At 46.6% G+C, this 67833-nt stretch overlaps 12 protein-coding genes across 12 annotated transcripts in view; 5 read left to right on the top strand and 7 right to left on the bottom strand.

Annotated features, from left to right (window-relative positions):
- Nucleotides 1-621: 621 nt before the first annotated feature.
- LOC128717256 (prolyl 4-hydroxylase subunit alpha-1-like) lies at nucleotides 622-1589 on the bottom strand. The gene is made up of 2 exons (XM_053811425.1): nucleotides 942-1589; nucleotides 622-873 (listed from the first exon to the last, which is right to left on the bottom strand). The coding sequence occupies exons 1-2, from the start codon at nucleotides 1587-1589 to the stop codon at nucleotides 622-624; spliced, it is 900 nt and encodes a 299-aa protein (XP_053667400.1).
- A 6938-nt stretch (nucleotides 1590-8527) lies between these two features.
- On the bottom strand, nucleotides 8528-11747 carry LOC128717240 (uncharacterized). Its single transcript, XM_053811424.1, has 2 exons — nucleotides 8901-11747; nucleotides 8528-8623 (listed from the first exon to the last, which is right to left on the bottom strand). The coding sequence occupies exons 1-2, from the start codon at nucleotides 11745-11747 to the stop codon at nucleotides 8528-8530; spliced, it is 2943 nt and encodes a 980-aa protein (XP_053667399.1).
- Nucleotides 11748-13218: 1471 nt separating this feature from the next.
- Nucleotides 13219-13962, top strand: LOC128709550 (triosephosphate isomerase). The gene has a single exon (XM_053804557.1). It carries the CDS (start codon nucleotides 13219-13221, stop codon nucleotides 13960-13962), a length of 744 nt encoding a protein of 247 aa, XP_053660532.1.
- A 208-nt stretch (nucleotides 13963-14170) lies between these two features.
- On the bottom strand, nucleotides 14171-15191 carry LOC128707169 (probable transcriptional regulatory protein TTE1135). The gene is made up of 4 exons (XM_053802117.1): nucleotides 14984-15191; nucleotides 14677-14920; nucleotides 14446-14614; nucleotides 14171-14380 (listed from the first exon to the last, which is right to left on the bottom strand). Exons 1-4 carry the CDS (start codon nucleotides 15189-15191, stop codon nucleotides 14171-14173), a joined length of 831 nt encoding a protein of 276 aa, XP_053658092.1.
- Nucleotides 15192-15687: 496 nt separating this feature from the next.
- LOC128717224 (cystinosin homolog) lies at nucleotides 15688-18723 on the top strand. Its single transcript, XM_053811423.1, has 7 exons — nucleotides 15688-15860; nucleotides 15918-16344; nucleotides 16399-16807; nucleotides 16873-16901; nucleotides 18010-18418; nucleotides 18496-18598; nucleotides 18666-18723. The coding sequence occupies exons 1-7, from the start codon at nucleotides 15688-15690 to the stop codon at nucleotides 18721-18723; spliced, it is 1608 nt and encodes a 535-aa protein (XP_053667398.1).
- A 1704-nt stretch (nucleotides 18724-20427) lies between these two features.
- LOC128719081 (Y+L amino acid transporter 2) lies at nucleotides 20428-25141 on the bottom strand. The gene is made up of 8 exons (XM_053812702.1): nucleotides 24878-25141; nucleotides 24317-24563; nucleotides 23807-23932; nucleotides 22545-22638; nucleotides 22072-22286; nucleotides 21684-21913; nucleotides 21348-21600; nucleotides 20428-20495 (listed from the first exon to the last, which is right to left on the bottom strand). The coding sequence occupies exons 1-8, from the start codon at nucleotides 25139-25141 to the stop codon at nucleotides 20428-20430; spliced, it is 1497 nt and encodes a 498-aa protein (XP_053668677.1).
- Nucleotides 25142-32476: 7335 nt separating this feature from the next.
- On the top strand, nucleotides 32477-33170 carry LOC128708742 (uncharacterized). The gene is made up of 2 exons (XM_053803723.1): nucleotides 32477-32824; nucleotides 32901-33170. Exons 1-2 carry the CDS (start codon nucleotides 32477-32479, stop codon nucleotides 33168-33170), a joined length of 618 nt encoding a protein of 205 aa, XP_053659698.1.
- Nucleotides 33171-33286: 116 nt separating this feature from the next.
- LOC128707218 (uncharacterized) lies at nucleotides 33287-37094 on the bottom strand. The gene is made up of 5 exons (XM_053802168.1): nucleotides 36850-37094; nucleotides 34063-34803; nucleotides 33858-33990; nucleotides 33479-33800; nucleotides 33287-33417 (listed from the first exon to the last, which is right to left on the bottom strand). The coding sequence occupies exons 1-5, from the start codon at nucleotides 37092-37094 to the stop codon at nucleotides 33287-33289; spliced, it is 1572 nt and encodes a 523-aa protein (XP_053658143.1).
- Nucleotides 37095-44899: 7805 nt separating this feature from the next.
- LOC128708891 (putative eggshell protein) lies at nucleotides 44900-45601 on the top strand. Its single transcript, XM_053803870.1, has one exon. It carries the CDS (start codon nucleotides 44900-44902, stop codon nucleotides 45599-45601), a length of 702 nt encoding a protein of 233 aa, XP_053659845.1.
- A 12845-nt stretch (nucleotides 45602-58446) lies between these two features.
- LOC128707448 (uncharacterized) lies at nucleotides 58447-61271 on the bottom strand. The gene is made up of 4 exons (XM_053802400.1): nucleotides 60942-61271; nucleotides 60391-60801; nucleotides 60095-60319; nucleotides 58447-58656 (listed from the first exon to the last, which is right to left on the bottom strand). Exons 1-4 carry the CDS (start codon nucleotides 61269-61271, stop codon nucleotides 58447-58449), a joined length of 1176 nt encoding a protein of 391 aa, XP_053658375.1.
- Nucleotides 61272-62434: 1163 nt separating this feature from the next.
- Nucleotides 62435-66263, top strand: LOC128719622 (uncharacterized). Its single transcript, XM_053813250.1, has 5 exons — nucleotides 62435-62522; nucleotides 62664-64608; nucleotides 64681-64852; nucleotides 64921-65526; nucleotides 65598-66263. The coding sequence occupies exons 1-5, from the start codon at nucleotides 62435-62437 to the stop codon at nucleotides 66261-66263; spliced, it is 3477 nt and encodes a 1158-aa protein (XP_053669225.1).
- Nucleotides 66264-67336: 1073 nt separating this feature from the next.
- LOC128709177 (myosin regulatory light chain 2) overlaps nucleotides 67337-67833 on the bottom strand; it is a 1640-nt gene continuing 1143 nt past the window's right edge. Inside the window, exon 3 of the mRNA XM_053804160.1 lies at nucleotides 67337-67833. This exon is cut by the window's right edge and continues 5 nt beyond it. Within this exon, the coding sequence (XP_053660135.1) occupies nucleotides 67425-67833 (409 nt within the window). The 3' untranslated portion in view covers nucleotides 67337-67424.

Raw genomic sequence — 67833 nt, 5'->3', positions numbered from 1 at the left:
TTATGCAATAAGCTCTTTTAAGAACATGGCAAACAGCGAACACACGCACACGCAATGGCAGTTTGCTATAAAGAAAAGCTTCAAATTATAGCAAGTACCTAGTGCACCAGCAATAAATACATCATTGGCAAATAGAATAATAATTTGCATCTTCGATGAAAGAAACTTAGATAATAAAGGTTCTGAAGTGATGCATTCATACTGATGACTGTATTTATGTACCTCTGTCATCTATCTTTTTCTAACTTCCCTAGTAACCCTGAGAAGATTTGGAAAAAGCGAACCCTTCTTCATGGTATAACGACCTACTAAGATCATGTCTGACATTTCTTGCTTACTAGACTTATTTTACCACGTTGCCGAATAGTCAGTGCCTGCTACGAGGGATTGTTCCGGATGGAATATCGGGCCGGTCATGTCGTGTGAAGACTGGCGATCCCCCATCTCCCGGAGTACTACCGTGTAAACACGTGTTCGCACTCTCTATACGTTTAGACACCTGACACACCTGACACTTATTGCAACCGTTCCGGTTTTCTTTGTTTGTTTCTCAGTTTATTATCGACTTTCAGTTAACTCCCACCCGATCACGTGGCATTCGCTGTGAGCCAGTGTCACTGATTACTTCGTCTCCGGCACTGGGGCTGACTCTGGGCGGCATGGATAGCGTAGCTCGTTACCACGCGTGTGGATCACTTTCTTTGCCGTCCATTTTGTGTCTTCCAGCAGTGGACAGATGCTGTACTTCATGAGTGGATTTGCTTCGCCAGTGTCCTTCAGATTGTACCAGAATGCTACCGTCCCTTTCCGAGGTGGGATAGCGATGTGCAGCTTGGGGAAAATGATGCTACCTCCTTTAGAGACGTCGCTCAGCTGCAGCAAAACAAGGAATGTTTTATTATTAACTACGCCAATGATAGACAACGGGATATGATACTCACGAAGAACAGCACCGTCGCTAGTCGATCGCCGGCGTAGGCGAAACGATGAAATTCCTCCTTCGTCTGGATCACATCGATTGCGCTCGTCTTAAATGAACCGACCTCATTGTAGATCACCTTCAGATCTTCGGCCGATTCACAGCTCAGCCCGGTCACTTTTTCGATGCGCTGGGTCAACCGTTCCACCAACGGATGGTCCCGATCGTGCAGTGTGTACGTTTGATGGTTTTCATAAAACACCGGCAACCAGCTATCATTCGTCGCTCCGGACTGCTTAATGTGTGTATCGCCCAGCGACTGCAACTGAGCGATCTCACCATCGTGCACGATACCGTGGAAGAGTGCCACGAACGGTTCGTTACTGATGACTTCCACCTTGCTGGGGGTGATGATGCTGTGCATGTTACGCACATCGTAAAAGCAGAACAGTTGACTAATGACGGCGGGCGACTGTACGTACGTGCCCCGGCAGAGCTCCATGTACGGGTCGAACTTGATCGTAACGACCTTCTCACCATCGTGCACACTGATCTCAGGCGGACCATTACCGTCACCTTGTGCACTAATGCGTACGATCACCAGCACTACCAACGCCAACAATGGCATAAGACACTGACCCGATCGATTAGAGAGAATCTTTCGATGCATTGTGCTTCAAGGGGGGGACTCCAACTGATGAAATCCGACTGAGCGAACAGTCACCGGATGGGGAATCGGTGCCTCAAGAACGACCAACGTGTCGTCGCATAACTTGTTAGGACAGTTGTTCAAACAACACACTAACACCGGTGCAGGGAAGGTATACTCAGCACGGTACAAGATTTTGGGGGAAAAGATTTTTGTAGTGCCGTCCCTAGGGTTTGAAGCTACCCTGGAAACGATTAGCTGCACTATGGGCCGAGAGTGGTCATGGTCATGTCAATGAAATAAAAATTCAAGTTGTTTGTTTAAATTTACTGATTTATGGGGTTATTAGACCTGATTTTGAGGAAAAAGGGATTTTGAGCGTTGATGATTCGTCTACCGACAAATACGTCAATAATCCTTTAATTACAGTGAAGCACAAACTCTTTCTCCGTCCCCCGCTTTTCGTTCTCTGCTCAGTACACGCAAGAACACACAAACAATACTGTTGAGAACTCAAACCACTCACCCGGTTCCAATTCTTTCCACGCTGGCGATACCAAGCTGATGAAACCCAACCATTATATGGTGGTGGCGATTTTTCCACTTCAACAAAAAAAGGGAACCTTCTCAATTCGCCACCTGGAACAATTGATGTTCCTCGCCCCTGTTCACGGCGGTACGAACCTCCAACCATCCTGCCGTACGCTCGAATCAATATAAATTCCACTCGGTTTCCGACCTGTGAATGAACTAAAAATCCTCTCGTTGTTTGGGATGAGATTCGAAGCTGCTGGATGATATACATATCAATGGGTGGTGCGTTCGATATAAAAAAAGCGGGAAGAATCTCACCGCTTCCAATGCCAGGTTTGCATACGCTTCATTTCATATGCACCCTCCAAGGATATTTTGTTTTGTTCGCTCCGATCCGCCATTCGGAATTGATCGATTTCACGAAGTGCAGTTGGCATTCATTCGCGAGCACACCGCGCTACACCCGTGGACACCCGTGGACGGTGTGGAAATTGTTTGGACGATGAAACTCCCCCCGCTGTCCAGCACTGCCCCGGCCCATTTTGGCTGTATGTTGGTGCTGCATTTTCAGTTCGGCCCAATCACACGGCTGCTGTGACGTTTTTGCAGGGTACGCGGGTTTTGTTTGAACACCGGCACGGCACTAGGACAAAAGCCGCCCCCGCCGGGGCGTGATGGACCAATATCAAACGGGCAATGAAATGAATCTTCTGCACGGCCTAAAGGGGGATGTTTTTTTTTTTTCATGAGAGATGGTGGAATGAAACGATACGAAATGCATGAAATATTTAGTTGTTATGAAATCCAATCATAACGATAAATGTACCCTCGGATAAATTGTTTTCCCAGTCCAATGCCGGGGACATTGTGCAGTGCGCCGACTGTTGTTCCGGCGGAGAGTTCAGTTCAAAGTACATTCCAGCTGGTTGGGAGCTGGCCCCGGCATCAGACAGATGATCGGAAGGGAAAATTTTCCACTCGCTGCAACGCTGAAACCTAATATGTTTTTTTTTTGCTCTCCTTGTATTTTTACTATACTTCTCCCACCGAACTTCAAATCCGACCGATGTAACAAACCTACGGGACGAACTGGTCCTTACCGTGCGTTCTGTGTGTATGTTTGCGTTTTGCTTCGGGGCTTTTTGAGCAAATATTTACTAGCGTGTGCGCGTGTCCATAGCCTTTCCCATAATGCTGGGGCATCCTAGAAAGGAGCAAGGAGAAGAATGAACGAGAAACGAAAACACATCCCAAAGGGGTCAGTGTGCATTGTTTTTCTAATCGAATTTTTCTATCGCGGTAACCCTTTCCGTCAGTCAGCCAACCGGTAGGTTAAAGGTTAACCCTAACCCGCATGGCGGTTAGTGGCCTATAAAGTGGAACTCTAATTTTAGCGAAAAAGAAAAGGTTGATATTCTGCCCAACCATTCCGGCTCAATTTGGAAATAAATAATGGCGGACTGGACCTAAACCAGTCACCGATACGCTCTGCAGTGCATCGCCTAATCAAGCCATAACATTGGCCCAATCTCAACATTCAACGTCTTCCGACGGTATGCACCGTAAGGCAAACATTCCAAGCATCCAATGGCCCCATCTTGGCACAGGAATCTCTATTGGTTTTGTTCAATATCAACAACCTGCTAGAGAATGGTCAAAAATAGTGCACAGATGTCGTAACGTAACAAGACCTACAAGACGTCCCGGTGTGCCGGATCACTTCATTTACGCCTGACTGCAGTCGATCAACAGTGTATCAGTGAATAGATAATATCAGCCGGGAGCCGGCTAGCCTTCGATACACACTCTGCCTGATGGATTGCTGGATAATTGAACGTGCGGACACTGGACACAAGGCTTACCGCTAGCATGCGACCGGACATGGCAGCCGGTGGAACAGCGTGCAGGATCGAGACGGTCCCGCAGTATCAATACGTCCGTCCGGCAGGTTTTCCCTTTTGCGAAGATTGTGGACTTTGCTGGACGTACCGGTTGCTTCGGTGCACTCTGTCGGACGATGACAACAATCGCATTGCTTCCGGTTGGATGCGAGCAATGGAAGCCGGCCACACAGCGTATGCCGTTTGCGTAAATATGTCCGAGAGGCTTTCTGGTCGGCCGTCAGAACCTGGGACAAACTTAATTTCACATACGCACCAAACGTTTCCAGTACTGTTCGGGATGCAAGTTTACATTGTAATGTTTTGATGCCTTGGCCAGGCGAAATACACCGAGATATTCCGTTCTTGGGCCAAGAATTTCCGTTTTAAATATTTCACCAAGCCAATTTGCTTTACGGAAGATGTAACACTGTTTCCATCTGTATCTCCAACGGAGCTCCATTCTAACTATTGAAGAGTGCAGTACATCTTGCTTGGTTGGTAACTCTTTAGCTATGATTCCTCCACTGTTCCAAAGGGGAGTGGTGGGGATGTTTTTACCTTACATTTTACCGCACCAAAATCAAAGTGTCCTCGAAAAGCCAACCAAGAGATCCGATTTCCCAAACGCCATCCGCCACATCCATCGGTATATCGGAACCCATCCGCATCTGTCCGGATTGCCATGGGTACGGTGGCTATGCCCTCCACCTTCATGTTTCCGGACGAAAGATTTGTGTGTTTATCCGAACGGGAGCGATTTTCTAGCCGTTTTGTAGCTCCATTTATCACCTTTCGCTCGTCAGCTTGTGCAGATGAAAGGAAGCATTCAAATTCGATGTTGTGCTTGAGAGATCAAGATACATGGGGTGGTGTGTTTGAATTGTACGTGTTGAAAGTAGTACCATCGCGTGGTCCTCGGATTAACCGCACGCAGACGTACAGGATAGAAACGTTTCATAATTCCCCCGTCGCTCTACTCCTCCAACGTACCTCTGTGCCCGGGTGGTTCCCCTGTGCCCTTCGTGTGGCGAGATAGAGGAAGATGAATAAAATATTACCCATGTATCAAAACATTTTTCATCCAACGCAGCAGCAGCAGCAGCAGTAAGTTGTACATGCTGACGAATGAACTCTGCTGTTTCGGGGGGTGGCGTAACAAACAGGCGAAATTTCTCTCGTCTACTCCATCCGGTTATCTGGCGCTGCCGTGCAAGCGTGTAAACTCCTTCAGATTTTGGCTGATGAGCGAATGTGCTGGAAAACATGGGTGTTGCCGCCCATCCGGAAGCAACGAAAGGATTACGTTTCCGGTGTGTGATTTCCGTTGCATTCTACAGACCATTAAACCGTAAAGGGTGGTAAGTTTGGTTGAGTTGTAGTGCTTCGAGTGTAGTAGCGTTAGCCAAAGGTTTGGAACAAATATTTTAACAGGAAGTTACATGTTCGTATCAAAGAGACTCACTTGTTGCATAATACAACGCTTGTCGGAAGTTTACAGAATGAACCCCGCAGGTTGGATAACGATTATCCCAAAACGACCTCTCAAGCTCGTTAGTATCAGCGTTTCAATGATCAAACATTTTAAAAGCCTTTAAAAAATGTATATGTAATATCACGATCGTTGCTACAATTAGTTCCAGAGATGCACGGTACGTTGATGCGTTGCAAAAATGCGTTGATTATGCATCCTAATTTGGTGCAATAAATTGATTTTATGTTTTGTGTGCTTTCAAAACGTAACCTGAACTGCTGGATATTTTACGAGGAAGGAAATCTACTTTATTATATTGAACGATATACCTCTCGGGGACTGCCTGCACTACTATTTAATCGCACACTAGTCAAGTAAAAAAAATCCTCTTCTTATTAGCTTTTTGTTTTTTGAACGAAGTCGTTATTATCTGTATTATCAGCCTCATATGGGCTATAGAGTACAGTTTTCTCAAGACATTTCCTCCTTGCGTTGTACCTTTTTGTATATTTTTTGTCTTATTTATATTTTTTAACAATGCTCAACGGAAATATAAACAAAAACAGTGAATTTGCCTTAACTTATCATTAAAATTATATATGTGTGGAATATTCACGAAACTGGTTGTGATATGAGTGCTCAAAGCGTCTAATGTTCCCGCCGTCCGGTTTGCAACTGTGTATTCATCTGTCCCTTTTTAATCCATTTTCAATTCATGATTAATCCTATAGTTCATTATCTTTGCTCTAGATCGATTGTCAAGGTTGCTAGTGTTGTCCTATCCTAAGGTGTATAATTCATGCAATGTTATCCTATTCCGTGTAATTATGGTCATTATTGTAGATTTCAATTATTATTTTATAACTAATTCTTACATTTCCGGCCACCAAAGAAGGAACTTCTTTTAATTTTAATGCATGGAACCTAAATCCGTATTCCGCTTCGAGTGTTGAATCTATCCTTATCCTTCTAATCGTTCCGTATGTATGTGTAAGTGCACTGTTTGTTATCGCTGTCAACTATCAAACTGATCAAAACAAACCAAACGTGGTTTGCCGCTGCATGCTATTCAGTGCCACCGCCGATCTTCCTATCCAAATTGTTAAGCACATCTGGATTGGGTAACATTGCCAAACGGTTTGCTGCGCGTACGATGGTTTTGCCCGAAGCTGTGCGCAGCGTCACTACGCGAACAATTCCGTCCTTCCCGGGATGAATCGAAACAATACGACCCATCGGCCACAAGGTAGGATGCAGGTTGTCTTCCTTAATGATCACCAGTTGATTTTCTTTTAGGGAAACTGATCTACCATTGCAATATTTGGCTCGAGCTTGCAATTGCTGAATATACTCCGGATACCATCGAGACCAAATATTTCGCATGTGCTTTTGCACTAGCTGATACTCCTTCAGGCGATTGTCTGGCATGTCGGTGTAGTTGGCGTCTGGTACTGCTTGCATGCTGCTACCGATGAGAAAATGTCCCGGTGTTAAGGGTTCCATATCTGATGGCTCGTCCGATAGATGAGTGATTGGTCGAGAATTCAAGCATTGCTCGACTTGTGCCAGCAGGGTAAGCATATTTTCCTGTGTTATGCTCCTTGTTCCGATGGTTCTAATTATGTGTTTTTTAGCTGCCTTCACCGCCGCCTCCCATAATCCTCCAAAGTGCGGTGCTCGCGGCGGAATAAAATTCCACTTCATCTCGTTCATCGCACACCAATCAAACAGTGTAGTTCGATCATCTTTGTTGCATTTTAGCATCTTATAAATCCGATTGAGCTCATGCGATACTCCCTTGAATGTAGTTGCGTTGTCTGAGTGTAGTTCCTTTATCTTCCCGCGGCGTGCAACTAGCCGACGTAGGGCACCCAAAAATGCTGTTGTTGTTAGATCGCCTACCAACTCTATGTGTACCGCTCGTGTTGAGAAGCATACAAATATCGCAATATATGCTTTAGTGGGGCTTCTAGTTCGAATAGTGGATTTTAGGAAAATTGGCCCACAGTAATCAATTCCGCATACAGCGAACGGTCTGGTCGGTGAAACCCTTGATGTCGGTAGGTCAGCGATACTTTGCCTTATGAGTGTTGGTTTAGCTTTGAAACACGCGTGACATGTGTGGTAAACAGACTTGCACAAGTTACGACCCCCGATAATCCAAAACCGTTGTCTTAGTGATGTTAGTAGCATTTGTGGACCAGCATGTAGATTGCGTAGATGACATGAAACTGCTATTAGTGCTGCTAAAGTATGTTTCGATGAAAGTATGACCGGATGCTTACTTGATTCCGAAATTTGGGCATTGTTTAGCCGGCCACCAATGCGTAGGATACCCTGACTGTCGATGAACGGTGAAAACCATCTCAGGTTTGAGGTTTTTAGAATCTCCTTTCCCTTTTGTAGGTGATGCATTTCTTCTTGAAATGTATCTAATTGTGAGAGATAACACAATTTTAATTCAGCACCTTGAAGTTCATCGACGGTGATTGGTGGAACCGATGTAGAACGCGTTGTACGTTTCTTAGGAAGTTTTGCGTTGCGAATGAAACGTAAGCAATAGGCCGTAACCCTTTGCAGTTTGTAGTATACCGAAAACCGTGAAAACAGGCCGTTCCGGAATTCATCAACCGTTGTTGTTGTTGCGATCCGTTGTGACGTCAATCTCTCCTCCTCAGCGCCTTCAACTTCGCTAAGTGACGGAGCGTCTTGAGGCCATTCTTCCTTGCTGAGTGACAACCAGTGCGGCCCATGCCACCAACGATCACATTCTAATAGGTTATTAGGCATAATCCCTCGCGAAATATCGTCAGCTGGATTATCGATGCCAGGAACATGGTTCCAGCGATATATACCAGCCGTTTGTTGAATTTGTGCGACCCTGTTCGCAACGAAAGGCTGCCATCGATTTGGCGGAGAGTTTAACCAGTGAAGCACCGTCATAGAATCTGTCCAACAGACCGTAGTAGCAGAAATGTGAAGTGATTGTTGGACCTTCTTGAATAAAACCGTAGCTAATCGTGCTGCACATAATTCTAATCTCGCTATCGAATGAGTGTTAGATAATGAGACTACCTTTGACTTAGCTGTGAGCAGGTGAACGGTGACTCCTTCCAGACCTTCAGCTCGAATGTAACAGCAAGCACCATAAGCCGATTGTGATGCGTCTGCGAAGATGTGTATTTGTAGATTCGTAGCCGAATATTGTGAAGTGTAGCGAGGAATTCGTAAATCACGAAGTGATTCTAACGTGGAGTGAAATTTCAACCATTCCTGCTGTAAGTGCAATGGGAGCTCGTAGTCCCAGTCCCATGACTTCCCATCCTTTTTAAGTGACCATAGTTGCTGCATAAATAGTTTTGCCACGATTATTGTTGGACCCAGCAAGCCGAGAGGATCGAAGATTTTGGCTATATGTGACAAAATGACCCGTTTTGTCAATACCGCTGGTGCAGGTGGTAAATCTACTCGAAATCGAAGCATGTCAGTTGTGGGTTCCCAAACGATGCCTAGGGTGGACACTTGTTTCGCATTTTGCCACTCATGTGTTAGTTGAACCGCCACATCTTCGGTAGGAATGTTTACTAGTGCTTCCGTCAGGTTAGATGCCCATTTTTTCAGTGTGAAGCCTGCCGAATTTAGCATTTCTGAAATTTGCTGTCGTATTGCAATGGCATTAGTTAGATCATCAGTCCCCGTTAACAAATCGTCTACGTAGAAATCGTTCATAACCGCGTTTACAGCTAATGGATACTGCTCCTTGTGATCGAGGGCAATTTGTCGAAGTGTTCGGGTAGCCAAAAATGGGGCAGCTGCTGTACCATACGTAACCGTTTGCAATTCGAATGTGGATATAACTTCTGTCGGGGATTCTCTATATCGGATTCTCAAGAAGCTTCTATCGCGTGGATCGTGAAGAATCTGCCGATACATTTTCTCCACGTCAGCAGTTATGGCAATAGCATGGGAGCGGAACCGAAGAATGATACTGAAAAGATCCTCCTGAATTACTGGTCCGACCAGTAGCTTATCATTCAACGAGTAACCAGTGGACGTCTTGCATGAGGCATCGAAAACTACCCTAACCTTGGTACTTGTGCTTGATTCCTTGACAACCGCATGATGAGGAAGGTAATAAAACTGACCTGGATCTTCTGCCTGATCGTGTATCCTTTTCATGTGCCCCAAACGCTCGTATTCCCGCATGAACCTTACGTATTCTTCTTTCATTTTAGGGTTGCTGTTTAAACGACGTTCCATACAGCATAGTCTACGATCAGCAGTGGCTCGAGACTCTCCTAAAATGATATGAGGATTGGAGTTAAAAGGCAAACGAACGACATACCTTCCCGCTGAGTTGCGAACAGTGGTGGACACGTAGTGTCTTTCGCAGGCTTCCTCTTCAGCCGATAGCACAGGTTCCTCGGCTATGGCCTCGCTCTCCCAAAACCGCTCCATGATGTCCGCCAACGAGGATTCATTGGCTGCGAGATGGCACAGTCGGGGCCCAGGTGACGAATGATGAGTGTTTCCGGTAACCACCCATCCGAAGTGCGTTTCCACCAACCACGGCTTGCCTTTGCCGAAGGACCGCTTGCGACCGGTGTGTAGCTCCCAGAATGCATCGCCTCCGATTACGATGTCAATTTGCCCGGGGATGTTAAAAGTGTTGTCAGCCAATGCCACATCTGGCAATTTCCATGATGATACATCAGTGGGTGATGTAGGAATGTGAGCTGATGGCGTGTCCAGAATCAGGAAAGCCATCTCCGATGTAAAGGGTTTTGTCTTGGATTCGACCGTAGCGATGATCGAACCCTTCACCTGCTGTACTGCATTTCCGATGCCCGATACAGCGATGTTAACCTTCTTACGACTGGTCAACAGTTTCCGAGCAAATTCATCAGAGATGAAATTTGACATGGATCCGGAATCCAGCAAGGCCCTTGCCTCGTGGTTGTTTCCATAGTCGTCCCTTATATGAATTTGCGCCGTCTCCAAGAACACTTTTTCGTCATCCAAATGTGCAGCCATTGTAACCGTTGCGGAAGGTGCCCGATGCAATAACGAGTGATGACGTTCACGACACGTTCGACACGTATAACCAGATTTGCACGCTCTGACTTGATGAGTGTTGCTCAAGCAGTTCCAGCATAGCCCTTTTGTAGTAACAACCTCACGCCGTTGCTGAACATCCTTAGCAATGAAGACGGGACAACTGGATAAACGATGGTCTTCTACGCACTGCAACGGACATTTTGCTTGCTGGCGATGAACATACGTGGTAGCCGGTGTCAAACTAGCTGTGGCTGCATTTGAAACAGACCTTTTTTGAACGGCTTGACGAGGAACGCCGGCCACCTTACTGCCACTAGCCTCTTCAAACACCATTTCATCCGCCGATTTTAGGATTTGAATCCTATCTTGCACGAACTCGAGCACATCCTTATACCGGTCTCTGGCGAAGTGAACCGAATGTTTCTCCCACGCTATTAGTGTTTCACGGTCGAGCTTCATCAGCAGTAGGTTCGAAAGTGGGGTATCCCACGAATCGACCGGTTCCTGTAGCTTTTGTAATCCATTTACAACAGGAATGAATTCGTCCACTAGTTGTCTTAGTTTGCCGATGGACGCCGATTGCACTGCCGGGAGATGATGTAGCTTTCGATAATATCCCCGAATTAGCATTCGTGAATTATCGTACCGTTTCAGCAGAGCCGTCCATACTAGAGAGTAATTATCTGCTGTTAGAGATGTGTGTTCGAATGGCACTGCCGCTTCGCCCTTTAATGATGACAGCAAGTACTGGAGTTTTGCGATGGAGGGAAGTTCCGCCGAAGCGTCGATCATCGATAAAAATCGATCGCGAAAAGAAAGCCATTTTGTCTGGTCACCATCGAACGTTGGAAGCTCTACCTTCGGAAGGCGTAAGTTTGGTGTGTAAGGCCGACTAAACGCGAGTGTAGATGAAGCCAAACCCGTCGCGTCTATGAGTGGATTTTCCTCCTTCATTTGATGTCCACGTAAGAAAGATTTCAGCTTCCTACAACGATCTTCGATGTCGATCTTTTCCGAGATGCACGCTTCGATGGTTTCGCTACTTTCATCAATCTCGATGAGTTTTTCAAATGCAGCGAAAAACCCTGCCTTATGCATATCCAAATCTGCTAACACCTCCGGAATTTGGTTGGCATCATCGGGTGTAAATGCCGCTTGAAACCGTTCCAGCGATTTTATATGTTCCACTGCGATTCTCTTTTTCAGCTGAGCTGCCTTGATTTTCTTGTCCATGGTAAGAACTCAAATTTGTAATATCACACACACGAAAGAACGACACAACGTATTGGCGCGAAATTTAATGATAGCGTGTAACCGGCCGTTGCCCTTGATGCAGGGCGTTTAGCGATGGCGGGAAATGTCACGGAATGACTTGCACTGAGACGCCGTAATACCGAATTTCACTCTTGATGCAGAATGATGCCTGAGAAAGCACTCACTATCACAATTGACTGTACTAAGTACCCGAAAATCCGGTTCGAAGGACCAAAATGTGGAATATTCACGAAACTGGTTGTGATATGAGTGCTCAAAGCGTCTAATGTTCCCGCCGTCCGGTTTGCAACTGTGTATTCATCTGTCCCTTTTTAATCCATTTTCAATTCATGATTAATCCTATAGTTCATTATCTTTGCTCTAGATCGATTGTCAAGGTTGCTAGTGTTGTCCTATCCTAAGGTGTATAATTCATGCAATGTTATCCTATTCCGTGTAATTATGGTCATTATTGTAGATTTCAATTATTATTTTATAACTAATTCTTACAATATGTTTTGTCCCATGAGCAAAAAAAATAAAATATTTGAATTTTACTGAAGTTGAAATTCAATTGCCCATAGTGATCGAAGAAAGACATTCCGCAAAGTAATGCATTCCTACCCCTCGAAGGAAAAATACTACGCACAATGGTCAAACTGTTCGAAATTCATGTCAAAAGTTTAAAGAAAAAACCCTTAAATCTATTTTGTGTTTTACACCGTGACTTTATAGGTTTGCTGAACATTTTTTTTTGGAAAACGTAACGTAAGCTGGCAACATCAGTATGGTTTGGAAAACTCTGCTTTAAAGTAGGTTGTTAAAAGCTTGCAGACACACCCTCGTGTTTTAAGTTATTATAATATTAATAATTATATTTCGGTTGCGAAGGTTTCTTCGTCATGGTCCTAGTTTTGCAGTCAGTCAAAGTTATGGAAGTTCAGTTTCACAATTGAATTAGGATCATTTTACACATTATTGTCATTATTCAAGGTTTTTATGTATCAATGCAATATTTTTTAACAAAAGGAACAGTTTTATATGACAAAGATACCTGTTATGATCTGTTTTTTTTTTTTTTTTTTATTCCTTAAAATCGGTACTGAATAATTGCAAATTTCTTTGAAATTCAAATGCTTTTTCATTTGTACCATAGTGCCAAGGTCAGTTGAATGACAGAATAAATCAAGAAAGAAACAGCACATTCGTTCCATCTCGGTCTATCCTTTGCCCGCAAGCAAATGCCGAAATCTGCCGAAGTTCTTGCTTTATGCAATTGAGCTGTTTCTATTAGTATTGTTTTTCCGTTTGCTGCCTGCTGATAACAGTTTCTAGCCGAATTTGGGAATTAACTTGCAATCCGATTCCCACCCAAACCGTTGCCACGCATTGCTGTGAAGAAGTCTAGTGCTTTACGACAAGAAAATACTCACCGCTCCAAAGTAACACCATGGGTCGTAAGTTCTGCGTTGGAGGCAACTGGAAGATGAATGGCGACAAGGCCAGCGTCACCGAGCTGTGCAAAACGCTGTCCGCTGGTCCGCTCGATCCTAACACCGAAGTAGTGGTCGGTTGTCCCGCACCCTACCTGTCGCTGGCCCGCTCCCTGCTGCCGGAAACGATCGGTGTTGCGGCCCAGAACTGCTACAAGGTGGCAAAGGGTGCGTTCACCGGTGAAATTTCTCCGGCCATGTTGAAAGATCTTGGACTTGGTTGGGTTATTCTGGGTCACTCGGAGCGGCGTGCCATCTTTGGTGAAACTGATGAGCTGATTGCGGAGAAGGTTGCTCATGCCCTTGCCGAGGGGTTGAAGGTCATCGCCTGTATCGGTGAGACGCTGCAGGAACGCGAAGCCGGCCAAACCGAGGCGGTTTGCTTCCGGCAGACGAAAGCCATTGCCGCTCAGGTAAAGGACTGGAGCAACGTGGTGGTCGCTTACGAGCCGGTGTGGGCCATCGGTACCGGCAAGACAGCCACCCCAGAACAGGCACAGGAAGTGCACGCCGCCCTGCGAAAGTGGTTCACCGAGAACGTTTCTGCCGACGTGTCGAATGGCATCCGTATCCAGTACGGAGGTTCGGTAACGGCGGCCAACTGCCGTGAACTCGCTGCCAAGCCCGACATCGATGGATTCCTTGTGGGCGGTGCCTCGTTGAAGCCTGAGTTTATCCAGATCGTCAACGCTAGACAGTGAAGCAACTAGTCTCTCGAACCCGTTTGTAGTGTAGAGGGAAGATGCACGCAATCGCCATCGGCCCGGTGTCGTCATGTTTCGTCTTATTTTAAGTTTCTCATTATGCTCGTTGTACACACGCACTGAACAGGTTGTTACGTTTTAAGCATCCAGACATAGAATATTCTATTCAATAAAAACATGTCTCAGTGAAAATGCGCCTGTAGCACTACTCGTTCATTTCCACGTTGTCGTAGATGTCCTCCACACCTTCAATTGCTTTTAGCTTTTCTTTTAATTTTTCGTACGCTTCTAACGCTTCAGGATTTAGTTTGATGGTGGATTTGGGGAAAAAGGCGTGTTCGCTGTGCTCCACGGAATAGCTCAATTTTTCAAGCTCCTTCTTCACCTTATCTAAATCTCGCGGATCGCATAAAAACTGCAATAGTTAAACGACAAATTACTTATCTACATTACAGTCACGTTTCATCCTTCAATTGTTACCCTTATCAGTCGACTGTTTTCATCCATCACTTCGATATCTTCGGCTCCAGTTTCGATAGCGTGATCGGTACACACGGAAAGCAAATCGTCACCTTTCAACTCAGGCGGAGCAATCGCTTCAACAAATCCTCTTTCGTCAAATGCGTGCATGGTGCCGATGAAAAGGGCACTGGAAATGAATATAAAATCAGCATTCAGAAAATACGTCAACGACCGGATACGGATACTCACAAATTTTTCCTCAAAATTGTTGCCATCTCCATCTTCAGCTGGGTGAATCGATCCGTGTACAGAACGCAGATTACATTCACCTGATCGAGTGCCTTAATCTCGAGCATATGTTTCTTCAGTTCTAACGACTGTGTAGTACACTTCTTCAAGATGCCCTGAATAGTAGCGTTGGGCATGTTTTTCTTCAGCGCTTCATCAATCGATGCCCGTAGCACATTGTTAACGGCGGGATTGGGACCTCCAGCTAAAATATAAAACATATACTTATAATACGCTAGTCAAACATTGCTTCACTTTGATTCCTTACCTTGCACAGCAAGCCGAATTTGTCTAGCTAGTTTAATAAATAATACCGACTTTCGCCCATCGTTTAACGCCTTCACGTGCCGAATGTTTTGCCATTTCGAGTGACCGGCATACAGACTAGATCCGAAATGGATACACCGTAGGTTATGGTACGTTTGGAGCGATGTTTTCACTGTCCGTGTCAACCGACCAACAGAGGAAAGCATCATCCGAAAAAAAAGCCTAAATGCTTACTTCTGGCCCGTAAATTAATGGTTACATAAATCACGATTTTCCGGCTAACGAACTGAACTGTTATTGTTTACAAACGTGACTTTGACGGTAACTTGACAGCTCCTTGACAACACGTTGGAGCTACAGTGCGTTGCAAAAAAGGAGAAATTGCGCCATTTGAATATTTGGCGAAGTTGACAAATTTATTGAAACACTCCTTTGCTTTTACAAAGTATAGAAACTATATAGTTTAATCACTGTTCTGGTGAGAATTATAAAGCATGGTTTAACAAACAAACAACAGTTAAAAATAAAACAAGAAAAACAGTCCAGGAAGATTAATTTGTTTTATCACAAAAAATCCAAATTGTCAGAGCTACAAAAACCATAGACAATGATTACGCTTATCATTGGAGCTTGGTGCAGGTGGTAGTTAAATTGTGCTTTGAAGAGCCAGCGCGAAGGTGTTCGATGGTCGATTCGTGCTTTACAATGTATTTTAGCAAATGTTGTATCCTAACTCTTTTATTTCTAAGTTTATTTCTACGTAACACGTTAGCTTCCAATGATCATGGGAATACGAATAGTTCTTTAAAGATGAGAATAGAACCTCAAGCACTCACAACCAGCCTAACACAAACTGCAGAATTTGTGCTGTTTGTGCAGTAAGTATTTTGTGTTAAGAGATTAATGTAGTCTACTGAAGATTTGATCACTTGTAGGGGTTGTAATGATGCTGAACATAACCTTACAATAACATGGGATATTGAAGAACACATCGCAGTTAGTCCATCCTTGATCACGAGGAACGGATGTAACGAATCGAGCTTCAGTGTGAAAGTTGCAGCCTCAAAGCAGGGACGATTCATCATTCAACCCGTAATCATTTCGAGTAGTCCATACAACGACAATGGCCGTCTGTTTGTGCAGCTTAAGGTAGCGAAATATCGTCCACTGATAATCATATCGATGCTCATTGGATGGACTTACACCGTATGCTGGACAATAGGAGACTACTTTCAAGCTTGGACCAGTTACAGGCGCAAAAGCGTCGTTGGATTGAGCTTCGACTTCCTGTATTTAAACATCGTTGGCAATTGTTGCTATGCAATATTCAATGTGGTTCTGTTCTCGAGTGACTATATTGAGGTAAGTTTATTGAAATAACCAAATCTGAAGAATAACAGGCTAATGTTTGATTAGGCAGAGTATTTTAGGCGTCATCCGTTCGGCCTCAACCCTGTGGTGGCGAATGATGTGGGATACGCAGTGCACGCCGTGTTTGGCAATCTGGTCCTTATTGCCCAGTGTTACATCTACCAAAGTGATGGAAATGTTGTATCAACCGCTGTGAAGCTGCTCATTTCCGGATACGTCATGATGGTGAACGTGTTCTGTATCTTGACAATTGAGCAACAGATGCACTGGCTGGATTTCCTGTACATACTAAGCTACGCGAAGCTGTCTTCAAACTTGATCAAATACATTCCCCAAGTGCTGATGAATTATCAACGTAAGAGCACGGAAGGTTTTGCCATCTCTAACCGATTGCTGGATATTGCCGGCGGTCTGCTGAGCTTGATGCAAATGGTTCTTAACGGTTGGAATTTTGGTAAGAATACCGAATTGTTTGCGTTACAAAGTCATATTCTAATGTCTGTTCGCTTTTTCCTCCAGATGATTGGCAATCCATTGTTGGGAGTCCGGTAAAGTTTGGTTTGGGATTCGTTTCCATCTTTTTTGATATAATATTCATGGTACAGCATTACGTTTGTTACAACAATCAAAAAGGAGGGCAATATATAGCAATATGTCAACTTTAAGAAACAATCGGTATGTTTTATTCTGACGAGGTGAAAGATTCTCAGCGATGCTCGTAGTACAGACGCTCACATCCTCTTATCATATTGGTTTGTTTTATCAAACAACACATATTTGTCCAGTCCGCGTCGGTGATGCTCACGCTCACTAATCTCATCTGGCGCGATTTATTCGTAACAATAGATCTGCTTATCGGCCTTCATCTGGAGTCGTTGACGGAAGCCGCTCACCGGTACAGAGTTCAGTGATAAACTGATGATCCAGTAAGAAAGCTAGAGTTCCACAGCTTCACCAATGAACTTCCTGTGGTGGTTAGCGTTGGGAGTAGTGACTGTTGGGACAAGTGCACAAAATTTGTCTTTATCTTTCGTGCCTCAATCTGTGGTAGTAACGTTTGGTGAAACCGCAAGCTTCAGTATTGAAGCCAAGTAAGTACCACCGATCAACATTGGTGAAATGGTTTCTAATTTTCTCATGTTCTTTTCTTCAGTGGATATGCATCATCGTCCTACAAGTTGCAATTGTTCTGGCCTCAAGATGAAGCGATGAAGATACCATCGAACCAAACCATCCCATTCAAGGTGGGTTGGAACAATTACACAGTTCCTCTGTCGATAGAACCAACAAAACAAGGACGCTTCATTGTACAACCGTACATAGAACCATCAGGATCAGTGGACGACACGAGACTGTTTCTGTTGATCAAGGTGGCTTTGTATAAGCCGCTGATGATCATCTCACTGTTGGTTGGATGGGCTTACACTGCCTGCTGGTCAGCCGGCTATTATCCACAGATATGGTTAAACTATCGCCGAAAAAGTGTGGTCGGTTTGAGTTTTGACTTTCTTTACATAAACATTGTAGGACACGTAAGTTCGTACTACGTACTGTTCAATGCGTTTCTGTATTGGAACAGCTTTGTGGAGGTAAGGTAACTAATGACATCTTTCTGTACATCCAATTAAATTTCTTTCTCTGGTATATCACATACAGGATGAGTATTATCGAAGGCATCCCTTTGGATTGAATCCGGTAATCGGGAATGATATTGGATTTGCGGCACACGCCGTATTTGGTACCGGGTTTACCATTTTTCAATGTCGCATATACGAAACAGGTGGCAACAGTGTCTCGAAACCGGCGAAAGCGATCATTGCCACCTACCTCATGATCATTCTCGTAACAATGAGCTGTGCTATAATGGATGTGATGCACTGGTTAGATTTTTTGTACGTCCTAAGCTACATAAAACTGTCCACTACTATGATCAAATATTTCCCACAAGCGTACATGAATTATCGTCGCAAAAGTACGGAAGGGTTCGAGATAATGAATCGGCTGCTGGATTTGGCCGGTGGACTATTTAGCATACTTCAGATGGTACTAAATGCATGGAACTTTGGTAAGTAATGCAGTGTCCTTGCACGAGATCCTTGGGGAGGTTGTGAATAAACTATTTATTGTGTGTTTTATTTTCAGACGATTGGCGATCCATCGGTGGAGATCCCGTCAAGTTTGGTTTGGGCATTTTTTCGATTCTATTCGATCTTGTGTTTATGTTCCAGCATTATATTCTGTATAGGTGCGTATCAATTTCCGTCATCCACACACTGAAGGAGCGTTCTGAAACTAAGTTTGAATCATTTCAGGAAGAGGAATATCAAAACATCGGTGGAGGTTCCTATGGTACCCAAAGGATCTTCTTGATGGCTTGTCGCTGTGAGTAATATACAGTTTCTTATTAGAACAACAAATCCTACCATAGTTTGGATTGCTCGACTTGACTCGAAGCACGACCAAGAACATCCTCTCACATGTAAAGAATTAGACTGAAATTATGTCATTTAATTATTCAACCAGACATTATGCAAGCCTGGTCACGATCCCAGTTATTAAAGGAAGAAAGTTTTGCTTAATACTAAACAAATACAACATACAGCATGTTCCGATGTTTTTTCTTCATGGTATATTTGACAATACTTTACAATACATTGATACATCGCTGGCATTATATTCATGCATTTGCCCTTCTTAAACTTTCCTTCCACTCCTTGCTTCGTTCATCCCACTGCTCCCAAACGGCTTCGATAAATATTTCCAAGGATCTATGATGCGGCATACGCTTTTTAATGCATTCATATATGCTATATACATGTAGAACTATATGACACCTAACGGTATATTCTCTATTCGAGCATGATGATTGATTATGAATAATACATTTATTCGACAGCGGTCACACTGCATCCCGTTCGTCTACTGCTTTTGTGCGTCTACTTGTGTGTTCTACTATTATTGTCAACAACATAGCTCCTGTTTGGTTTTCTCTGTTCCTTTTATTCAGCGCACTTTTCAGAGCCCGTAAGCTACACGTGTATGTATTTTCCTCTTCCCCTTTTCTCGCAACATAACGCCGTCACGTTGTTCTTTCTCTACTAATTACTACTACTGCCTTTCGTTCTAACGCTGCCGATTAACCAGCCAATAGAAATCAGGCTTATGGAAGCTCCGTTTAAAATAATGTTTTTTTTTCAATTCTTTAAACGACAAAGTCTTTTCGCTATAATTTGAATACGTTTCGTGCAAATGTTTGGGTTTGCTTACAATTTTTTATGCTTTAGCAATTATATGTAATTTATGTTACGGTTTTGCTAAAATTTACCAAGCACACGAAGTTTTTTTTTAGCAACAATTGCTTATACAATGATGTTGAAAAATGAATTTGCCAGCAAGCACCGATCTTATACATAGAAAGAAGAAGAACATATTTCGCTTTGATTAAAATATTGATATGTGGCTTTTCGTTGACTGGAATGGAAATGATTGAAACTCGTTGTTATGCCTTCAACGAATTAAGTAAGAAAATTAAAAAGAGTGTGCATTTTTTAAAAATTTGAACACTATTTGCGGTGTCTGGACCTGTTTTGTTGAATTCTTGAGTGAATGGTTTCAGTACAGAGTGGCAACCCAGTACACGCCTGTAATGTAGATGCATGATCGTCTATTGAGCTTTGATCGCACACAGATGGGGATACTATTTCGCCCGTCGAATAAAACAATATTAATGGGAGTTGTTGCGCTCTATGGCTTAGTACACGACATTTGTTTCCATACGTAAATCTCACTTATGACACGCGATAGTTTCGCTAATGAAATCCATTAAAAACTGACGTCAAACAATTACATCATAGTACAATAATAATAGTAATAAACAAAACACAACTTATAACAGCCTTCAGAAAGGATGGTAATAAAAAAGAAACACTACACTTTAAAACAACTCTAAGGATCATTCAAATCCTCTCACGTTACTCCCTCAGCTGCTCTCGTTCCTTGGAATGTGACGTTTCTTTTGGGTCGGGATCAAAGAAAACGGATGGTTAAACTGTTCGTGTATGATGCGTAAATTGTTTAAACCTGAGCTGGTTTGGTCTTTCCTACGACCATGAGCATTTTCTGCAGGAACCGCGTTAAACCCACTGCAAAGGAAGTAAATTTAGAAGAATAAGCAAACGAATTAGTTGATGTGCCCTGGTGGAAGTAATCGATATGGTGCTAAATAGTGTTGTAGCGAAGTGCTGATCATGGTGCGTACATTTTGATTCTCAGTTTGTGTTTCTGTTTTGTGATTAAAATTTTGTGCGCATACTAGAATAGCTTCAAAATAGGTGAATAGTTTTATAGACATTGGTGAGGGAAATGAAGAAAACACGCATTTAGAACACTATTAATGTAACAATCATTACAAAGGTTAATCTTAACACTTGAGCGTAATCTTCAACTCCCTCAATGCATGCAAACTGATTAGAAAAAAAAATTAAATAAGAAAGTTTAAACAAGTCGTTCAAATACACGCCCAAACAAACACACCTGTTAAGTGGTAGTGAAACGTTCGCAAACAAACGAAACCCAATACGTACTAAAACGATAAAACTAAAAAATGATAAAAACCTTTTCGCGTTTATTTCTGTTTTGGCCGCACCACCATCATTAACTTTTGTAAACTCTGCGTAAATCCACCTGTGAAGACGTTTCCAAGTAGGAAGAGAAAGAGAGAAAAAAAGAATCGATAGAACGAGATAGGTAGGTTTTGGTTTTTAGCAAATGAGAAAAATAATCGATTTTGACTACAACTACACAATAATTCCAGTTGCCAATTATATTAAAACGTGACTGCAGGGGATGGGATCCGTTACAAAGAAGCTTCTACTAAAAGCTTGTTTTGGTTAAGGGATCGGGATTAAGGGTGGGAATGGGCGGTGGGATAAATTTCGGGGCAAATTTTATCAAACTTTGCCGAGCTGCCAAAGCGGCCCCTATCTTTCGCTTACCCATCGTACGGTTGAACCATTTCGGTTTGTTTCGCCACGCGATAAATATGCAGTAGACAGGAATGCTGGAAAGAATCATAAGACATCCGTAGCCCGTCTCCACCGGGCTGGCAATCATTGGGACGACGGTGACGAACACGGTAGCGATGAGATACAGGATGGGGAAGATGAGATTCACCTTGATCGGACGGTTCAGTTTCGGCTGCTTCCACCGAAGCCACGGCAGACACAGCACAGCGGCACCGATACTTAGCTACATTCGATAGGATGGAAAGTATTCAAAATCATGTATGAGAGTGGCTGAGTGAAGATCGTTGCGAAAAAAAAAACACTCACCCAAGTGGCAAACCCGACGTAGTTAATTAGTGCGAATATGTCCGACACCGTCAGATAGAGCATGGACAGGAGGGCCATTATCAGTACGGCGGGCGTCGGTGTGAGGCGCTGTATTTGGATCATGGTAAGAATTTCCGGCATCTGACCTTCGCACGCACCGGCATAGAACAGCCGGGATGAGGTAAGCAAAATGCCATTCACTGCGCCAAACGTTGACAGCGCGACAAACACTGGAAGAAATAAACATGAACATAAAGGCCCGGAAATAAAATAATCGTTGACGATAGCTTCCCGGCCCCGCAGTACAAGCGGCCTGGTTTTAGTCCGTCTTAACCGACGAGAAACGATTCGAAAATTCGATCCAGCATGATGCGGCGTAAAAACTTACCCGGTATCGTCCACGCAAACATGCCAAACACCCGATCGGCAAATGTGACTGCTACCGCTTCCGAACCGAGCACCTCTTCCGGCGACAGGATGGTGTAGAAGGACACGTTGGTAAACACGTACACAACCGTCACCAGCGTGCAGGAAATTGCGATGGCACGGGGCAAATTCTTTACCGGGTCCTTCAACTCCTCGATGATGAAGTTCAAATAGTTCCTGGAAGGATTTATTTAGGAAGACACAGCAAAAAAAAAACAGCCGGAACGCAAACGCAATAAGAGGATTAGTGTGTCAGCCTGACTGTCTGAGATGGTGAGAGCTCCGGGGTACAGGAATCTATACATCATTACATCTCCATGTCCACGTTGAGCCCCGGTGGACATCATTAGAGAAAGCGGTAATAACAACACGACACCCATTGGGAAGGAACAAACGCAAGGGAAAATAAGAAATCAACAAGGAACATAAACTTACCAACCGTTGTAGGCAAACAAACCCGAGTAGAAGGACAATGCGAGCGATGTTACCTCCGTTTTGGTGTTATCGAACGTGAAGTATTCCGTGTTGCCTGCGGGAGAACGAAAGAAACATAATGCAATCCAGCGGCACAAAACACGACGTATATGACATGAAGAGACAGATGTGCTTTACCGGTAAAGCGTATAAAAAGGAAAGCAAAGCCGATTGTGCAAAAAAAAAACAAAACAAACAAAAACAATTATTCGAAAAAAGTGAAACTGACCAGCATGCTGGCGAAATGGACGACATCTTAGACGACCGGTAATACCGGGACCGGCGGTCTCTAACGATGCCCCCTGGCCGGTCTAGATTTCTAGACTGCTATTATCAAATTTACCGTACACAATACATCGGGTCAGTGAACAATGCCGCCCGCTCGGACCGTCAAAAGTCGCAACGGAGGCCTACACTAAATCAGCTTAATTGAATGTGGGCTGACAATCGCTCCGGTACGACAATCCCGGCTGCAACCGACCAGTGGAGATGATCGGTTAATGTCGGCTGACATGCAGCTGTGGCTGGGTTCGGGCTGGCATCATCGTCAGAAGACGATCATCCACAATGTCCAGATTTGTTGGAACAATTTTGGCAATTCCTACTGAATGGCTGCATTAAATTCCTGCCACATGTATGTATGGCACGATTTAAATGGTTGGTTGGACAGCATCGTCAGAATGCTATTACACACTGACCACGAGTTGTTGCTAAGCATTCAATGCAGCGAGCGATGCGTTACATTGTCACCGGCTTCGCACTACAATATTTCCGGTCCCGACAGCAAGCCGATAAAACATCAACACCATACTCGCTAAGCCTTCCCGGGCCCTCCCAGTAGTAAACGGTTTACAGCTTTAAAATCCTGCTCGCCTCGACGACACTAAGCCACCTACCGCGAGCATCAAAACAAACAAATAAATCTCGCACATCCCGCCCGGCCTGGGCACTGTTTCCACGTGTCGGCAGTGAAAGTTCGCGAAGTGCAACACAGCACAGACCCCCCCCTCAGAGTGCTGTCGTCAACGCGCGTTACGAGTTGTGGCAGCATCATCCTCCCTCCCCCATCAAGAACACGCCACCACCGTGAGCCTGTTTTTGCATCGACATACAGCTGCACCTGGCGCTACTGATTTATGCTAACCATAGTCGTACACGGGCGCGTTGCGTAACAGGAACCGGGTTCGCGGAACCTGGTGCGCAACCGTTCCCAACACACTTACCGCGGAACAGATAGTAGGCACCGGCACCGATGATGATGAACAGGGCGAGCAGCTTGGCGTAGGTGAAGATATCCTGCACGGCCGTGGCCCATTTTACGTCCCAGCAGTTGATGAACGTCAGCACCACTGTGGGTGTGAGATGCGGCGGGAAGAAAATGGAAAATGGAAAGCGTTAGTGTGCGCAAACAGGACTTTTACAACAAAACAACACAACATTACGGCATCGGGAGCAAATATAAAACGCTGACATTAAGCTCAGGAAATAGCACCCAAGATGCTGGGCGATATGTTTGTCCGTACTGGAAGCTGATTTGCATAAGCGATCTAAATTCAATATGGCCCATAAAGCTACAGGCTACAGAAGCTTGCGCGGGTCTTTGTTTGTTGAAAAAAAAAATGGATTGCGTGAATCCGATCGTAAAGTTAGAAGGAAAGCGATTTCCATTCATCTTTCGGTTTGCGGCGTTTGTCAATGTGTGAAAGGATACGAATTCCTGGGCGAATACTTACGGATACAGCAGACGGCAAGGAGACGGGCCGCATCTTCTGGCGGTTGGCATTCGGGGAAGAATGGTTTCAGTACGTACACGCTGAACGTGAGCGCGACGATGGCTTGCGAACAGGGCCGCACTATCATACATTCGATCCAGAGCCGGATGAAGGCCAGGAATGGACCGAACGTTTCCATGATGTACGCATAATCGGCACCGGACTTTTTGATCATCGTGCCGAGCTCGGCGTAACAGTACGCACCGACCTGCAAAGAAGGATTGGGAAGAAAGATCTTTCATTAACCCTATTCGGAAGGGTCTGGCGATTCGGTAGTCCTGCCACGATAGCACCCAATTTCGGCTTATTATTCAATCGTCTGCTAATGGATTTGCCTGTCGCGAAGATTCGCACTACGAATAACGCCATTCCGTGTGTTTCTATTCTTGGGGGTCGCTCTTGAACCCTGCGCGCGGTTACGTGAAACCGGTTGAGTTGATCGTTAAACAAAAAAAAAAGTTGTTTTGCATCCCGCCACCGAGGCATCCAGTAGAGGTTTCGATCGGCCCGGTTACTACTTACCATCGAAAACAGGCCCGAAATGATCCACACGATCAGCGACATGTTGACGCTGCCGGTGTTGATGAGGACACCGGTCGGCGAGACGAAAATGCCGGATCCGATAATCGAACCGACGATCACAGTGATACCGTTGACGAGTGTCATTTTGGGCTTGAGCACGATGTCGCCACCATCACCGCCTGCTCCGTTCGCTTCATCCTTCGCGCTTTTCAGCGAGTCCTTGCGCTGCTGCTTCTCGTCCTTGTTGAGCGCTTCGTCCTCCATGGTTGAGCGATGTCAATACACAAACTGTACGGGGATGAAAGAGCAATCGGGAAGATGTAAGGCGACGAGCGGTTTTACGAGCGGACGTATCACATTATCGCTCCCTGCGTATCACAATCACCGCACAAATCACATATCATTACTGCTGGACTAATGCTATTGTACACTGATTATCTCGATGCGATATGGGACTATAATTTACGACCACAGATCAAACAAGATGTACTACACACTGGTGGTTGACAACGAGCAGGGCCGGGATAGGATCTTGGGTCCAACGGTTTGCTGCCGACCCGGTGCCGAATAGGTGTAATTTGTTAAACGATTAAAACCAGTCGAGCCACTGCCGAAATAGCAACAACAATCGGAATTGTAAACAACGCCGATCCTTGCACTTTCGACAATGGAGTCGCACTGGCCGCCGTGCCGGTGTGGTGATGGCGTCTCATTAGCAAAAATAATGCTCCTGCTGTATGCGTGCAAAGGTGGCTGATTAGAACGATCCGGCACAGGGTGTCCCGTTAATAATGTTTGAATATTTGTTTTTTATTATTTTTAAGTAAATTGCACTATTTAAAATTTCATGAAGCCTTTCTTTTTAGCCACACATTAGACATGTTCGTGCAACACCGTCACACACATCAGCACCTGCATATTGCAGCTTTGTGCACACAGTACGTTCTGGTAACCGTCACCAGACACACGTTCCACCAATCAACGGTAACAGCAGCGCGTTAAGCCGGGCGTGCCGTCGGTATCTTCGCATCCCATCCCGGCTCAATTGAGTGTTCCGATGTGAAAACTTCGTCAATTAAACGACATCGAGCTAATCGAAACGTGACGAAACACCTTCTCCCATACCATTGCCCAACCGGGCCACACACACACACCTCAAAACCGAAGGGCAAATTTGACAACCGGGCAAAACGACGAACCGTTGGAGTACGCCGGCACAATACCCGCACGTGGATGCAGAACTTTTGCCCCGGTGTTTAAACAGCTTTACTACCCGTGAGTGCGTTAAATGACCTCCATTTATTCCTTGACGTTATTTTCCGCTTCAAACTGTGGTACGGTTGTTCCGGGGACTCACCGACCACACCGGCTGCGGGAAAAGCCGTCACACACGCGAAACGAAACTGATTAACGTCAGACCGGTTTTTTTTTTAAAGAAGATCCAGTGCGTAATGCACGATTGCACGAATTGTAAGCTTGGCTCACGTATGTAAATTACACTTGCGAGAAGTGTACGCGATGCTCGGCCAATCCTGAACGGAGCGGCCGTTTCCGCTTAGGGAAGTTTTTGAATGAATCCTTTCTGCTTTTACGTTGTGGAACACAAAGGAGGCTTTGGCAGCACAAAAGAGAATACTGGCTGAAGGGAACTTTCAAGGTCAGTCTGTTTGCGAAACAAAGGGGGGTTCGAACGGTTCACAACAATGAGGGAAACAGAGGAAGCAATTTTAAACACATCCTTCCGTACAGGCCGCACATACCTTTCGTCACTTGTGTGTGTGTGTTTCTTTGCAAAGAATTACACCTTTTAGCTGCTTTTATACCTCAAAAAACGGTTGTTTTAATATAAAACACTGATCGTACAACAATTATTCACCGATCACACCCGGGCACTAGTGTCGTGGCAGAACCGCTCTGACCACAACGACCACATGCACACACTGCAGGACTTGGCGGGCTTTTCCTTCCACACCGGTCGAGTGTCGACATTCGAATGGTTCCAACGGTTCGACCGGCCAGCGGCATATGCCGTCCTCTAACGCAATTCAAACGTTCCACCGGTCACTCACCGAACGGTTCGGACGGTTCGTACGAGGCACTCACCGGTACGGAGCGACCGTACGATGGCGCCCCGTTTCCCCGTTCTTGCCGCTGTTCGCTTCCAAACCCACCGCCCACCCTGGATCGGATGATCCGGCTGATAACAAGCACAGCCTCTTCGCTACGGCCACTATGTTCGATCGAAAGCGGTGCGTGTTTGTGTCTTTCCCGCACCGCAAGTGAGCCAACGTGACGTGTGGGTGAGTTCTACGTTCTATGGATTCTTTAAAAAAACACACACTCAAAAGGGGTTCAGTGGAAAGGGTTTAGGAATCTGGCGGTTTTTTTTTTCTCGTATCGTCGCCACTCGCCTGTATCACCTGGGGACAGGCTTTGAATACGTTTAGGAGAACAAGTTTTGTTTGGGGTGAACTTTATCGCGGGATGGGGCGAAAGCTTGACGGCAGATGGATGTGTTTTCGGGTAATCAAAGCTTGACCGCGCTGCGGAAACGTGTTGAGTCACGTTTGGGTTTTTTTTTTCAACACTCTCGCCTGATCGTATGACCTCTAGGTGGGTACCGGACACAATGTTTGTTTTGTTGCTTCTAGCATGAGCTTTTTTTGTGGATCGCGAAGAAAACGTGCGTTAAAACGTATCGAGATCATATATCGTCCAACTGCAGGTAGTTTTGCGCTAAAAACAAAAAGGCAAAACAATTAACACTTCTTGTGGCTGAGGAATTCTATATCCGAGGGAATTCTTGTCTGCTAACCTTGACGCATCATTAGACACTGGTCTGGGTGTGTGTTTTCAACATCGGGTGGCTCTTATCTTACAAGACTGTCCCCAAAACAAGGCGAAGACTAATTTGCATGCTCACTTAATGGAACCGAAAAGCTTTCCGTCAGGACTTTATGACCATCCATATAGAGCTGCTGATAAACCTCGCCAAAGGCAGACCACGATTTAATCAAATAAGCAGTACTAACTGTTGCACAAATTATCTTTACACCGTGCACTACTGCGACATTAGCGGCATTCGTGCCGCAGCATCCTATCCGGATGTCGATCGATTTTTTGTTTGCCTTTCTGTGGACGTCACACTGATTATTTGTGCTTCCACAAACCCCCCAAAAACTCCACCACCACCACCGTTGGTCGTCACGTGATGACAGTTCGCAATGCGCTCGTCGTTTTGCTCACATTGGCTCACGGCTTCCTTTTCTGCGGGAATGTCCTCGTTCCAGTTATCATATCGCGTCACGTCCAAACACCGTCCCTAATTGATGAATCTTGAGCACACTTGAACTGATGGAAAACTAATTGATCCGTTTCGCCCGTTCGCTGGTTTTTGCACAATGGAGGCCAGTGTTGGGCACACTGTTATACTTTAATTGTGATCTTATAACGAAAGAGCACCATCAGAAGTAAGATTTCTTGGTTTGGTTGAACGTTACACCATAGAGCTGTCTATTTTACGCACAATTTTCACGTTAATGTACGACTACCTGCACAAAGATGCTTACCGTTTGCGTTTTTCCGAGCGTATGAGCGGCTACTGTGCGAGGGACACTTTTCCGACGTACAACGAAGACGATCCGTGGATGAATGCGTCCCTTGGTGGATGCGCGGTTGCTGAGGGGCGTTATCCTTACTGTACGCGAGCCACCGGGGGACCGGGTAGGATGGCAAATATCCGTGCATTACATGACGTCTAAAAGCAGGGAACCACATACACACACAGAGACAAACAAGATCTTGAAAGGGCGCATGCTCCATGGAAGCTGGAAAGCGTTCCTCGTGGGAAAGTGACGGTAGTGTCACATGTCAGCCTAACAGCAGGAGCATACCTCTTCGCGAAGAAGAGACGAATGCAGTCGAAAGGCTCAAAGTCTCTATAAGCAAACACAACAACAACTGCCGGCCCAAGCAAAGGCACATAACCTCCAAACAACAGGAATGCGTTACGGTATTGCCAATCGGGAATTGCCGGGAATCCATCGTCGAACGGACAGTTTGAATTGATAACGCCACGAGAATGCGTTGCCCTCAGTACGGCTAACTCACCGTGTCCATCCGCCAACCATCCGACCAACGTGACCTTGTGACGTTAGCGCGCTTCCCTGTTCGTGGCCAACCCTGGATTAGTTTGTTCACATGCCGTGCGCTTATTTTTGTGCTCACTATCAAAATCTGGGGTTTTGTAAAGCGAGCACCAATTATCAGTATTTACAGCGACGTAATTGCAAGATGAATGTCCGAAGAACCGCCACAATCCGGTCCGGCGCGGAGTCGTCGGTGCGAGCTGAACTTTAGCTCGTGCGTCATCCTTCGGTCTGGCGCCACCCTGTCTTTCAGCGTGCGTTTCGGAATGAATCCACTTTATCCGCTGCTTGCGGTGACAGTTCGCTTAATTTGATCCAACCGTTCGTGATGGGATGCACCACTGGATGCGCAGTGTGGCTGTGGGGGATTATGCTAGCCACCCCATCGATCGATGCACCGATTCCAATACGGGGGGGGGGGGGGGGGGTTTTAATGGCTGATGAAACTCATCCCGTGGCTTGCATCAGTGTCGAATGCAACGTACGTTACGGTCGCAACCGGCAGGGTGCTGAAGAGGGCGTAGAAAGCGAACGAGAGATTGTGGATTGTCAGTGTCGCCTGCGGTCATCAACTGGGTTCGGAATGGGAAACGCGGTTGTGGTTTCCAATGTTTTTATTTCCCTCCCCCCCCAGTAGTTTGTTTACTTACAGACGTATTTTCCTTTGCATGCAAACGAACGAATAATTGGATGTGATTGCAAAACTGCACAACTTTGAATTACCTGCAGGTAGTGCTTGGTAGTAATCATGTTGAAGTCGTTTGAAGTCACTTAGTTGCCGTACTCATCCTTCCCTCTACTAATCGATTTCGTTGGAACGTACGTCAGCGTATGCAAGTACCGCAATGGGATACGTTATGGTTATAAAAATTCATTCATTACCAGCCGCCAAGAATCGATTTATTGCCATCCGCACGTCGTTATGGCACGATTAACGGTCACGGAACGGAGCTATTGCATCATCGCCTCGACTGCTCGAATCGGAAGCTGCTGGAAGGAGATATGCGAGCTGCACGACAATAACGGTATTCAAATTGTTGTTTTAGGTTTAGGTTCTTGCACGGGAAAGGTTGGGCCAAAGGAGATTTATCAATTTATCAATCATCGCCAAACAATAAATCTGCTGATGCTTATACGATGTTGACCCGTAGCCAGAACCGTCACAGTGAACGCTTTGTGCACCTAATCGTCATATTGAGAACAGTTCTTGCCTCAGGTGTGTGTGTTGTACCCTATTGCGCAAAGCCCCACGACAGCTTATTAGTGGTTATTAACCCGACATTGACCGTTTATTGATCGAAAGCTCAAGATCATCTTGGTGACGGTTGCCACCATGCGCTCAGCTTTTCACTTTCATCCATCGCCCCCCGGGGCCGCAACGGTGTGGAGGTGCTACGTGCTTGCCGTATCATAAAATCTTCGACCACCGCAGCTGACACTGGACTCGGCCGGTGCTTATCAGCTGGCCATATATCGCGGCGGTTCTGCTGGGGGTTGACACGCAGACCACGCCACAGTGGTCTTCTGTGTCAACAGAGAAGAGCGAACAGTAAGCGCCCAGAACATAATTATCAGCTGTAATTGTGGTGCAAATTACGCTTCCAATTAAAGTTGCTACTTTGCAAGCAAACCAGTAGTCGTTGATAAACTGCTAACGCGTGTATTTTGTGCGGTTATTTGCGATGGAGGGAGACCGCTGTCTCGGGATTAAAAGCAATTCACCTGAAATGTGTATTTTTTTTTTTCCTCCCGTTTAACCAGTTTCGGCTGATAACTTGTGCTCCATCATGCTACTAAATTGATTACAAATTGTTCTACAAAATTCCAAAGCTTCATGATTGAATTGTACAATATGTGTATTGTGTTATGTAATTTATAATACTTAATGTATTATGTTATGTAAAATGTTTGAAACAAATAAATCTTTTGTACACCTTGCGCTTCACTTTCACTGCACTGAAGGAAATTTGAAAATAGCGTTACTGAAATGTTTCAAGCCGGATAGTTCAGTTCAGTCGTCGATGAAATATTTCACCAGCTTGTTTCAAAGTTCCCAGGCAGCAACATCGTATGCAATCGGCCCTCAACAATGCCTTATTAAGAATTCTACACCAATGGGTGTGTGGCCTTCCACGGATCGTTCGTATTAGTGCTGGGAATTATGATTTATCTGAGATTCATAAATCATCCAAGATTCATGACCTCCACCCATAGGTGTGAAGGTCACCAGTAGTCAAAAATGGGCCGTAACTACCATTCCGTTTAAGGCCTTCAAGGGCCGTGATCCGCGACTTGTTGCTCTGAGGATTCATGAATCTTTTAAGAGTCGATTCCTGATTTGAATGATTCCTCACTAAAGGTTCATATGAATGACTCTTCTGAAAAGATTTATTGCGCACAACACTAGTTAGAGATTTCTCAATTTCTAGTAGTGGTTTTCTAAGAAGTAGGTAGGTAGCTGTCAGAAAATAAACTTAAATTACATAAAACTTTTTACTTGTGTAGCCATTAGACACGCAAATTATTTAAAAAAATACAATTTGTCAACAATAAGAAAAATGATTTAGTAATAACAGTTTTGTCACGAAAATTAGCTGACATAAAATTTATTTAGTCTTTTAAATTTATGTACTCAATTACATATAAATAGTTTTCCTCGTGTTTGGGCAACAAAAGCAGATCGCACTCTATACGAATGCACACTGTTCGAAGCATTGCGATTTCATAGTTCAATATTTAATATTAAATATTTTAACGTACAATATGAAGATGTCCAAAAGCATGCAAAATTTGCAAAATTTCTTTAAGTTTAGAATTTCTAGCGCCTGGAAAGTAAACACACCATAGTTTTCGATTATATATTTATGTTATGGTTGTATGATTGTTCGATGTATGAAGACTTTTTCTAAAGTAAAATAACCTTTAGTAAAAAAAACAACCACTTTACAGTTTCATAACAAACGTATCAAGCATGTTCTTCTTACAGCACACGTTGATTTGAAACGTGTTTGCATAGTTCTCTCATTTGCTCATCATTTGGCACTAAATTTATTTAGAAAGCGCATTCAACTAACATTCACCGATAAATCACACACCAGCTCGCCCTTTTGTACACACATCGACCTATCTGCACGGTTCGGCTGTATATTCTTACCCATCTTCCACCCGTCACGCACACTCACTTTCTTCATTCGCTCAGAATCGGTAATAAATGACAATGATCTTCATGAAAAGAAAAACTACCAAACGCACATGTGCACCGTCGGGTTTGTTACGCTTGCCTGGCAGCGAACGGCTCAACCACCAGATGAGCAGCACCATTTGCCCTTGCCTTGTAACTGATCACGCCTAACAATTGCCAACCAAAGTAGTGGTGATTCCGGGATCGGCGTGTGTGGATTGTCCCGCCAGTTCCTTGTGGTCGACGGTGCGCGTTGGATGCGCTGGTGAGATGAGTTGCTGCTGTCTGGTCGTGTCTTACCATTTGATCGTAAATTTAGTGGACCGTTTTTCGGAAACGCTCCGGGATATAGTGTACTGCCGCTGTAGCGGCAAGGGCGACGATTTATCGGAACAATCGGCCAACCAGTGCGGCCAAGTATCTGCCGTGCCGACAGGTGGGCCGACGGCAGCACCACCGACGTCGGGGTGTGTGTTGACAAACCGGCCACGCTACGTCGTGATCAACGATACGGTCGAGTTGGAGCCGTTCTATTACGACGTCGATCGGCGGTACAGTGAGTTGCTGCTTCGCGATCGTCCCGTAGGAACCTGCATAGTGAGACCGTTCAAGCTGAAAGTGAGTGACGTTAGTGGGCACATATTGTTTTTCGCTCCTGAAGAACTGTTAATAATTAATTATGTATTACAAACAGCATGCAACGATCCGGTACATCCTGTCCATCCGTGCGCCCGAAACTTACTTCCATCTATTCATCCGACATGCCGGCAAGAATGGGATGTACGCACTCGGGTTGGAAAAAGAGCAGGAAAAGCGGTTCAAATTTCCCACCGACATCGTGCGCTACTACCAGATCCATCGGCTCGTGTGTACGCGAGCAAAACAGTCGACAACGCTGCAACTCCAACCGCTACCGATTTCGGATGTGGCAAAGGCAGACTCCACCACGGCGGAGGTGACTTAAAAAAGTATGCAAAATAAAATTTTATTTCCACAGTAAAAATACACCCAGAAATGGAGCTCGTTATGTACAGTGCGTCGTGTTGGTGCGCCGATAGCGTTGCACCTCGTGCGCGTGTGTTAGGTGGCGACGACCGCTTTGTACACGCAGTGTCCATTCTGCATCAGTGCTGGCCACAGGAACGCACGGATAATGTCGGAGCGCTTCTCCGAAATCGGGTACCGTTCGTGCTTCTCCGGCTGCAGAAGACCTGTGGAAGCGTTGTGAGGTGTGAGAGGGGGACGTACCCAGCGCAACCAGCACCCACTTACCGAGCGTAAAGTCCGTATCGAGGTAGTATGGGTTCGTTTGATTTACCATGCGCCACGCTAATCGCACACAGTCGCTGATGTAGTGGATGAGCGGTATGCAAGCCTCTAGGCAGGGGTACTCGTGCAGCGTCGACAGGACCTGGTTGGCAACCTGCCGTTCAACGTCACCCATCGGGAATCGGTCGGCCGTCTCCTTCAGCTGTTGCCGCACGGCCCGATCGAGTGCGGCCGTCGATTCGTCGTTCGCATCCAGCACGTACAGTGTGCGACGCACCTCTAGCACCTTGCGCTCCTTCAGCCCATGGCAGGCACGGAAGGCAAGCTGGAAGGAAGCGGTTATTGAGCTGTCAAGGCATGGTTTGGTGGTCACAAAACTTACCACTATGATCGAGAACAGTATCTTTGCCTTTAGCTGGTGGGCGTGTTTGAGCTGTGGCAGCGAGTTGAGCGAGTCCAGGGTGTCGATGCGATTTTTGCTGTACGTTACGCTGTACTGTCGAACCAGCTCCGAACTAAAACAATAGAGGAAAGTGTACCATTAGCACTGTGCGCTGTGCTGTTTCCCAAACCGCTAGACCTCATACTTAGTTTCATCAATGTCGGAATCGGAATGGTAGCCGTCACTTCCACCGCTGCTGCACCCGTTGCTGGTCGGGCTGCTCGGGGGCAGTGTGGCGATCGGTCCCATCAATCCCAGCACCGTGTCGCAGCCGCGCGAATAGTTCATCAGCAGCCCGGCGGCAGGTCGTTCCTCGGTGTTGGCCGTCGCATCAGTGCGCCGGATCTGGCCAACGCAGAACAGCACCTCCTTGTCGTTCTGCACCCGCTGGGAGAGGTTTTCCACCAGCTGGGCTAGCTGTTTGAGCGCCGGTTTGTCCAGCATGGTCAGCAGGGTCTTGTTGTCGATCAGCCGCTGCTGGATGTCACCGTACCCGATCGCTAGCAGTCGCTGGTGGGAGGATTGGGCAGGATCTTGATGTGCGGTAACCGGGCTCAGCTCCTCCAGCTTGTGGATGGCAGTCTTGTACGTGTCGATATGTCGCTGCAGCTCGTTTTTGAGCGCCACGTGCAGCGATATGAGACTGCCGGTCTGGTCGGCAGTAAGCCCATGCACGCCGAGCCCTTGGATTGCTTGGTCGAGCTGCTTGCGGCGCGCTAGAAGCGATTCCCGCAACGATGGTTGCCAAATGCCGATGGCTTGGGCAAGCTTCATGCATCGCTGCCGCAGTCCCGTCTCGTGCGGGTTGCTGAACAACTTCACCAGATGCCACATGATCGCTTCGCACGGTACGTCCGGACGTGGGGTGGCAACAACCGCATTTAGCCTTGGCAATGAGAAGAAAAACCGTATTAGTTTCTGCTGTTGGGCGAGATTTGCAGATTAGTTTAAATGGAATGTTCTTAGGCGTAAGTGAGCGAGTGATCTACATTATGATTGAGAGTTGCACCTTTAACACCGCCCTCGATTTTTGGAGGCTAGCAATGATTAATGGTTTTGCTCGTCTAAAAAGGGTTTCTAACGCAGGTCAATTAACAGTATCTCGGATGTCTGTGAATTGTTTTTACACTGCCAGCGAAAGGGCGAAAAAGGTGAATGCAGTAGAAAAAAAAAATCTACAATGTTCTTCCATTGATAACACATCCCGTTGTATCTTAGTCATGGTGTAACGAGCTTCGTGTAACGCTTCCATTATTAAACTTTGGCCTTTTTTTTGGCTCACCTTGTGCGTTGTAGGTAAGCAAAGCAGAAACCTTTCCAATAGAAGAACAAAAAACGTTAAAGTTCGATCAGTAATTAAGGCCAGCCATAGTCGGCTATCCACACACACTGATCTGATTTACTTAAATAGCAATAAGCCGACGTAATTCAAATCGGGCGTACCGCACCAGAGCAATCTCAAGCATTGTGCATTTATTTTGTTTGTAGCCTAGTTTTTTTCTTTCTTTCTTGAATTCCTCCAGCACAAGTGCATCGTAGTTTCCCTCCTATCGGTGGACCAACGTGATCAATTCGAACTCGAACGAATACAGGTCATTGGGAAACGCATTTGTTGGTCCAGATACAATTTCCCAAAAACACAATCGACAACGACCCACGAGCAGACGGTGATCAGTTCAATATGCTGATCTTTGCTTAACGATCGGCCGATTGTGTGCGGCGATTCCGTACGGCTTTAAGCATGGCTGTGCTTGGTCGCTCCGAGTCATTCCGAGGGCCTTACCGTTAACATCCCGCTTTATGTTATTTGGTTAGTTGTTTTTTTCTGTGTCACCACATTCTACGCCACTTTCCCGAAGAGAGTCACCTACTTGGCGGGGGATTTAATGATTCGCTACTCATTGGAATTGTTGTCGCTCGACGTCAACTTCGACAGGCTGCTCAAAGCGATCGGTCGGTGGTTCAATAAAATCAGGTGCCAAAATTTGCTAAACAATCGCATCGCACCTTTTTTTGTTGCCACAGCATGCCCAGCGGATTCGTTTAAATGGGTGGCAAGATCGTGACAAGTGAAAGCAGTCGGTCAACATGTAAAGCGTTTTGGAACATAAAGATTTTTTTTGTCCCGGTTGATGCTATTTCGGGATAGTCCGGCGGCTTATGCCGGAGGAGAAATTCGCGCGGTGATTCCAACACGCGGAAGAGGAACTCCGATGTACACGCAGCGCAAAGCGTAGCCATCATCTCATCACAGCAAACAACAGGTGAGGCGAGAAGGCAAACGAGAGAAAAAACAACAAAATAAAACTCGTATGCTGTCATTTCGCGAAGTCCTTTCGACTGACAAAAATCATAAAATCTTCACGGAATGCGAAACTGACCGGCGGAATGGACACTTTCTTCTTTCTGCTTAATTTATTTCCATCCCAGTGCGGTGCCGCCGGGTTCGCCATCTCGAACCCTGCAGCAGAACTGGTTTGACCTTACCACACACACACCACCACCATTCGCCATGCCTTGCAGTAGTGGTACGTGCAGCGATACAACTTTTCATTTCACCTCCATTAATCAAATGTCCGATCGATAATAAATTGGCGAAATTGACCATTCGGCGGGATGAGTTTATCGGTGGAAGGGAAGCTACATGCCGTTGGGCCTAAAGATCAGTAGATCATTTGCCTATTGTCTGCTTGCACTGGCTGCGGGACTGCTGTGGCAGCCGGTGTGTGAACACTACGGGCAATCGAGTTGCGCGAAGGGAATGCAAACATATCACCGTTTTTGCGAGATGCCAAATCAAGGAATCAGGTTCAGGGTTGCCAGAATGGTGAAAGTCGCCACCGGCGGCTGATGGGCGATGGAAAAACAGGTTCACGGACGCGCTCGGTGCCCGGTCATTCGAAAGGACTGTGTGTCCACCACTTCCACTTACCGATTGAAGAAGGACTCGAGCAGGTAGGTACTGTGGGGCAGCGCCTCGATCAGGATATCCATCGGAAGCTCGGCTACGACCGAACGCAGTACGGACGGTCCCAGGCGACCCACGACGGTGGCAGCTTCACGGTACTGTCTGCCCTCCGATAGCAGCATCAACCGGCGGAGCACCTGCCGCGGGCTGGTGAACCCTTCGCGCCCGTCCCGTGGTGGGGCGCGAATTCTTTCACGACTGTCCGCCATTAGGGGACCGAATGTTTTCGCCCGTAAAAAAGCTGTCACTAGTGTGCCTTTCTCGCTTTATCTTGCAGTTTGTTGCAGTGTTTTGCAGGTTGTTCAGCCGGAACGGATGATACGTTACATCCGAATCTTCGCCGAGCGTCTGTGCGTGGTTGTTTACACTTGCATCGAGGTGAAGGTTAACGCAACCGAACGATTCGCCGCGATACACTCACTCACTGCTGCTGTGGGTGATAAACGTCGATCTTCGGTGTTATGTTGTATGCGCTTCAAGCTTATGCTTTATCACTATAATACACCACCAAATCTGTAACTTCCTGTCAAACCCACCGTCCGCACAAAGGTGGTTCTCACGCGCAGAAAAATTCACGGTTCGCAGAATCGAAAGGAGGTCCACCGATCCGGACCAGCGTTATGCTAACACAATTCACCGACAATATTACATCACTTGCTTCACTGTCCTCTGCGCGGTGCATCTGCAACCCGACGGTGCGCCGTGCTTGTGGAGCACTGTTTTTCCCCCCAGAAAGGCCTTGCCGGGTGGAAATTTTCACAGCTCCACCCAATCGCCGCACAAACAATCGCACGGATAAACACGGCACGTTACGGTAACGGCACCTGCCTTTGCCGTGACGCTGGTGCGCGCGAACATGTCATCAAGCGGACGTGCTTTCCGTTGCGTCCCGCTGCAGGTGTCCCGGCCACCGCACCGCCAGAAATGGGCGGAAAATCGATTTCGTTCAGACGTTGGGAAAGGGTGTGGATGTCGCGATGTGCTCGCTCCGTGAAGTTCGGGTGGTCCAAAGTCACTACGCTGCATTAATCTGTAAAGAGACGGGCGTTGGAAAACGGAACGAAAACCTTTAGCTTGACTCCAAAGGGTGGGGCGTGGTTGGAAAATTGTTCGCTAACGGATGGGCCAGAAAATGCAGAGTAGTTCAATTGTTAATAATAGGCTAAAGCAATAAAAATTGGGTCATGAGGGATGTTACGTTGGATTTTAGTGATCGTTGCTGGGGAGATACAATACGATACGTTACGATTCCACCTCAGAAGAGACAAACACTGTAGCTGTAAGCTTCTTACTATTGATGTCAAGAATTGCAGCTATATGCTTACAAGAGAGACTCTTGGGAAAGATTTGAAAATGCGAAAATGTCCGTATTTAATATCCTGTAATTTGGTGAGGGATGGGCTCTCTAAATGGTATGATCGGTAAATCATGACTTAGATGATGATGATCATGATTGAAAAGCGAGACAAGATTTGTTTAAACTGTTCCAAGGAGTCACTGCAGCTACTAATATCCTTAAGCTACTTTTTAGTGATGATTACTGTATATCCAATTTTTAAGATCAATTTTTCAGTATTTTATGGAGCATTTATTGTAGAATGCCTGGAACTCTATTGTCAGCATTGCTTCAAGAATGCACATCAACAGTTGAATCAATTTGATGACTCTAGATTCGTGTACCAAAAACACATCAAGTTCAACAGTGCAAATGTCTTCATCATCTCCAACAACCACCGTTTCTCTACCGTCCAAACGCCCAACAACGGCGGAATTCAATTGCAATTCTCGCATTCCACTATCGAAACGATCGGTCGTCCACCGTTTCGTGGGACACGAACTTTGGCAACACGCGCCAACCGAACGATCGATTTGTCTCCGGCGCTCTTTACGCCACTAAACACATCCATTATTCACGCCGCGGTCGAGTGGTCGTGACCGAGGAGTTAAGTGACTTTATTTCGTTGCGAACAGGTCGCAATGAAGGAGTCTAGCGAACGGGTGAAGATCTCAGGTTGAATGATCTTTTCGATTGATCGGATTTCGATCGAACTGTGGTCGGAACGGTTGGCAGAAGTCAACGCTGCTGGGGATCGAACAGCTCCAGACGATCTTGAACTAGTTCCCAAGCGGGACCCGGTCCGAGAATCGTTTAAGCACGCACGCTTGTGTGTGTTACATCGTAAGCGGCACCGGTAATGCTTTCATGAAATAGCCTTCAATTGCTGCAATCCTGCCGTGATTGGAGTGTGTGGACTTTGGTGCGCCGGCCATTAGCTAGAACACGCTTCCCAGCTTCGCAGAACGAAGTTTGTCCCACTTTCCGGAAACAGAACGGGGCGGTGAAAATTCCATGGGAAAGCTCGATGTTTGCCGTCGTACCGGAACGATCCGCAGCAAGGTGTCAAGACAATAAATGAAACAATCATAACCAGCGAACACACAACCGTGCCTTCGGCACAAAGGGTGCCATAACGTAGCGGAAGAAATCGATCGCATCGCAGAAACGTGCACCCGGTAACGGTTAATTGATGGGTGTTGGTGGTTTAGTAGCAACAGGGAAAATGGGAACGTCTGGAGGGATAGGGTAGCGACACCTTCACACATTGTCCACAGCAATCATCATCATCGAAGCCGCCAATCCGTTAGTCGGAACTCGATGTCGTCGTTGAATCGAAGATGATGCGCTGGAATGTTAATGCGCATCTTTAGCATACTGGCAACGTGTGCGACATCGGAAAAGCAGCTCCAGCGTGAGATTTCGCCCAGTTTCCTTACCCGGTAGTATTCTCACGCCCACCACCACCCACGGGCTGATGGTGGCATGATAAGAAGCCACTTGTCGGTCGGTTGGTTTTATCCCAACCACACCGGTGTGTGTTAAACAAAGGGCTTCTCTCTCTCAAAACAAACACTCGATGAGTGAACAGGAATAAAAAAAAACCGCTTGAGAACTGGGCACGGGCGGCGGTAAGGGAATGTACACATCAAAAGGGCGACGAGCAAAACATGACGGGTCGGGTTATGTAACGCTGTTCTTCATCGTCGCCGCATCATCGCCGTTTGCTGATGTGGGACTGCTTTTAGCTTTACCGCACGGTGATGCATCTTCTCCCCTGGTACTGAAGCTCGTTACATCAATTACAATTACGGCAGCAACTATACACAAATAATAAAAAAAAAACTCCATACCGGACAAGATGGGAACGAGGACAAAACTGCTGCAGATCATATCTCGCTAACGGAATCTCGTCGTCCGGTTTTTGTTGGGAGAAGCAAGAATTTTATGAGTTGGGCCCAGGTATGACTCATTCACACACTCAACAGCAGACGTTTCGAGTACAAAATCGTACAATTAAGAAGACAACTTTAGGTGGTGCTGTTACCCTTCTTTTAGCAACCCTAGAAAGCTTCTGCAAACATACAGACATTGTACTTGTTCTGCACTAGAAACTAACCTCGTGTGCCATCCTTAAGGGAGGGTTAAGCAACAGTCTGCTCCCGTGCAGTGTCGTGCGCTAAAACTATTGCACGCACTGTAGCTTAAATCACCTTAATTAAATTATCGAGACACAAACCGGCCCACTGACCCACAAACGACTGCAAACTCCCGGTATGAACCCTCGGGGGGAGGGAGGGTGGATTTTCCCTGCCTGCCTATCACAAATCATTTCGGAGCAGTTGCGAAGAAAGCAGTTGCAAGTTGGAAAGCTGTGGTGGGCGTCCTCTTTCACCTCGTTCAGAAATTGATAGGCTTCATTAGCATCATCGTGGCGGGATGGCAAACAAGGTGTGTAAGAAAACAATCGGTACCCGATTAGGTTCTCGCCATCATCCATCCGCTCCCCGGGGTGGGAATGGGAGCTTGATGCTGTAAACTCACGTGTTGGGTGCGTGAAACTCACGGTTATTGATTTACGAATGCAATAAACCGATCACACGCAGCTCAGAAGATAAGGGTTTTATTTTTTTCATTCACCCATTTCCCGAAGTAGATGTATTTTGCATTTTAAACGGCGTCAATTTTTCCACCGGTTCGCCCAATTTCCCCCATTTTTTTTATTTCCATCCCCCCCTCCTCCCCCCCCTTCCCTCCTTCCCCCTTTCCTTGCGAGATCATTAATCTTCGGAAGCAAAATTTGACTTATCGTTTATGGCAGCGTAAAATGGTGGTGATCGATTCGGTTTAATTTCCGTGCGCGGGATCACTGGGAAAGGCGCCCGTGTGAATGAGGTGTGCGAAATGTGCGATGCTGCTTTGCATTTTAAATTTCGATACACCACCATTACATTACGGGGAGGCTGCAAAACCGGGCAGAGGCTTGCAAATCGACCGCTTCACCGTGCCGTACCTTTGCGGAGGCAGTAATTAGTGGAGTGTTACGCTCTGTGAGGTTCACGGCGCGTTCGGTTATGATGCAACTGGTGTGGAGGGCAACCGAAACTGGACCCTCCCCCCCTTCCAAACACCCCCTCGCCGCGTGAAAAAGGGTAAATTGGCCAAACATTTTCTTCCAAAAAGGTAAATCGATACAAAAGCTTCTAAACGGACCACCACACATGTGCTGCGGCCCCTCCGACCCATTCACTCGCTTGCACTCGAGCTGCAAATTGTGCAACATTAATCGGATGGTGAGACCTCCTGCCGGTCGCGCCAACGAAGGCCCTTGGCACATTGGCGTGACGGCGCAGCATACGCGCAGATGGGCCGCATAATATGTGAAGCACGGGCACATTTTGCATTCGCCACGGCTCGAACCCTCAAAAAAAAAAAACCCCAAACTAGATAGAGTTTATTGTGCGTGACCAAGATCACTGAACTGAAGGTAAAGCGCGGGGATGCTAGATCGACGGCCTGGGGGGAGGTATAATTACCACCCCATTCCGGGGTGAGGTTATACCCCATTCGGCTATAGGTGGAGATGACGCGAAGATTTACCGGGGCTAATGGACGATGCGGACAAACACGGGGTAAGGAGTTACGAAAGAATAGATTAAAACTAAACATTGCGCTACGACGACGCAGTAGCATATAACCAGATGGGAAAGGAGTCGCCGGAAATAGTAAAACGGTTATTGGACGATTGATTGATTTTCCATCTGTCCTGTTGCTTAACCAAGCGTAACTTCTACCACGACTGCGGAGAGGCCACGCCATTCTTGCTCCGTTATCGAGCTACGTTGGTTCGGGCAAATTGATTGTAATGAGATTTTAAAGCTTCGTTTATTCACACATCATGATTGACAAGCCATGTTGTGAAGCGGTTCTACCGAGTCGGTTCCGGTGAGAGTGGTAAGAATAGAACTTTCCCAAAGCAGCGGAAAACAAGCTTGAAACTCATCCTGTATACGCAAGAACAGGTTTAGCAGTTTCTTGCATCAGCCCAGGTGGAACCATCCTCCAACCCTTTGTAGCATCTACCGTAGGATGAAGAGAGAATGGGATTTTTAATGCAGGCGTTTTGAGAAGCAGATTTAAGGTGGTTAAATTTCGAAGATTTTTGTTTCCACAGTGCTTGACGTAACAGCAGCAGCGTTTACATTATTTCAAGCGCACAGCAAGCCATGGTGCAAAAAGCTCCAACGAGCGTCTTTTGGGTGACAGCATCAAGAGTTTATTCTGACTGACTATTCTGACACAATATTGAGAAAAGCCTTACAAGCTCTAATTTTCTTCGGCATTTAAAAGATTTTTAATTTATGATGCCGTGAAGCTCTAGTGGTGAACTTTGAGAATACATTTCCTGCGGTATTCCTCGATTCCTCAGAGGTTCCTCTTAGAGATTAGCTTTCCTTCTTGTGTTTCACATTTTTTGGTTTGATGAGTTACATAATCAATTATATCCCAGTGGTACGAAGTCTTAACCCAAACAGCACGAAATTTTGTAGCTCTTCCAAGAATATCTCAAAATATTGATCTGGAGCACTATTTTTTTTAATTTAGACATCTTCACAAGTCAAGATATCTAAAGCTTTAAAAATCGAATTTCTCATAATTATTTTTACTTTTTTCGATATTTTCTTCGATTTTTGATCAAAACCATATTCTAACGGATGTCTTTTATCATTTTAATACACATAAGCACAACAAAGAATTCAATTAAAATGATAATTTTTATATTTATGGTTGCTGATTTCGACTAGGTTTGACTTCTATTTGGCACACCACAACACAGTATAATTTACTAAAATTAACCCACGTATTGTTACTGGGACTAAAGGCACTCTTAAATAATCAACTTGTGACATTTAAATCAAACTGGACACTTCTGTTCGATAAAACTAGTTCTGTAGCGATAAATGGAGTATTTTTGCGCATGATGTTTCTGGACTGCTGGGATGTAATGTGTCAAAATAACTACACAATAGTCTTATTTTGTGAGCGTGCAGCGAGAGGCGATCTTGATGACATTCGTTCCCCGAACGGCATAATATTTTTGAGTGGGAACTCCATAGAGACTTCATGTCTGGCCTATTCGTAAGATACATGAGATCACACTTCTAAGTAAAATGTTAAAATCTACCCGAGCGATGCTCTAGTTATGTTACGGACTGTGTTGTTCCGTACTACAAATGTTATGCATTTTCACGGGTAGCTAGATCTCTGCCTGGTGAGCTCATTAGTGTGTAAGCGGTAAATGACCTCCCCTTCCCGGTGGATATCACCTGAAGCTAATCTCTCGGGCTTTCCTGTTACCTTCCTGCTAATTCTTCCACACCTATCACCACACGGAAAGAATCTTTAGCTTTTGGGCTAAAAAGACACACTCGGAAAAATCTAAGCCCCAACGTTCTATTGTCTTCTACGCTTTTCGGGCTGTGGTTTTATCCCCCATCACAGTTTCGGGGGTTGTGCGCGAGAATAAAACATCTTCTTTCCCCGTTTCTCCGGGGTTCTCTCTGCTCGAGTCCACCCCCCGGTTTGGGTTCTAACGTCCGGTGTCATTGTTCCCGATTGCCTGCGGGAACGTCACACGGGTGTGCAGCTAATGGCAGGCTTCTATCAGAAGGTTTCGGGGTTGTGTCTCATGCAAGGGTTTGAAGATGGTTCCGCTCATCACGGACCACAGAAGTTCGTATTTTGCGAACGGCTCATGAAAGATGATGATGGATGTGTGTGTGCCACCGGGTGCCATTGTCCGATAAGTGTGTGCCCGCCAGCATTAGCGGTGGCGTTTCGCTTTTGTGATGCAAAAATGGCACATCAAGCCGCTGCTAACTAGCGATATGCATAACGTAGCGTTTCTGCACCGGGCCGTTCTTCACCGTTAGAATGTTTCTCACGCGGTTTTGTGGCCAATTTGTTGTCGGTGTTGGGTGGGTACTAATTTTCTCACTGCATTCAATCAACCCTTCGTGCACATTCGCTCGCGCTGCACAGCTTTGTGGCATTTTTCATCAGACTTTCAAGGTGCGGAGTCCACCTTCAGCCGTGCTTCTTGTGCAATTGGATTTGAAGAAATCAATCCCCCAAGCCAATTCCGGGCCAGAGTGATTCAATGTGTTGGTTTTTTTTTCATCCTCCCTTACTCTATTTTCACGTTTTTCAGAGGATGTGAGAGCGAATCGGTCGGTCGGCGAAACGCTGCAACCGCGCAACGAAATCAATTTACTATTGCAGCAATTTCCATGCATCGGTTGATTGAACACATTGTGCCAGATAGGTTTTGTCGCCGGCGCGGCGTTGAAGTCACCGGGCGTAGGTGGTCGGTTTCGGGACCGGCACGCGCCGCCAGTACATCATGCAAAATGGGCCGCAAAAAATTACGCAAAAGTTTTGGTTTAAAACCCCCCAAAATAAGGAGGTTGTCGGCAAAAACTCTCCCCGAATTCTGCATGTCGCCCACCCGAAAAGGGCTTGCACTCCTCCTGCTGGAATGGGCCCGTTTTGTCAAACGCACTGCGTATAAAAGACACTTGTGGGCGGCAATGTGTCAGTAGCTCAGTGCCAGCGAACGATCGATGTTTGGTGGTGTTTGGTGCAAGCTGATATAGTGCGGTGCACACGGGAAACAAAATGGTGCGCAAAGCGACATTGTGCCTACTGTTGGTGATAGGCTGTGTGGTGCTGGTGGCACAGGCCAGACCGCACGGCAAGGAGTGGAAGCACGGTGGTGGCAAGGATCATCACTCGGAGGAGCATTCGTCGCACGGTGAAAAGGGCGAAAAGGGGTACAAGAAGAAGGAGGAACACGACGAGGGCAAGAAGGGCCACCATGATAAGGAGGGCCACAAGAAGGAGTACCACGACGAGGGAGGACACAAGAAGAAGCACCACGACGAAGGTGGTTATCACCACGAAAGCAAGAAGGGCGAGAAGGGCGAAAAGGGGCACAAGTTCGAGGAGAGCGGTCACTTCAAGAAGGGACACTCGACCAAGGGTCATCACGAGATCCACAAGAAGGATGAGTTTAAGAAGGAGAAAAAGTTCTTCGACGAGGATCACGACGAAGGGTTCGATGAGAAGCATGGCGATTTCCACGAGGAGCATGGATACAAGAAGGGCGGCTCGGAGAAGGGCGGCCACAAGAAGGCCGGCAAGCACCATGACCATTACGGCAAGAAGGGCCACAAGAAGAAGGGTTCGCACCATCACGACCACAAGGGCCACAAGGAGGAGCATGGCCACGATAAGCACTGGAGCCACAAGGAAGACTTTGGCAAGAAGGGCGGCAAGGATCATCACAAGAAGTGGGGCCACAAGAAGGGGGGCCACTGAGGCGGTAAAGGATTTGTTGATGTTGCTGTGTGCAGGTGTGGGTGTGTGCCAGTGTGCCCTTCGAGAGGCTTCGTAGTTGCGTAGTGGTTCAAGCGCAAACGCAATCATTGTTATGTTTAGGACCGCTTGAAAATGGGCGAAATAGAATCGAAAACAGAAACAGTATCGTTAACCATTCATAGGGTATACCTGTGCGTTTTTAGCTCTCTCTTTCTCATGAACTATTATTTAGAAAACATCTGAAAACATCGATTGCATCAGAAGGTACGGATCAATGGTTTCATAATTGGTTCACCCTGACTCAACAGAACGCGCAGAATTTCCAAATTAAAGATCCCGCACAAACAACAAGCGTGGTATGAAATTGGGGTTCTACACCGTTATGGAGGCCAACGCCTGAAGGTGTTGCGCGCGGTAACGGTTCCCGAGATGCGTAGAATATTAATTTCATGGTTAATGTTTGATCCAACATCGGATTCTTAAAGCGATAGGAAGAGCTTTCCCGACGAGCGTAACATATTTCGTGTAGTGACATCGAAGATCAAGATATACTCACACGCCTAAGTGCGACTCCAGTTGAGGGGTTCGGCAAATATTTGTTTGTTTGCTTGATCGCTTGCCTCCACGCTAAACAAGCTTGTTTGCACATTTGTTTATTTGTTCCAGCAATGCTCAAGAAATGCATCCAACTGTTTGATGTTCAGGAAGCAAAATAAACACCACACTAGATTTGCCTCTGCTTCCACGACACTTCCGTCGAACGTTTGGCTGTTGAATGTTCACTTTCACAGCGCCCTTCTGGATTGGTTCTTTTCTCGCACCGACGTTTGCCCTTCACGTCTTAGTCACGAACGTTGCTCGCATCACTGCACCATGTTTGTAATCACCTGGCGGAGATGCCTCCCTCGTCCATTCCATTTATCACTCTATCATGCTTTTGCTTCTGTCACACCGATCTGGCCGCACGATTGCACCATCAGGATTTTCCAATTACTCTCCTCGCACACAACACTGTTATGCACCGTCGTTCCACCTTCACTTTGCCCACCTGACACAATCTCAATCCACACCCCAAAAAAAAACCAGACCACACACTGCACGTTGCTGCTGCTCAGCGAAGCGAAACGGTGGAGCACGTTGGCTCGCGAGCTTACATCCGCTCGGTACGACGACGAATCACGAACTGCTCTCCACGGTAACCGCCGATATGTGCTGCTCTGGCGGTCCGAAACTAAAGATGAACGTGCGCGCTGCGAGATGCGGAGATGTGCGGGAAATTCGCTCGTCTCGGAAAGAAAGTCTCAAAGAGCGGCTTGAAATGCGCGAGAGAAAGAAATGAACAGCAGTAAAACAACGCACCTACCCTCGGTGGAAAGGAGAACAGGTTGAATGCCGTAGGTTACTGGGGAGCGAGCCCAACAGGGAGGAAGCAAAACTCAACCCTGCCTTGTCCCCGCTGGAGCTAGCGGGGTTGTTGGGCTGAAACCTTCCGGAAAGAGTTGGGCACCGTGCGAGATGTGGCACTGTGTGCAGCCATCGGTGACATCTTGACTCTTCATGTTTTCAGGGGGGGTCTTAAACGTTGTGTGTTGTGTTTTTTTTGTCTGCCTGCTTGCCCTCGGATTCGGAAGCAGTGGCAGGTGGAGGAGAAGTGGAGAGATGATAATTTCATGAATTGCTTACACAAATTCATTGTTTTACACCTTTGCAGTAGAAATGGAATGTTAACGACGTTAGTTGTAATATGTAATGGTATTTAGTTGGCATTTTTCTTCCTTTACATTTGCAAATTATATAATTTGGTACGAGGGTGAATATCCCAGCCCATACCAATGTTTAAAATATTCATTAATTCCTTATGAAATTTGATTTTAAACGCAACTTACTTTAAGTGGTAACGGGTAGTATGCGTTGAGATCCTACAGTCAACAAGGGATGGCTCGGTTTAGTAAAATTGCTTTTTTAATCATCCGACATGCCCTTAATTGTCAAATTAAATCGTTAAACACTAAGAAACATTTTGTCGCATCATACTAAATCATAGCCATATTTCCCTTTAGGGTCCAATACACAGAAGAGTCAAACGTCTACGTTTCTGTCAGACGTTTCAATGGGACTTGTCTATAGTACCGGTTTGATATCTTCTACTATGAGCTGCAAATACTTCATAGAATAACTTTAATTTTAAAACGTTTAAGTTTAAGAAATACAATATTCAAACGTTTTTGAAACTGTTTGGATATTGGTTTGATAGAATAACTTGCCAAACAATCGGTGTTCTCTAGAGAGACCTTATGTTGTCCAACATAAAACTAACTCGGGCTAAAAACTAACATCATCCCAAACTTCAATCCCTTAGGGCTGATCGTCCATCATTAGGTAATTGTCGTCACATTAGCGTCATCTTTGTAATGACGACCGTCTACCAGGCCCAGCGCACTCTATCTGGATCGCGTCTTGCGTCTTCGGCATCGACGTTCATCGATGATTGCCCAATGGTACAAACCGCGCACAGGGTTGTTTCACGCGATGTTTCTTCCGTTTTGCGCTGCACGTTCGCTTCGCTAGTGCGGGTCATGCTAACTAAGTGTCTCCCTTCCCGACCTGGCCCCCGGGGGGAAAGACAACTATTAATACGAAGTTAGTGGCACAAATTGTGCGTGCCGTGAAATCACCACGGGATTAATTCAATATCACGCAGCTGGTGCACAGGAAGAGACACCCCGACTCACCCCGAAAAAAAAAATCCCCATTGTGTTTCACTTTCTGGACTACACTCGCCAACCGCCCAGGTGGTCCATTGCTTGGTGCGCTCTATAAAAGCTATGATTAAAAACGCATAAATGCTACCTTTGGCATGTTTTGTTGTTGTGCCTCTGCGTCGCCGGGATGTGGCAGTACCACGTGGGAACTGGATGATGTTACAAAGCGCAAACAAACATGCAACCTGTCGAACGCGGGTTGCACGGGTGGAGGAATCAACCATTGTCGGCACTCGGCGCCGCTAGTCAACGTTACCTCAGCCAATGATAAACATCGCGGTGCAACAATCATTGCTATGCGTTTGAAGCGCTTTGCATTTGAAACGAAGCTGGCAAAGCGCGGCCAGTTCCATATCGTCCAAACGGGCGGAGTGGAATGAAGATTTGGTGGGAATCTTAAAGACAGTAGCCATCTCCGTATGTACCGCACCGAGCGCTCGGCCGCGCACTGTAGCTGCGGAAGAGCTAACGGCTTAATTTAAATGGGGGCTTTTCTTAAAGACGAATGAATTAAAGAAATTCCGGCTCCAGCCACAAAGCCACTTCCTTTGGAAATGGATGCAAACGAAACCCATTCCACTGCAGCAGGGCAGCCCGGGAGAGTGGTTCATTTGACAAAACATGTGTCTTGGACGGTGTTTTTCCCCTTTTGCCAAAAGCGCCCGGCCCGGCCGACGTGAATGGTAAGAAGAGGAACCACGCAGGAGATTAATTTGGATGTGTTGGCTGTACTTTGGTGTGGTGGTGGCTTTTCCGTTTTATGGTTGCCCTTTTTTTCTGTTGTCTTAACCTGTTGTTCTGCTGTCGGTTGTATGGAGGGCGCAACTTTAATTGATCTCCTAAGCTTCCTGGATGCTTTACGGACAGTTTGTTGTCGATGAAGGGTTTTGTCGAGCGAGTGACACACACATACACCAGTGGCCGCGTTATCTAGGTCGTCTTCTAATTTCCCTAATTCCTGTGATGATTTCCCTCGCTCGATGATGTGTGGTGACCGTGCGGTTCGTGTAAGGCACAACCCGAATTTATAGCCTCTCCGGCCGGGGATTTATGAGCTCACAGAACTTCCCCATTATCAACGATCCAGCGATCCTGCCTAGAAGACAATCGATCGTCGTTTTGGAGCCGTTTCGGTGGCTCCGTGACGGTATCAGCAGGCTGTCACTAGCCTCGTTTGGCGCAGCGCGTTGATATCAGCAAGCAACGCTGCTCGATTTCAAAATGGCCTCCTGCAAAGAGAAACCCCAACGTGTCGTACGATTCTCACTTTCCATTCCCGGCGGGATTGCGATAGCGGTTTCGATCATTAAACCGAACGCTGATGCATTCTGACCCCTTCGGGTCGGGTTGGCAGCGTAATGAGCGTGTTTAAAATTAAGCTGCATCGATGCAGGATGCAGCTTGATAAATGGTGCGCCTTGTGCGTTCAACTTTTTCTCCCGCAGAACGCAGAGAGTAAATGTGTAAAATTGCGATACAAAAGGAGCGCCGTATGCCCTGCGGGCTTTTGCGGGCCAATCCGAGCAAGGGGGAGGCCCTTTTTTCGGCGAAGGTGCAACCACGATGCCGCTGCATGCATATCGGTTTCGGTGCATTCCTTCGGCTTTCGGGGGGCTCGGTTTTTTTATGTCGCTATTGACCGACTTGATTTCGGCACGATTAGTATGGAAAGTTGCGTAGGGAGCGATTCAATTTAAATTTAACGCATCGAAAAAAAATCTTTATCTAAAAATAAACATATATACGTATGTGCTTTAATCGCCATCAGTGGTTAAGCAACTAGTCAACTGTTTAAAATTGTATTTAAAATCTGCTCGTAAATTTCAATATCCTCACCGTGGTCCATTGGCCCTGCCCCGAGATGGCCGTTTCATCTCGCTCGATTGTTTATTTGTAATCGCTTCCCTCGTTCTTTCTCCAGTCCCCAACCGTTCCGTACACCGTCAGCAATCATTATCTTGATGGTCTAGCGCTGTTTATCTGGTGATGAGACAAAACTTTCAATTTTTACATCTGTCCACCTTCACCGGTCTGCCGCCCCAAACCGATGGAGCCAATACATTCCATCCAACTGCAGGCACACACCTTCGCGCGATTTGTCCACCGGTTTTAATGGGACGCTTTCTTCAAAATCGCATTCCAATTCAAGCGGAAAAAGCATCGCACCTCCGGCGTTTAGCATTTCGACCGTAGCCTGTGACCGGTCGGTGGAGCGTGGATGGGATTTGGGTTTTCTGGTGTGGACCCATCCCGACCCATTCCCGCGCGCACTCGGATTGCAGCTACTAATTTATGCCTATTTCCGTGATACGAAACAGTTATTCGGGTATTGGTTTCAACCCCCCGAACGCAATGCGACTATTGTGCCAAAGGGAAGGCGTTCGGGTGGGGTGTGTTTTGTTTCCCCGTTTGCGGTGGTTTTGTTGCTCTGTCAGCATGGAAAAAAAGCTTCTATGCAAATGCCTCAAACACCCTTTTGCTCGGCGTGAAGCTATTTTCCTGCGCTGGAAACTGTAAGGCACTGGTGGATGGAGAAGATGGGCATAAATACGAACACACGCGCGGGCACACCGTGTATGACAAATATCCCATGTGGCGGACGGGATGGGTCCGTGATGATACCTTCCGCGCTAATAATGGGAAACTGATTACGAAAGCACGAGCCTATACTCGCGCCACGGGAATAAGACGTGCAGGGAAACCCACCGCAACGACGCCGAAAGGTCTGACAGGCCGCGGACGGAAGACGGAACACGGTGTTGGCCGGCAGCCTAAACTGAACACCGTGCAGCGCTGGTAGTATCGTTTCGTCACCGATCGTCTTAGGCTACGCGATCAAACTGGCACGATCAGACCCTATCCCATCGCATGCCGTGTCCCGTGTGCATCTGTACGGTATGGCGGCTGCATAATGCAGATATGATGCATTGGGTAATCGACACCGACACCGATAAGCTCGCCTGGGAAGATCGTTTTTTTTCCGCGCTCCGCATGTCGGAACGGCATGTGCCCTTTTACATATGCGCGGCCTTCGACACCGTCGCGGCCGATCTGATTATGGGAGCGAAGAGAGCGCTCAGGGGTACCGGGGGAAAGCACACCGGGGCAACAGGGAAGACATTTCAAATATTTTCCATAGCTTCGTTTGTTCACTCGGCTTCAACGCTTGCTGATCAATTTCATGGCGTTTACGCAGCCCATGATGAGGGATGGATGGGTTTTCCTCTCGGGAAGGGTGAAAATACATTACACAAACGCAAACAGACGAACGTTAGCGATGGAGAAATTTTGGATTGATGAATGCGCCACATTGGAGATTCTTCAAAGTAGCGATTGAATCTACCACCCGGCTCCATAATCCTCGCGAGAAACGCGTCACCTTCACCTGCAGGACTTCCATCAGGTGTCCTCTTCCCACTCACCCACCGGTCCAGCCGCAGATCAATAAATAATTTTATCTGCTTTATGCGCCCGGCTCGTAAGGGTGTCCACCGGCCCGTTGCGTTGATGGTGAAAGTTGTTATCCCAGGCCGACTCCTCCGACCGTATCACACGCGGCTTCGACGTATTTATTCAGCACCCATCGTAGCATGCGCCTTCTCCCCCTACTCTCTCTCTCCTATCGCGTACGATTGGACGCCCTTTAAGGCTTTCTCTCCGATCACTATTCTGGATGGGAGTACGGGGAGTGTCACATCTGTTAGCACCCCGCGTTAGCGAAGGATCAACGATTGCTAGTTTCACCCGAGATGATGCAAAACGGGGCGCACCCGCGTAATGCAACTGTGCAACATCACCCGAAGCGACGACACTTACTGCTCGACAAATGATTGGGTGTTCCGTTGGGAGGCTATTAGTTTTGCCGATCGCTTGTGCGGCAGGTCGGTGAACTAATTTTTATCCATCTGCATCTGATCGCGGTGCGCCAGCTGACGATTTACATGTCAATTTATGATCCAAGATTTGCGCTTGTACGCTCTAATAGAGACGTTAGCCGTAGGTAGCTTAATCGTGCTAAAGATTGTGATAGACGAGCAGGGAAAGTGCGTTTGGAATTCCTATAAGTTAGTGGGTTTAACGTATGCATTATAAAAAAAAGTGGACAAACGTTGAATGGCGACACTAAAATAGCTATTCCAGATAGTTCGCTTCCAGTTCGATTGCCATAAAGATCGCTTGAATTTTATGGTTCATAAGCATCCAGGAAAAAATGTTGTAAAGTCTTATTAGGCGGTTGTGCGGCTACTGATCAAAACAATTGTTAATGTCACCCAAAAACGTTGAGCCCAAACAAATAATTTTTTTAAACTTTTTAGTGGCCTTGACTGTCAATTGTCATTCGGCACTGGGCTCGAAATTACTGGGTTTGCTTCTCTGATTGAGATTTGTCCTAAAAAAAATTGTACATTGCTTCTGAATGCCATAACAGGGGTTGGTGGGACATTGTTTCCCTCTGGGACATTGTCTGTTGAGATGCGAATGGTCTTGACTGAAACTGTCATAGAATGAAGTCAAGCTTGTCCAGGTACTTATTCGATAGATTTAACTTGCAGAGAGAATGCAAGGATCACTGCACCTTCGATCTTCATCTTTCTGGTTCCGCTGCACTTTACGGTGATGTCTGTTATCACGGTATGCTGTGCTGCAGCCATCCAAACAAGAGAAATACTTGGAAAACTGGCTTTTCCTGAGAGAAGAAAATATTTAAAAGAAATCAGATGATATGGTCGGTGAATACGAAAAGTTTCACTAAGTCAAACTTCTTCGATTTAGTGTGACGCATGGTGTTTGAACAAATCTTCCAATGTAGTTGACTTACTGTTTTGGTAGTGGCTATTATAAATGTTTGGCAGTGAATAGTGAGATAGTTACAAAACATAAAACAGTGCTGGGTTCTCAGTGAATGTAGAGAACTCATATAAAGATCGCTGAATTTTGTACATTTGTTTAATGCACAAATAATTGTGATTTAAAGTGCATTATTTTGAAAGATGGAATTAAATAATGTACTTATGTTTTTAATGTTACTTTTTCTTAATTTTATCAATACCTTGATATGTAACACTATCATTGGGAATTATATCCTTGTTATTCAATTAATTGTTCCATGTCATAAACGTTTCTTTTTTACTGTAAGAACAAGTTTCTTTCAACTGCGTGCACTTAAATTAAGAAAAAAATCCACACCACGTCTCGATCATGCTGCGGAATGTCCCGATATGCTAAAATGGGCGACACCAGATCATTGAACTTTCGTCCAGTTTGCCAAAAACTTTCAGCTATCACCGGTGAGCGCCGCCTGTTGATGGTAACAGCGGCAGCAAAAATCGAAACCGCCCCAACCGGTAAGGAAACGTCGACTTCACCAGCGCCCTGACGCTGTGCATTGCTAAAACAACACAAAAAAAAAAACAAAACAGCATAACTATACAATCGATTCGCCGTGACGAACGTCCCAACAACAGCGTAAAAGGCGTCTCCGTACGCCAGACGGCGCGATCGGGCAAGCAAAACCATCCCCCAAAACTCGGTGATACGCGCAAAACGATACGACGCCGGGAAATAGGTCACTCACCATGCCCGCAGGGTTAATTTCCGATCCGAACCGGGCAAAGGCAATGGCACATGAGCAGGCTGCTTGACACGGCACAGGAACTTTGCGAAAATACGCTTTCATCCCTAGCCACTTTCATCATCCACCGAGTCGAGGTTGTCCGGCCGAGCGTACGAGCGTTCGGTTTCCTTAATCTGGTCCCGCGCATCATACGGGAGAGCGTCCGCGCGGACGGTTGTGGAATGCGTTGGCAAGGATGAGCTGTCAACGAGAGCCAACCGAGAAAAACTTTTCCTTTCTTGTCACTTTCATTCCCGATCGTGCTGAGCAAGGGGTTACGCTTTTTTGTAGGGGAGTTGTATGTGTGTTTATGCTTTGTTTGCGATCATCTCCATGAGCATTTCGTTCGAGTCATTGGGTCGTGGAGGTCTGTGCGCAGCCGTACGGATGGTTGGGAATGATGATCTTTGCACACCTTTCAGCATATGTTAAACCCCACACTGGGTGGAGATGATTAGCTCCCGCTGCATCCTCACCGCGTGGAATGACCACGGATGATTACAGCCCTGGCTAAGCCCCCTTTCTGCGACAGACAGGAACCACCTATCGGAGTGACTGACACGAAATGGAGAAATTAGTGTCAATGCTTCGAATTCCAGCGAATGGAGGTCAAATGGTGGAAGTGTGAAATGAATATTCGAGCATGAATGCGGCATAATGTAGGCTCGTTTAATCAAATTTTAATTGAAGCTTCGAAAGAATTCCACGTTCGCAACGTCAGAAATTGTTGGGCATTTTTGGACATAATTTAGATTAGAACATCCATTAACCGGCTTAGCTAAATTCGCCAACTCATTAGATGCGATTAGCTCACTCATCAACATTCGTCTGATATTTCACGCTCCTCATCCGAGTTGAGGAAAAAAAAGCTCCTACCACAAATGCATCAGGGCCGATGCCACCTTTCCCTTCCGGTTAAACTCATCTGCCAATCTGGGTTCGGATTCGTTTCGCTCCTAATTAACCGGCTAGCAGCGACTTCCACCCGGGTTCCGTGTGTTTATCGTCAACATCAATCAACTCCAAAACAGCTCCGATCAGTGATTCAAATTAATTTTATAACCTTTACTAGCCTCCACAATAACGTACGGGTGGATCCACAACCCTACTAACCCTAATTTCGTCGCTTGCAACACTTTAAACCCCTCGACGGTTACGATCTCATCCCGCACCGATCGCGATGCTAACCCTCTTGAATATCTGATCCCCCGGAGGAAATCGGATCGAGCAGGCAGCAGAAACGGTTTCTCCAACACACACAGGTCACAGATCCAGTTGGGCTGGGATTTTCGCATCCGGTTGCACAAAGCGCAAAGGTAACGAGGCAGCGAAAGGCAACGAACGAGATTGATTGAATTTAATTGCCTCTGCCGATAACATTAGTTCCTGTCGTCTAATAATCGCCTTTCCTCGCCCGATCGCAAGTTCCTCGAGTTTGAGAGCGAAATTTGAATGCACCGGAGGGAAAGCAGTGGCCGGTTTTTGGGATGCATCGGTGCTAGCCGCCACTACAAACGAGTCACACCGGCTACTGACCCGGGGGCATTTGCGTGTTTATCGGCGCACAAGTGCGTGTGCACCGATGACTGCTTGTAAACATGACGCTTCTAATGAAGATGCTGTCCAGCACCGGTTGTCCGTACGCTGCAACGCGTGCAGGAATTTGCATGAACTCACGCACAGCTTGTGCCATTCTGCCGTACGGGCGCGAAACTTCTGCACTGCACCGGTCGACATCCGACCATCCGATGCAGCTGGAGTAGCATGGAGTAGATTAAATTTATCGACCGCGGAGGCTGCACTTTATCACCGGCAGTACAAAACGATCCAGCGGCACCGGACGGAAGCCTGCCGTTCGACATGGGCTGGCCAAACGGACGGGCCACGGTAGGGCGGCTGTGCGACGGTAATTAAATCACTTTCACATGACGACGGTGGCCCGGTAACGCAACCGCTCATCCTGTCTTAGGGCGACCTTTCGCACCTCACGGCCACTTGTTTGCACCGTTGGTAAAGCGATGCACCGGCATTGCAGAATGCGCTGGTAGAAAGCGAAAGGAGATGCAACGCGGTAGCTCGTGCCGGAATGCAGTTAATAACTCGGAAGGGAATTGTCTGGGGTGTTGAACTCCAGTGAGACACCTCCTGACATCGGGGAAGAGCGATCGGTGATTCCGGCGCTAATGAGACGCACTTTGCATAACCTCTCTAATGTCGTCCGTAAACATGGTGTCGGTTAAGCCGTTTATCTTCACAGAAAGGTCCTGCGGTGTATGATTATCTTATTAGCTGAGGTACTCAGGAATCAAAGGTGGTAAAACTCTTGCTTGGAGCTACTCTGTTTGCAAAGTATGCCTTATTGAGCAGAAAAGTTTTTAGACCTTAGATCTGCGACTTTAGACTTAGGAAAAGACGCGCTAATGAGCATGATGTTCTGAGGTTCTGATTGTCGGATCAGGTCATGAATGTAATCCGGTACAATGGTGATCTTCATCATTTCGGAGAAGTTATGAATTGACCAAAAGAGTAAAACATATGTGGTATGACTAGACTCGTATCAATTTTGAATTGATCTGGTCTGCTGCAGTCCTCGGGTATGTGAAGACCACAGAAAATTTATTAGCATTTTTGTAATGATCACCAATACCAGTTGTGGTCGTCGAAATCTTCTTCAAGTGGGGCCACAAAGAGTTGGATCCTCGTTTACCTCAGTTAATCCTCAGCTGTTGAGGATTTCAATTAACTCTTTCTAATAAAACACAAATCATACATTCATTCTGAATTAGTGTGCACTACACTAGTTGTTACATAAATATTTTAGTCATATTATGTAAATGACGAAACAATCATCAATATCTTAAAGAGCCTCTGAGACCTGCAAATGCTGTTGATTCATTTATAAGAAGTTTGAATTGAATCAGTTTATTCTTTCTTCCACTACTTTACAGTGGTTTATTGGAATCCAATTCATCGTACGATTAATGTACTCCATGGAAATTATGTTTTCACTCACAAAAAGCTATGTACCGCTCTGCATAATTGTTGAATAGCCGGAAAAAAACCCAACGGTTACCATCGATGATATCCTCAGTTAATAATCCATTCATGTTGTTGAACCCAACAACACTAGCGCAATGATAATAACTCCTCCAGTGTGACTCCTCCGAACGCTGCACACATCATTATACCAACGATCATCAAGCAAACCACCTTTGAAAATCCATATTCATAACCTCATCGGATGCTTCGATCTCGAGTGCCCTTATGAGACGACAAACACGGGCTCCGCAAAAGGTACCGATCGCGGCAGACCGCTCGTTCCGAACACTCGACGGGCAAGCGTTCGCATGAAAGGGATCCGCTTTAATCTCCATTTGATGACCACCATCGATGTCGGCACGATGATCTTTATCACATATGGGAGTGTTGCAGTGGGGATGGGTGGCTAGGAAACGGGGGGATCTGGTCAGCGCCATCTGTGACGTGTTTTCCCGTGCTAGCTGACAAAATAGACGAGTTTTCACTTTCAGTCCATCCTGAACCCGTTTCCGATACTGATGTTCCCGGCGTCTTGTGTGGGATGGCGAATCGATCGGCATATAGTATTAGCGATCGCGAGCAACCGAGACGGGCGTAGTGTTTTTTTTTTTTTAAATAAGAGTTATGGATAGTTTTCCTGGCCGAAAGAAAATCCTGAAAGAGAAAGTGTTTGTTTCTTTCCATCCCGCAGTTCGTTGGGCAATCGTAAAACAGCAACACCTAGTTTGGAGTGTTGTACGGGTGAGAGAAGATATTTATTGCTTGCCTAAGCTACCTGGACTTTACATTAACATTTTCCCATCTTCCGTGTTGTGAAGCAACACCAAGCCTTTTGCCTTGGTGGAAGATGTAATCGCTTATTCGGCACGGTCGTTATGCTCCTAATATCGGTGTAAGAGTCTAAACATTGTACATTTGAAACGATTGACCCTGTTTTTTTCAAGATGGCGCGGGTTCGCTCCTAATATCAATAAGCAGGAATCATAACCTTACAACGCAATCAAACGATCATACGAGGAACGTGAACTTTGCTCGAAACTAGCAAAAGAGTAAACGAAAAAGTAGGTAGGATAGAGCCATTTACACTATACATCGCTGGTGGATGAGAGGAACCGGAAACTCAATCTAGCTGCCGACTGGCTGTTCGTGACAATGGTGATGTTTGCCTTCCCCCCGGTTGGAACTGCACCGGTGCAATACCTGTTTCGTTCGCATCTGGCTCTCATTTCAACACGCAAACCGACTAACATTATTGTGTGGCCAAACGGGCCTCGGGCCTACCTACTGCCCCGGTTGCTCCAAACGGGGCGTCCCATCCTTCACTGCCCATCCAGTCTGCCAGTATGTTAAAGGTTAACGCTTACACACGGCCCGCGCGGGAAGAAAGTCAACACTTTCTTCGCGCGGCTACCCCGAATCGTCCCGGTGACTTACTCCTGGACCGTGAATGTCAACTGCTTTCCGGTGCGGGATTCGAACCGGTTCGGTGTTTTGATGTCCAGTATTGCAATGATCGCAATGGTCAGCCCGATCAGCATGAAGGACGTCACGAAGATGCCGGACAGGATCGGGGCCGTGGTAAACCCGACACAGTCCCAGGCACTGTCAAACTTGGTCTTCCCATCCAGAGCTGGCTGGACCTGTAAATGGAGAGTGCGAGAGTGAGAGAGAAAGGTTATTATATTCTGCAAGGAAAAATAACCCAACAAAAAAAAACAAGCCGAAAACATCGGCCAATTTTACGTTCCTGGTCCGGAAAATTGCGTAATGCGTTGCGATTTTTGGTGCTTTCGTGGTGCATGCTTCGCGCTGGCGCACAGAGTAACCGGGGCGGGGCATTTTATTATGACTTTAAATTTGAGCATTTTGAGCCGGGCTAATGAAGCACACTGTTTGGTTTGTTTTGTGGTGGTGTGTCTTTTCTTCGTTACGCAAAAAAAATCCCCCATACAATACGATCCGTTTTTTTTTTGTTTGCCTTAATACGGGAAAAAAACATTCGCACAATGTGAACGGAAAGCAGTTTTGATTGATTTTACAACTCTTGTTAGGCCGTTTAAAGCATTCGGATTAACGCATACGGTAGAAAGCTTGTGTTTTCGGGACAATAAACCAGGCAAACTATTATCTCTTTCACGAAACTATGGTTTACGGCGTAGGGAAATGCTTTCTACACGCGCTTTAAGTAGCCGATAGTGGTTGGCAAAGCTGTTGATAAGTTGGTAAAAGTAAATTTCATCATATCGCATTGATGTAATTGGTGGCATTGTGCCGTTGCACAGCAATTCGTTGGAATATACATTTCAATTAAAGATCTATTGAAATACGGCCACTATCCATTGGCCTTCATTGCTTAATCATAAGCGGTGCGCCATGCCTCAGTGAGAATAAAAAAAAAACACACACACACATCATGGAGCTAAAGGTGTTGTGTCCTCCACGTGCGTCACATACATTCTGCCCGCGCGGTAATAAATAATAATGTTTACATTGTACACCGCACGGCCGTACTCACGGCACTACGGGTCCCATCAACACCGTTCATCACCATTATGAATTACTTCTGCATTCCAGCCTAGCGCGCACAATTATTTCACCAGCGACCCACTCAACTGCAGGCCCGGCTGTGTACTGCTCCAGTTTTCTTTTCCCACCTGACCGAGGTGTCTTCAGCTGTATCTGCGCTTTCGCTCATCTGCTCTGGATGGTGGCAGTTTCGCATAATGCTGTTGCTACATTACGTGCAGATGTTGAGCGCTTGTAAAGCACAATGCCTCCCGATGCCAAGACAGTGGCGTCTTTTGTTTACATTTTCATATCGAACCCCGGTTCGGTTAAGGGGTGTAATCATTTAATTTTGTACGTAAATTCAATCACCTACTTACAAGTAGGGTGAAACGAGATGTACCGACGGTTCGGTTGCTCATTCAACCGGTAACAATTCCCAGCATTTAGACGAACGATTGTTGTCTGATTAACGTCCTATCACCATCATTATACAATCAAGGGTGCGCGTGTGATCGATTGGTACACAGTCGCGTCGAAAGGGCATGCGATCGAACCGACCCTGCTGCTTACCTGAATGTTCTCGAGCGTCAGGACGGTGGTGCCATTGCGGAATACTAGCTGACGGGCGCAAGAGTACGATGCGCCCAGCGGTGCGTACGGTGCCTTACCCTCCAGATCGAGGGTCGTATCGAGAGACTTGGCACCGTCCTTGCTCTTGGTGTCCATCACAAACACATCCACCTTGGACATCGACCAATACCCAGCATCCATGTCGAAGCGGAACTTCAGTGTAAGCTAAAAAAAAAAATGCACCAACATTTGAGTGTCCTTTCCTTTCCAGACAGCCCTTTAAGCTAATCACTTACCTTCGTCGAATCGTCCACCTTGAACGTGACAATCATTTTACTTTCGCGCTCCCGTGCATCGTATGTCGCGAGCGTATGTTTGTCCAGCACGTGCGTAGTTTCACCCTCATCCGAATCGTTCAACATCTTCAGTACCGGCGGACCGGTCATGTAAAGGATCGCTTTGCCCGGCACGTTGTAGATGGAGTCGGCTATTTCCGGCTCATCCGTTGGGCTGCCGGGTGTGGTACTGCTGGTCGAGTAGGGCTCGTCGCCACCCTTAGCTTCGCGCTTGTGCAGCACGTGCGGTTCCTCCCACTGGTTGGCCAGAATTCCCAGCACCTTCCGTTCGCCATAGTTTTCCGTCGAGTCGCGGAACAGTGCCGACAGCTCTACATCCTGCTGGGACGGGGATCCAACAAGGTTGATAACCTGGATATGGAAAACCACAATCATTCATCAATTGCCCAACAAAGTACACTAGCGTCATCTATGCGGCCAATGCAGGAATCATGAGCACGCTCTCCCTCTCTCTCTCTCTTTGCAAACGGTGTTTTACTCTTTTCGCTTACCTCAGCATTCACGTTGTAATCGAGCGGATTGGAGCTCAACATTTGCTGCGGGCTGTACATAAATTCGTACTTTTCCACAATGCGCTTGAACGTGGGGAAATTATCCGCCGACAGTTTGGTCGTGCCGTTGCGGAGGAAAACGACCACAGCGGCCGCGTTCGAGTAGAGATCCCGCAGCATCTTATCGTCCAGCTCGGTCAGCGCTGGGGTTTGCAGGTCCTTCAGATCATCCAGTCCCCAAAATAGGAACGGCCCACTGTAGTATGCGCTCGAACTTTGCACCAGCGCCACGGCCAGGGCCAGCGCTAGCAGCTGCACACGCAGAAACATTTGCCGTCGCTGCACGTTAACTGCACCTAATTGAAACGTCCTCCGGGGCTAATTGATAGCCGAATGGAATCACGCAATTCTAACGCGACCGAATTTCGTTCGTACACCACCAGCAGAAGTTTGCGAAACTGAAGGGACAGAAAATTCTGAACAGCTAGCAATGACAGGAGCGGATCGATATTTTACTCTCCATTTTGCGTGGTTTCGTGAGAGCGGTTACCAGAGATTGGGGACGCATGCGCGAAACTATGTACGGAGTAAAGGGGATTTATGGGTGGTAAGGGTTTTATCGGCCGCACCACGTGCTCTTGTTTACAAACAAAACAATAAAAACTCAACAAGAACGGAAGATTGGTCATTAAATTGTTTGCTGTTTTATGTTTTCATTGCTCTCATGTAAGCATTCCAGTAATTAAAGTATTTATATTTGTGAAGTAAATGAAAGTTGATGTTGATGTGGATTATGATAATGTTACCTTATTTCTTTCCAGACATACGAATTTATATTTTTTTTTATTATATTAGGCATAAAATGCATCAGTAAATAACGGACAAATTTGAAACGCACATGGCGTGATGTTTAAAATGACCGTTACAAAACTGACATCAGCTAACGCCATGTAACGCTTCTGGCGTTGCAGAAGAAAAATGGAAACAGTGCACCGAGCAGAAAATACGTAAGAAAGCCTAGGAATCAAAACAAACCTTGCCTTCCTCATTCCTCACCCTCTGCCCATACACCTCCCACATATCTGAAGAACCGGTTTTTACGCACGAAAAAGCACGCGCGCAAGCTACGATCAAGTGCGATCGGCGCGAAAAGAAGCCTCCCAAGACGGAGAGAAAGTCACGCACGCTAAACACGACACCAAACAACCGCGAGAGACAGAGAGAGGTAGGCAACAACCAAGAGAGCCTGTTCAATTGGCATCTGACCACGCAGCGGTGACTCAGACTCGGTGTGTCTGAGAATTAAAATAAGCTTCATGAAAGGCGGATCGTGTGACGGACGCTCTGGCCTCAGGTCCGAGTTTCTTCGGGCAAAACAATAGTGAAGTTGGTACAATTCTGTACATCGTGGTGTGTGCTCGCTATTGATTACATAAATGTGAAACAAGACCAAGTTTTTAAAGACAAGAAAAAAAGAGCATAGTGCGATAGATATGAAGAACACGATCAAATATGAGTCGTGGGCTTCAACGCGTTCGTTTGTGTTGCTGTATGCGGTGCTGGTGCTTGCTGTGGATGAAGGTAAGTGAATGGTCAAGAGTTCCGCGTTATGCCATCGGTGCCACGTTAGCTGTTTCCGTGCCACTCTTACATCTCGTTTCGCATGAGCTGTCCGTGGAATTTACTGTTCTGATTTTCCTTCCGGTTGCTCTTTCGCTCCAGCACGTGCATTAAACCTAGTGGCGCATATTTCTCAGCGGGGCTTGCATGGAGAGCTTTCCTTCTCGCAGCACAACGACCGGCAGGTGCAGATCGCATCGGAGCTTGAGACGACGCTGCAATATCCGGAACAGGCGTGGAGTTGGGGAATCTATCAACTTCCGGTGGACTATACGATCGTCGATCCGCAAGAGCGTTGTCAAATTTCGCGGCTAGGGGAACAACTGTGGTCATTCGACGATGATTTGGGTTATCTGATGCTACCGGGCAATGAATCGACGACCTGGTTGAACGACATCTCGCTCACCGGGGAGAAGGGGCTTTGGGGGAAATCCCTAGTCCTGTACGACCCGGACGTAAACGTACGAATCTGCGCCACGATCGTAACGCGCGATGGTTCGCAGGATCATCTGGCGGAGGCACGCTTTTCCACCCCCATCACGGGTTCCATCTATTTCCGGTGGCTGGCTGCGAAGGAATCGAACCACTCCGATACATTGATCTACTCGAACCTGTTCCACACGCGCGATCAGTCGCGCAAGATGGGCAATCCGGCGTACACCGAACACACGTGGAAGATATACGTGACGGACATCTTCGAAAGCGAGGCTCAGAATGCGGAGGAAAACTGTAACAAGCTGCAGCTGGTGTTTGATCCGCAGAACCGTGGTGCTGGCAATGCCATCGGCGATATCGATGGACGGGTGGGTGCGTTACGCATTACGACGAATGCCCGACAGAACCGGTACCCGCAGCTATTCCACGATCATCAGCTCGTGCTGCTGCCAAGCGATCTTTATGGGCCCTCGCGCAAGCTGTACGTGGTCGTGTTCGATCCCAACCATCCGGATACGTTCCTAGCCTGCGCGAAGATTCGCCATCAGAAACCGAGAACGGCGCGCGTACTCGTCGATGGAGGCGGCATGCGAGGTGATATGCGGTTCACACAGCGTTCGCGGTTCGAACCGACGTGGATTCAGGCAAACTTTGGGGCCACCGGTAACGAGTCCGATGCCAACGTTAACTACGCCAAAGATGTGTCCAGCTTCCGAATCAATCAGCTCCCTCTGGAGGCATTTGCTGGTCCGGAGGGACGGTATTGTTTGACGGGCGGTGGCACCTTCAATCCGATGGGCGTTGTAGCGAAAGATATACCACCACCGGGATATGGAACACAGGATCAGTATCCGGTGGGTGATTTGAGTGGCAAGTTACAGAACAGAAACAAAAAGGAGTCACATTCGTATTATCTACCAGGCTCGAGTGCCGAACTGTCCGGTGCGTACTGGGACACGTTTCTACCGCTGCAAGGATCGAATGCGATCATATTCCGTAGCTTCTCGGTGCAGCGCTACAATCGTACCGAGCCGACAAACATCACCGAAACACCGTGGGCCTGTGGTACCGTCGCACTTTACGAATACAACCGTCCGTATCAAGTGCCCATCCTCACGGCCCAGGTGCTGTTCCGCTATCCGATCGTGGGCCGCATATTGTTCCGGCAGGTGAAGGAAGAGTACTGGACCGAAACGGCCGTCATCTTCGAGTATTTGATCCACGCGGATGGATCGACGGTTAACAAAACTGCTGATCACCGGTGGGCTATCACGGATGAAGCGCCGGGCAAGGACTTTTACGATTGGCAGAACCGGTGCGTTAGTGCTGGGGGTGTGTACAACCCCTTTAAGGCTGCTCCCTTGATGGGAAAAGCTTGGGAAGAGGTGTGCACCGGCAGTTCGGTAGAGTTATGTCGGGTGGGCGATCTTTCGAACCGATTGGGTGGTTTGGCAATAGCGGGACATAAGCGTGAAGCGGCAATGATTAGCCGCAAAATGTATATCGATTTGAACCTTCCCTTGGGTGGCCATGCAAGCATTATTGGGCGATCGGTAGTGATCTTCGACGATAATGGACCGAAGGCGCGCGGTGAACGACTAGCCTGTTCAGTGTAAGTGAGCAAGAGTAGCCTCAAGATTACGAATTTCGCTAATGCAATTCTTTTCACCTTTCTCTCCTGTAGCATTGGAGGATATCACCGGCGAAAGGTTGTTGCAAGGGATTGGTACTCGAATGGTGATCCGTTGACAATCAAGGGCAAGCTAGAGCTGGTGCAGCAATCGGAGTACGACCTTACGAACGCAGAGGTAGACTTCAAGGGTCTGGACAAAAACAGTGGCTATCATGTGCACATCGTAAGTGGCAAACTAATCGATGGCAGCATGTCTTACTCACTCTGGTACTTCCTTTCGTCTAACAACAGGCACCTGTAGAGGGTGATCTAGAGTTCCCGTGCGAAGATTCCACCGTGTACGGACATTGGAACCCACGCAATATCGACCCCAAACAATCACCTCCACCCACGCTCGGCAGTACCGATGAGTATGAGCTGGGTGACCTTAGTGGCAAGTTTGGAACGCTTGATGGCGCAACAATGTACGAGCAGACGTACAACGATACACGGTTACCGTTGTTCGGGTACGAGAGTATCATTGGTCGTTCGATCGTGGTGCACAAAAGGGAGAAGAATCGCCGATGGGCCTGCAGTACCCTGGAGCGTGGCTACAGCCCAAATGAGGCTCGCGAAATAAGGGCCATCGCATCGTTCCACCATCCGACGGGTTACGCTTACGGTTACATCCGGCTCACGCAGCTGATCGGTAACGATAACAGTCAGAGTGACACAATCATCGAGGTGAAGCTACGATACCCCGGGCAGCACGATCGCAACGTGACACACAATCACAACTGGAACATTTGGGTGAACCCCGTCGGTGTCGATGCGACCGTTAAGCAGGTGGAAACGCGCTGTGTTGCGGCGGGATATGTGTGGAACCCTTACTACACACAGCTTGCCGATCCGTTGAATGTGAGTATCGACTTTATTCCATTCTGTTCGAAGCTCGCCACTTCTGACACAACTTTCATTGGCCATTTTAGCAAGAGCTGTACAAGCAAGAGTGTGGACCGGACAATCCGCTGCGCTGCTACGTAGGTGATGTATCGGCACGTCTCGGGCCCATCTCGATCGGCAGTCGCCGGCAGGTGTTTAGTGACAGTAATTTCCCCCTGGAAGGTACCGTCAGTGCGCTGGGACGGTCGATCGTTATATTTGGTGCGGATTTTTCGGGCTTTCGGTTCGCCTGCGCAAATATCGAACCCGATCATGACATTGTGAAGTACATCAATCTGAAGAAACCGCCCCGGTTTGTGGTGGCACAGTTTCTCGAGGATGTGCGCCACGTGATGGGGCTGCCCGAGTGGATGCTTGCGATCGACTCGCGCAGCACCAAAACGCTGCACAACGATGCCTGCATTCAAATGATCGTGCACTTTAAAGGGCCGAGCGCACACAAAATAGAGCAAGATTTCTCGCGACTGCTAGCGGTCGGGCGGCTCGATGCACCGAGCATCTACATCCCGGGGTACGACAACAGCAAGCGCAAGCGGACGCTGTCCTACCGGACGTGTGGGGTGCGCGATCCGAACGAGAAGAGTGCAAAGGTGTTGTTTGGTGGTAGCGGAACGATGCGCAATTTACCATTACGGGTAGTTATAACGATGTTGTTACCATTGATGAGATTATTGCAACAATTTGTGCTTTAGCCTTGTGATCTGCTTCAGCTGTATAAGTTCCTTTTATGTTTTGAAAATTCACTCAAAAGTATTAAAATAAATGGTTTTCTTTGACCGTTATGAAAGGATTATAAAAAAATGTGTGTTGTAGTTTTGTAATTATTTGGATTTACTATGGTCCAGTTGAAAATGCTGCATTTTTGGATGCTCGAGACGTAGACGAAGAGTTCTTATTGCAGCCTAAATGTATGCTTTGCGGAAAGCTTTTTCTGAGCTTTAGCCGTGCTTAAATCACTAATTGCACACCAGACAACACTATTTCAAAGGAACTTTGGAAGAATGTTACTTTATCTCGAACGAGGATAAGAAAGGCTATCATGCTGCTCTATTCAGATAAGATTACTTGTTTTGGCATGGCCCGGTTGTGTTTCTAATATTTTTTTAAAGGTCCTCTTCTTATACTCCGTACCGTTCAAGAAATGTCGAGAACTACCAACACAAATGTCTAAGGCAGTGTCGCAAATCACAGCAGGACATTGCCAACTGTGCAACTATGGATAGCTCTTAAAATAGACTGAGCTGAGCAGATGGAGCACAATCTGGTGAAAGAAATAAACTGGCCTCGGTTTGGTTGTTTGGTTTGGTTGTTTTTCCCCCATTGTTCTTTAATTAAATCTTCTCTTCATCTTCTCCCTTCTTCATCATTAAACTTCTATTAGTTAAGCTTTTCTTTTCTTAAACGTTCTTGCTTCGCGATCTTAAGTTTGATGTTGTTTCTCTCATGTTGTTGTTGATGTTAATGTTGTTGCTGATGGTGTTGTTTTCATTTGTTCTGTTGAGCACACGCTGGGTAGCATTGGCAGCCTCACCGTCCGTCACCCAAACGGTGACGGTGGCGATGATGACGATGATGGTAAATCGGGTGTTTCTGTTGTTTGTTGCGCTCGTGTGGCGACCGGCCAACGTTCTGGTGGCCAGCGTGGGTGTTGATGTTGGGTGGCGAGTTACAAATACAAAACAAACATAACTACAAACACAAGCAAAAAACAATAGAAAATCGAATGACAGTGTGTATAGAAAAAAGACGAACTTCGAAACGAAGGTAATTATACAAAATAAACAGAATTCATTGTTTAGATTTTTTTTTTGGTTAGTTTTTTTGGTTTTGTTTTTTGGCTTTAATTATAAAATTTATTCTTCCGCCTCCTCCTCGGATCCGGTGAGCATGGCGATCAGAGCAGCAGTGTCGATGTAGCCCTTATCGTCAATGACCATCTGATCGAATGCATCGTCACACTCGTCCTCGGTGAACTTGTCCTGGCCCCAGTGGGTCAGAGCGAAGCGGAACTTCTCGCCATCGATCTTGCCGTTGGTGTCGAAGGCCTTGAACGCGTTGATGACGACATCGTCGTCATCGGTACCACCACCCGACATGCGGTTGGCGAACAGCGTCAGCAGCTGGGTGAAGTTGAGCGGTCCCGTAGCCTCACCGAGCATCTCGTCCAGCTCCTTGTCGGACACCAGCTTGCCCAGAGCGTCGAAGGTGGAGCGGAGATCGTTCTTGCCAATGACACCATCCTTGTCGTTGTCCATTAGCGCG

The sequence above is a fragment of the Anopheles marshallii genome, chromosome 2 (assembly GCF_943734725.1).
Source record: "Anopheles marshallii chromosome 2, idAnoMarsDA_429_01, whole genome shotgun sequence".
NCBI lineage: Eukaryota > Metazoa > Arthropoda > Insecta > Diptera > Culicidae > Anopheles > Anopheles marshallii.
Note: the sequence above shows the minus strand (reverse complement) of the source record. Positions and strands in the feature narration are given on the sequence as shown.

What these genes read in the sequence shown, in the direction of transcription:
- LOC128708891 (XM_053803870.1), top strand. Translation starts at nt 44,900, where the DNA reads ATGGTGCGCAAAGCGACATTGTGCCTACTGTTGGTGATAGGCTGTGTG.
- LOC128709550 (XM_053804557.1), top strand. Translation starts at nt 13,219, where the DNA reads ATGGGTCGTAAGTTCTGCGTTGGAGGCAACTGGAAGATGAATGGCGAC.
- LOC128707218 (XM_053802168.1), bottom strand. Translation starts at nt 37,094, where the DNA reads ATGGCGGACAGTCGTGAAAGAATTCGCGCCCCACCACGGGACGGGCGC. An exon ending in CTCGAGTCCTTCTTCAATCG is followed by an intron (nt 34,804 to 36,849) that starts GTAAGTGGAAGT and finishes CTCATTGCCAAG; the next exon opens with GCTAAATGCGGTTGTTGCCA. An exon ending in CGATACGGACTTTACGCTCG is followed by an intron (nt 33,418 to 33,478) that starts GTAAGTGGGTGC and finishes ACGCTTCCACAG; the next exon opens with GTCTTCTGCAGCCGGAGAAG.
- LOC128707169 (XM_053802117.1), bottom strand. Translation starts at nt 15,191, where the DNA reads ATGATGCTTTCCTCTGTTGGTCGGTTGACACGGACAGTGAAAACATCG. An exon ending in ACAATTTTGAGGAAAAATTT is followed by an intron (nt 14,615 to 14,676) that starts GTGAGTATCCGT and finishes ATTCATTTCCAG; the next exon opens with TGCCCTTTTCATCGGCACCA. An exon ending in AAAACAGTCGACTGATAAGG is followed by an intron (nt 14,381 to 14,445) that starts GTAACAATTGAA and finishes TAACTATTGCAG; the next exon opens with TTTTTATGCGATCCGCGAGA.
- LOC128717240 (XM_053811424.1), bottom strand. Translation starts at nt 11,747, where the DNA reads ATGGACAAGAAAATCAAGGCAGCTCAGCTGAAAAAGAGAATCGCAGTG. An exon ending in ATTTACCACCTGCACCAGCG is followed by an intron (nt 8,624 to 8,900) that starts GTATTGACAAAA and finishes ACATCTTCGCAG; the next exon opens with ACGCATCACAATCGGCTTAT.
- LOC128719622 (XM_053813250.1), top strand. Translation starts at nt 62,435, where the DNA reads ATGAAGAACACGATCAAATATGAGTCGTGGGCTTCAACGCGTTCGTTT. An exon ending in GGTGCTTGCTGTGGATGAAG is followed by an intron (nt 62,523 to 62,663) that starts GTAAGTGAATGG and finishes CTTTCGCTCCAG; the next exon opens with CACGTGCATTAAACCTAGTG. An exon ending in GAACGACTAGCCTGTTCAGT is followed by an intron (nt 64,609 to 64,680) that starts GTAAGTGAGCAA and finishes TCTCTCCTGTAG; the next exon opens with CATTGGAGGATATCACCGGC.
- LOC128717224 (XM_053811423.1), top strand. Translation starts at nt 15,688, where the DNA reads ATGTATTTTAGCAAATGTTGTATCCTAACTCTTTTATTTCTAAGTTTA. An exon ending in GAATTTGTGCTGTTTGTGCA is followed by an intron (nt 15,861 to 15,917) that starts GTAAGTATTTTG and finishes GATCACTTGTAG; the next exon opens with GGGTTGTAATGATGCTGAAC. An exon ending in TCTCGAGTGACTATATTGAG is followed by an intron (nt 16,345 to 16,398) that starts GTAAGTTTATTG and finishes ATGTTTGATTAG; the next exon opens with GCAGAGTATTTTAGGCGTCA.
- LOC128707448 (XM_053802400.1), bottom strand. Translation starts at nt 61,271, where the DNA reads ATGTTTCTGCGTGTGCAGCTGCTAGCGCTGGCCCTGGCCGTGGCGCTG. An exon ending in AGGTGGACGATTCGACGAAG is followed by an intron (nt 60,320 to 60,390) that starts GTAAGTGATTAG and finishes TTTTTTTTTTAG; the next exon opens with CTTACACTGAAGTTCCGCTT. An exon ending in TGACGCTCGAGAACATTCAG is followed by an intron (nt 58,657 to 60,094) that starts GTAAGCAGCAGG and finishes CTCCATTTACAG; the next exon opens with GTCCAGCCAGCTCTGGATGG.
- LOC128708742 (XM_053803723.1), top strand. Translation starts at nt 32,477, where the DNA reads ATGAGTTGCTGCTGTCTGGTCGTGTCTTACCATTTGATCGTAAATTTA. An exon ending in TGAGACCGTTCAAGCTGAAA is followed by an intron (nt 32,825 to 32,900) that starts GTGAGTGACGTT and finishes TATTACAAACAG; the next exon opens with CATGCAACGATCCGGTACAT.
- LOC128717256 (XM_053811425.1), bottom strand. Translation starts at nt 1,589, where the DNA reads ATGCATCGAAAGATTCTCTCTAATCGATCGGGTCAGTGTCTTATGCCA. An exon ending in TAGCGACGGTGCTGTTCTTC is followed by an intron (nt 874 to 941) that starts GTGAGTATCATA and finishes GTTTTGCTGCAG; the next exon opens with CTGAGCGACGTCTCTAAAGG.
- LOC128719081 (XM_053812702.1), bottom strand. Translation starts at nt 25,141, where the DNA reads ATGGAGGACGAAGCGCTCAACAAGGACGAGAAGCAGCAGCGCAAGGAC. An exon ending in TGCCTACTATCTGTTCCGCG is followed by an intron (nt 22,639 to 23,806) that starts GTAAGTGTGTTG and finishes GTTCTCCCGCAG; the next exon opens with GCAACACGGAATACTTCACG. An exon ending in GTTTGCGTGGACGATACCGG is followed by an intron (nt 21,914 to 22,071) that starts GTAAGTTTTTAC and finishes TATTTCTTCCAG; the next exon opens with TGTTTGTCGCGCTGTCAACG.